We start from the raw sequence: 72,089 nt of genomic DNA, 5'->3' as shown, positions 1-72,089 counted from the left end.
CTTGGCTCAATTTACAGGGGCATCTGTGTCAAAACTGTTGTGATGTTTGCAAAGTCCATCAGCATTTTGCTTTTCTGGGTGAAGACGGTAGCTCTGTATGTGCCATTTTCCTTGTTTATCCTCTAGGAGAAACCTTTTACTGGCTTTCCAAAACAAAAGGAGGAAAAGGTGCTATTTAGGTTACATCTCAGCTGTGTGTATGTGTGCGTATATGTGGTATGGGGAGAGTGTGCACGTGTGTGTATAGGAGAGATTTTCCTTCAGTGCTGACTCAGAGATTACAGGTGACTGCAAAGTTATTTGGTTCTTCTTCCACCCAGACAAACCACCTGCCAAGCTTGGCTTCTCCCTTGGTGTTTGAGACATCCACATTAGCCCCTTACCTTCTGGAACTGCACAACTGTGGAGATGAAGAAGCCAAAACACTAAAGCAAAGGGCCTAGAGCCAGTGGCAGTGTGTTATTCTAGTACCCTGCTCCTACACATCTTGTGCATCCCAACCCATGCCTGGCTTTCATCACCACGGTGTTTTCAAATGTGAAAATGTGACAAGGCTTCTGTAAGTTCTCTGGGACCAGAGTCAATCACTTTTCCTACACGCCAGCACTCTGTACATACACAGATGAAAACATGCAAGGGCTTGCAAACTGTATAAACACCATCCAGCACACCCTTTATACAAAGATCACCCACTTTTTTGATTCACCATTTCTCTTTTCACCACAGGGAAACACTTCTGAATAACACACACAAAGTATTTTGCAAGTTGGAGACAAGTGGCATTGGATGAAAACTCTTCAACCACTGGTTTCTCTTGCCCTTCTGCAGTTCTTTTTTTTCCATTAGCATTTTCATCCTGTCATTCTTGTCTAAAGATGAGGAGGAGAACAGAAGAACAGCTAAACCCAAATGCTCTTATCCACGATGTACATTGCAGCCTGAGACTCCTCAGTACAAGTACAAACGATGCTGATTTCCTGCTATGACAAGGTAGCAGGGAGGTGTGCCAGAGGAGGAAAATGATCTTGTTACAAAGAGAACCTTGTCCAAGACAACTTTATTACCAGACATAAACTCAAGAGAGTTAAAAAGCTCATTTTAAAAAATGATCAGGTGCAGGGCAGAAGGATTAAGTCAGGACTTAAAAGCTTTCCTCCAAAGTGTGGCAAATAGATTCTGAACTCTGATCATGTCTGCAGTGCCAGCAGGTGACTGATTCATCTGCAGCATGGGAAGAAGACTTTTTAACACCGTCCATACAAGGGATATTCCACTGCTCGCAGGACACCCTGGCCTACTTCAGTCACTCGGCAATTCTCATCAGGCCATGAAGGCAAGTTAGTCATGCTCCTGTTCACAAAGTTTCTGACACTTCTGCTTTGCAGTAAGCCATGAATCCTCAGAGAGACACTCTGCCTGATGGGTGTCGTGCAACGAGTGCGACTGTAATATCTTAAATTTTTTTCCAGGTTTGTCTGATAAGTGGGTGGCAACAGTTAGAGGCCAATTTGTGCTTTTCCATCACTCTGTCTAGACATATTTGCAGGCACTGCGCTGCCTAAAAGAGGAAAGGGTATATCATATATTACACAATAATGGGTTATTTTTACTTGTAATGCATTAAGAGACTGTTTTCAATCAGAAACCGTTTGATATGAGGGTATGTTCTGGACGATAAATGGAAAAAGTGGAGCATATCCTTTTTTTTTTTCTCTTTTTTCACACAGCAGACAATACCCATACTTTCCATATAGACAGGAAATGGCTTAGGTTTATATATAGAAATACAGTCTATTTTATATGCATACATAATGTATTGATTTATTTTAAAACTGTCACTGTAATTGGATGAAGCTGCAAAATTGATACACACCTATGTAAATACTTCAGTGCAGCCCAGAAAACACAAATCTGGAATCTTTAAGTGGGACTCCTTGTCATCAGACTTTGAAGGCATGACATGCATGGTGTGAGGGTCATGTGCTGTTCAGTAGTCACTCAGAGCAACCAAATCTGCTCTGTTCAGCATCTGTGTGTCATAATTTATAGCCCTACTTGATTCCTGCAGTATCTTCTCACAGTTCTATCTTCTCACCACCCCTTCATCCCACAACTCCCAATGGGGCAGCAGTTCTTTGTTCTTACTGGCACCACAACAAGTGGGGGTGGGTCCCATTCTGGCTCAGGGCTGTGGGGATCCCCAGTCCCAAATTCCCTGGCTGCCTGCCACCTCTTTTGGCTAGAGCTGTCCACTGTCCTCTTCTGTCTCTGGATCATGAGAAGGTGCTCTGCGTTCCTCAGGAGTGGGATGTGTCCATAGCAGAGCACTTTTCTGCACAGCCATGTGCTGTCTGTAGCCACCCCTTCCCCAGGGGAGCAACACATAAAAAATCTTTTCCTGGGAGGGCCACAGTTCCCAGGCAGAAGCTCAGTTTGGATTTGTTTTGGTTTTTTTCCGTATCTTTGTGCTTGTGCCCCTGAGGACGTGAACATTGGGAAGGTGATGAGCTGCTCCCAGGTTTCTGGAGTCCAGGCTGCTTAAGCAGTCAAGGAATCCCTGCTTTATCAGTGCTGTTCTGCAGTTCACCAGAGCTAAATCACTTTTTGACTCTAAACTCTTGCAGAAGATATTTGGATTGTTTTAAGATGATCTTTCACTAAGCTGAGACTCCAGGGGTTAGGAAGGTTAGGAGCTACATGTTTAAAACTGTGTTCAGTTCAAATTGGATGAATTCCTGCTCACCAGACTATGAGCCACAGTCAGGCATTATGGTCAGATTATTTAATACATTAGCAAAAGTGAATTTGATGGACACAGCCACCAGCTGGACTGTGATCTGATAAGGCAGTCACAGAGAAGACATAGTAATAGGCCAGAAAAAAAAAATTGTTTCTTTCAGGCACTGTAAACAGATCTGTGTTTACTTTATTGAAAAGGACTTTTTTTTTTTCCTGTGCTACCAACATGTAATCTTTCACTTGACTTAATATGTGCTTGATATTGTTTGTTTGTTTGCTTTTACATATGCTACATCCCTTAATGGGATTCTTCAGCCCTGTATGTCATTTCATGTAAATAACAAACTTCTCCAGTGCTTCCCTTTATATTTCTCAAGCTCCACATATCCGCATTGCTCTTTTCAATACATTTTTTCCCCAGCTGTTTTTTAATAAGGCAAGAAGTACAGTGAGAGTACTTGGCTACTTCCTACTGCAGCCTTTAATGGCCATGGTTGGCAAAGACTCGCAAAACCCTGTTACAGATAAGAAAATAAATCTCTCTCTACCATGAAGCTGTGGTGTAAGGACTGAAATACTCTCTAAGCCGTAAAAGTTGAACTTGGAGTGAGGAGAACTCCAGCCGTCACCTTGCATATTTCATTTGTTACAGGCCATCTGTGTGCATCATCAGGGATCTCAGGAAAATATTACTCAGCTGTCTTTTATCTCTGTCTAGTCTAGCTGAAGCGTGGGTAGCAGAACACAAAGAAACAGGTTCCTACCCTCAGCCTGATGATAAAAGATGCTGGTAACCTAATAGAAGCAAATGTTCTGTATTGATTAATAATACAGGGTTATAACCCACTGAATCTGCTGCGCATGGAGCAGAGTTTAGAAAACAAATAATGAGTTTCTTCCTTCCTAATAAGCTCCTTATTAGCTGTTGAAGTGGAATGTGAGAGTAGAAAGTAAAGCTCAGGTATCAAAAGAAGTGGTGATGACGGGTTGAGGGGGGTCACTTGTGAAAACAGTGGAAATCAAATCAATTAGGCCTGTCAGCTGGAAAACATCATGGGAAATTAACACTTGTTTGTCTGGATTCCTGCAGCCTGAGCAAAAGTGCACAAAAAGTGTATTCAGGTAACAAAGAAAGTGTTGTATTAAAACTGTGGTTTCACTAAAGGAAAAAAAAAGTGTTATGTAAGGCTTACATCCACTGACAGATGAAATAAGTTAATAGGATGCAACTTTAAAACCAACAATGAGCTTTTACCTTTCAGAAACAAATGCATCTGCACAGCAACAATGGAAAGAGGTAAAGGTACCACCTCTGTAAACTTTAGGGCTCATAAAGAGTAGAACCTGGCAGGGCACTGCTGAAAATGGTGAGATTTTGCCTGGTTACCGTGAAACTGAAATTACAGCTGGTGGCATAAATTGAAAAGGCATGCAAAAAATCCAGAGAATATTTGGATCATGGGGCTACAAAGGAAGGTAACCTTGGGGGCAGAGGCCTTCAGGAGTCTTTGGATCTCAACCTCATTTCTGGTTTATTTTGCTTTCTCTCACTTCAAGTTTGAAATATACTGAAAGGCCCTTCCCTCTGCTGAAAAAGAGTAGTTTTGTTTTGTTTGTTTTTTTTTCATATCACACTCCAGGAGAGCAACGATGGTGCCAGGGCAGTTACAATCAGAGCTTCTACTGGATCAGTGCCTGACTGAGGAAAGCAGGAATTCAGGTCTACAGTCTCCAAGGCCTCTGACTAAACTCATTAAAACTTGGACAAAAAAATTAACCAGTGAGATGCATTGGCCCTGATCCCTTCTCCTCCCCTAACTCTGGCAGACACCAGGGAGTTCCCCCCAGCCCCTGGGGCTGCCAGAGGTGTGACCACCCTGGGCACAAGGCAGCGATGCCCTCCTGTGTCAACCTGGACTATGCAGAGCCCAGACCTGGTTACCAAAGGCAGGGGCGCAAGGTTACCTGCACACAAAATCAAGCTTCAGCCTGCCAGATGGGCTGATCTCGTGAGTGCTTTTTATCACTGGTTAATTCATGTAGGTTCTACTGAGAGACCTCAAACTGCCAAGAAATGTTGTAGGAATAAGCCATAGGATCAAAAAGTTTCAACGACTTGCACTTGTGCTGAAATAGAAGGGGCTTGTGAATAATTTCTTTATATTTTGAACTTGTGTTACCATTATTGATTTTCATTGCTATTTTTTGATGCAAAGTATTTGAGGTACCTTTCAAAGTCTGACTGAATTCCAGAATAAAAAATGCAGTTGTTTTTTCCCTGTTCCTGTGTTTTATGCACTGACTACACATACACATTCTTGGCACACACCACAGCCTTTACAGTGCACAATTTTTAATGCAATTAGAAAAAGAAACAATTCCAAATGACAGGAATAAATTAAAGAAATGGCTTGAAGGTGCAATCACAAATGGCTTAGTATTTTTCATTCAGAGGGAATTGCTTCATGAAAAACATTTCTTCTGACTGTCTAGCAGTTTTTGAATCACCTTGTCCAGTGTTTCAAGAGTCACTGCCATCCCTATCTGTAGTCTGAATTATTTTATTTGTAAAAATGTGTATAAACATTTTTTTTTCTATACTTGGGTGGAATAATAGAAGAGAGAAGTGTTGTTTAACTTTTGTCTTTGTTACTCCAGCCATTGAAAAGCCCTGGTCACTCCTGCTTTCACATATGCCATTTCACAATGAAGTTGGGATATTAAGTCAACCAACTTACACATTTCAATGCAAATAAAATGTAACAAAGCAAGAGCTACTTATTGCCCTTTACAGATCAGTGGTAGGGAAGGTGTGGAAAGCTATTTGGAACTCCCCTGCTCACCCCTGTTAACACATGCATGCTTCCTTAAAGGAGTGATTACACCTTGCTGTTGGCAGTGCAAAGCTTAGTAAATCTTTACATTTTCACTATGAAAGAAGGGAATTTCCTCTTACTTCTGTGGGCAGCCAGCCAGTGAAAGGTGATGGGAAATACATGACATCCTGTTCTGCCTACCTTTCATCTTTGCTGTTCACAGATGCATTTTGAGTCTGACATGCAGGTGTAATTAAAAACAGGTTGATGCCATGCACAGCTCAGCAGATGCACACAAAATTAGTACCTGCTGTGAATCCAAGTACTTTGGCTTTTGTGAAGCAGCCAGGCATTTGCAAATTGTCTCTTGTAACTGCAATAATATGAACGTAAGGATAAAGTGGATTGTGTGGCTTTCACTAGCACAGAAAAATGGCAAACACTTTTCTCAGTAGTACTCAAAGCAATATAATGCTAACTATTCATGCTGATGTTTTTCAAATAAGTTAACAATTATGCACTGGTGCATTTCACACTTCAAAAAAAAAAAATCCTTCTTTTCCTACATTCCCTGCTTGTGTAGGCAGCAACACAGCGCCCGTACTCTCCAGCTGGCCACTGCTGTGCTGAGGCTGGAAAGGGCTGGTGCTCTAGTCAACCCTCTTTGCCATGGTCTTTAAAAGGTATTTCTAAGGAGGATTCAGTTCTCCAGCCTACTCACTGGAAGCACTGTGCTTAGCATGCCTAATGCTGCTGCCGTACCTTCTCTTCCCTAAGAGTCAAATCAGGAGAGGGAGATGCAGGCAGGAGGTGCTTGCTCTGCAATTGCCTGGTCCTGCCCTGCTGCAAACGATGAGAGACTCTTGCCAGGAGGGGATTCTAAGTGGGGACCCACACCAAAGTGACAGGGAGCAGAGGATGGGGCCACAAAATTTGATGGCAGAGGGGCTTTCAGCTGCAGTGCTTCACAAAGATGCCATGCTGGCTCCTCCCTGGCAACTGGCAGCAAGAAAAACACAGTTAAAGGAAGATCCATCTCTTGCCTGCCTCACCAGCAGCTCCAGCAGGTTTTGTTGCTTTCAACACTGGGGCAAAGTTGGCTACCAAAATCCTCCCTGCCTCAGTTTAGTGATCCCAGACCATGAGTAGGAGCAGTCCTTCACCTCCGACAAGCTCAGCACCATAAATCTGTTCAGCTGCACATTTCAGCTCTGTGGTGTCAGACAGGATAATGAGAGCTCCAGAGTCCAAGTGCCACCACTCCAGTCTTAGAGCAGTGCCACTGCCCACGCTCCCTGTGAGTCAGCTGGTGGGAGGGGAGAATTAGGCCCAACATGTCTGGGCTGAAGCAATGATTTAATCAAACTGCTCCTTCCACCTCTGACAAGTGTCTTTTTGTGCTTCGTGGTGTTTAGTTTGAAGTTGCCAGTTGGAATTTTTCACACCTGTGGTTTATTTAAGTCCTTATTCTGCTATAGCTCTACACATTTGGGACAGTAAACGTGTCCTGTAGAGCTGTGAGGTATTAGGTGAGGGAAACGTTTATGTGCAGGTGATGAGAATAAATGAATGATACAGGCATTGCTACATTTTCTATTACTTTCCAAATACAGACAACTGCTACCCATGACCTCCCAGCTCAGAAAACCACTTTTAAATGCTGTGAGGAGCTCCTGACTGAGTCCTCCAAGTATTCGGAGTGTGTGTTCTGGCTATTCATGCAAGCAAATTTTTCATACCACATACAAATATTCCCAAGAATGATCACATGGGCCAATTGTGTTCATTAGGAACACTTAATAAGAGAAAAGGAATTACTTCAATTTAATGTAATCACACCTGAGATCAAAATCTATTTAACATAAAGGAAATTAGAAAATATTTACAGAACAAAAATTCCAAAAATAAATGGGAAACCCACACCAGGGGGAGGAGGGGGGGAAGCAGGTAATACTAGCAGATCACACTGTAGGAGAACATTGCCATACTTGAGAAGTGGAGTTACAGAGTAACCCAGAATAATTTCAGACAGTACAGTGGGTTGATCAAGACTTTAATCAACAGGTAAGCGGGAGATGATTTTTTTTTCCCTACCGTTAGACATTATTGTGATAGTTTATTAATCATTCATTTTCAAAAATCCTGGCTTCTTCCAGCAGTTTAAAGTTAACCAAAGAATAAGCAATTGTATCTATTTGAATTACCTTGCTTCAGACACAGTAGAGCTTCCATTGTCAGGGCAGCAAGAGCCAAACACTTCCAACTTCTATTCTCAGCTGTAACAATTCAAACTGATTAGTCAAAAAAAATTTTAAAAGAAAATAAAATAAAGTAACATATTATCTATTTTTTTGTTATCGCATCTTTTAAGGCATTTTATTCAGAACAGCTGTGTCCCTATTGTGTCTCATCACTGTCCTGTTCATCTCACTTGCACTCTCAAGATAAATGATTTTTAGATGTACATGGCTAGACCTTGCATTTAAACAGGCTCTAATCCCCATGGCCAGAGATACCATGAATAACTGAAATACCAGAGAATGAATAGTTTCACTAACCATGTTTTGTCTTAAATAATCTGAGCACCTGGTAGATCCACACACATTTAATTAATTTGCTGTTTGCTCCATTGCATAATTAACCATTTAATTTCATTGCCCTCTGGTTTTGCTCACTAATTAATTATTTCTTGTTATTTCATTGATCAGCTACTTGTACATTTCTTGCTTTTCCAGCATTCATGTTTACCTTCTTCTTTTTATATCAGCCCTCCTCCCTTTTTTTTTTTCCTGACCAATTTCCATTCCTCTTTCTTTTCTTTCTCAGCTGTTTCTCACTCTTCTGTCTCAGCAGTGGAGCAGCCCAGTCCTCACTGGGGCACAACCACTGCCCCCAGACCCAGAATGGACCCAGCTGGGCACCATGTTCAGGTGTTGGAGAGGGTGGGGACCTCACTGACAGAGCAAAACCTGTTTGAAGTGTGATGATCCCAGGAGACACTGTCATCCCAGCTGCAAATGAGTCATTTCCAGTTATTAAAGCAAACATAACTGGACTGGGGAGACATGATTTAGGACAAATGCTGCTTGCAGTTGTTTGAAATGGGAAGGGTTTAATGACTTTGGGATTTTCTGTTCCTCAGACAGAAACTGCTCACTGGCTGATGTCTTAAACCTACCGTTAATGCTTTGTGGCATCCTGCAGGTTACTAAAAAGAGTGCTGTATGCACAACAAAAATTATCTAGGAAATTAGCTCCTATGGGTACACAGAAATCTTTACTAATGCCGAGAATACAGATTTGTTTCCCCTCTCCTCTGTGAACCGATGTGCTCATTGTCCAATCTGGGTTCACTTAATTCTCCCAGAAGTCTTTAAAGCTATTTCTACTAAACATTTTGGGTATTTTCTGTTCTCACAAACTGCTTTAGTGAGCTTGCACTCTCTGCTGCAACCGTTCAGTCAGCGAGTTTTAGGAATGCAATGGTGACTTTGAATTCAATCTCGTAATGTTGGGCTCTCATTATCTAAGTGTAGCCGATGCATTTTATTTCTGTGAAAGCTTGTTTGGATTTCCGCCTGCCCCACTCTGCTCTGGTTTAGATTTCTTGTCTGAATGCTGTCCAGAATCCAGTGCTTACGCTACCATTCACCATATCACTTTTTGCTAATTGCTCCCATATTCGAAGGAGTCACGTGTGCCAAATTTCTGGATTGTGACTGCACTCTCAGGCAGCTTCTAGCACCTCCCCAAAGAGGCAATTAAAACTCCAAACAGTGCAGGGACAGGAAAATTGCCTGTCAGAGGCTCTGGGGGTCATCCGACATTCCTTCAAAAATGTCTTTTTTGTGTGTTTGACCTTTCTAAGAGAGGGAATATCTTTACTGCTGGATTTTCCTCTCTCTTTCAGCAGACTGAAAGCCTGTTTGGGATGATCATTGCTTGAGACGATCAGGTAATGTTTACTCTGATGGATAGGACTATCATGGCACTTCTGCCCAGGTGGTGGTCCAGTGAAGGACTGAAGTCAGCTCTTCATTTCATGGACATGAGGAACGCTGCTGATCTCAGCAAGACTGTATGCGCCTCTTGATCCTGTCAGTAGCAAACTGGTCCCAGAAACTAAGAAACAGCTCAACTTGAGCTGAATCTGCAGAAGAGATCAGTATGTAACCGTGTGTCTTGATGAATTAAGCACTTTTCCTAAGGATTGCTCCTACAGATTGATACGACTCTTGGAAAAGGGTGACACAGAGGCTCTGAAACACAGAGCAAGGTGAGGCCTAGTTACTGCTCAAATCTGGTCCTAATTAGGAGCTTTTTGTTCCTATTACTGAATAAAAGGAACAAAAATTCCCTAATCCAATATTCTACGTAACAACAGGTGAATGTAGCAGGATGAAGGCAAATGACATTTCTGGAAAGGCAAAGAACCTCCTGTGACTGAAGGAACATCATTAAAAGCAGTAAGAATGGTGGTTTCAAAATCAGTTCAGAGTATTGGATCACACAGGAATTCATTTGGCTTAGGTGTAGGCTTAGGAACTAGTGGGGAAAAAAGACATAAAAATGCTTTCTGCCCTGTGCTGATGAGAATCAGTGAATAGCTCCACATCCAGTCCTGCATGTCCTTGGTAATCTGGGAAAAGCATCACTAATGCTGGGTGAGCCCTGAGCCCCAGAGCACCCAGGATGGGTCATGTTTCCCTTCACCTTCCAGAGGAGCCTCCTCTGTCTGCGGGGGGACACCAAAAGTCCTTAAATGTCCAGTGAAAGCTTCTCCATATGAATCTTCAGTCACGTTACACCTGAACACATGCTTTTGGACATCTGTCTTCCATTTGAAAAACAGAAGGCTGAAAAATGTTTCTGGGTCCTTGGAGGGGGGAAGGGGAGGGAAGGGACAGAGGATGCAGCTTTTCCAGCATCAGGATCCTTGAACCAGTTCTCCAGCAGGGTCAAGTGTCTCATTCTTTCTCAAGAGCTCATTTTTATATTTACCCAGGCCCCTCCCTACACACAGGGAGCTGCTCAGGCCTGGCAACAGACACATGTAAGACAAATTGTTTGGTGCTGGGTAAAGAGCTCCATAAAACCCCAACCGCTCTTGGTGCTCTAGCTGGCACCTTGGCAAAATATATGTATCCATTCACCCTGAAGGTGGGACTGGCAATAGAAAATCTTTCCATAAAGAGGAAGAAAGCCTTCAACAAAAGGGGGAAAAGCTGTTTTTCAACCAAAGTATTCCACTTCTCAATTTTGTAAACTGATAAAAGGGTGGGCGCTCAGTGACTGATGGGAAAGGTGAGGCTCTTCTGAGGTCAACTGGTCCCATGGCAGCAGAAATGGCCCTGTTTGCCAGGTGCCAGCCAGCAGGTGCAGGTTGTCCCAAGGTATTCTCCCTCAGAGGGCCACCAAAATCCCCAAAGAGGACAGCTCCAAGGGATCAGCTATGCCTGAGGTCCGCACATCCCTCTCAGATGTCTAGAAATAGCATCTTTTTCAGATTCAGCCCAAGTTTGCCAAATACTTGAGCTATTTCTTTGTCTCTGGGACCAGTTTGCCAGTGACAGGACCAAGAGGAGCAGGACTGTTCGTGTGACCCCGCTCTGGATCAGGCTGCACAGGGGGCTGCCACAGCCGATCGATCCCTTTGGCCTCTGCTCTGCCGGCTCCGCGGCGGAAATGTCAAGGAGTGAGGAACAAGTGTGGATTTGTCTGGGTTCAGTGGCTTTGAGACAGCACCTGGCAGTACAGTGCCCAGACAGACATGAGCCTTCACAAAAAGTTGGCTCTGGCCCACAGCAGGCTCTGAGCTCTACCAGGCAGAGGGTCCAGGCAGTCGGTAGCTTCCTGAAGGGATGTTTCTGGCAAAAGGGGAACGTGGATGGAAACAGCCCTGGTTTAAATTGCTTAAAGTAATATTTGCTGGGGGAAATAACTTCAGAGAGGGGTGTCTGCAGCCGTGTTGTGGGAGGTGCCTGTCGCATAGGCAGAGGATGATGCTGTGTATGGTTCCTCCATAGTTTGTGGCAGATTCTTCCCTGCCTCTTTGCCCTGACTCCTCCCTGTCATCAATCTGGTCATCAATCCCATGTCTGATTTGCTTTTCTTTCCCTCTCCCTGCCAATTCCTTCCTCTCCTGCTACTTTGTACTAGCAAATCAAGGCAGGTGAATTTCTGAATTTTTCAGGAGAAAATGGCCACTGGCACCACACCAGGGACCTCCCTCACCTCTGGCTGCACTCAGTGCCGGTCAAGTCTCTGGTGAGGGTGGGAGGGGGCTGGGGGGAGCAGCCAAGTGAAGTGCTTCAAGCTGTGAGACATCTTCTGTTTACATTGCAGGCCAAACCTCTTGGATTTGAACCAGAATGGCCACTTTTTGTGGAGGAAGATATATCTGTGGAGAGCAGGAAGGAGTAGCATGTATCCTGGTCATGGTGTTCTCCCAGGGAAAACAATAATGTGAGGCAACACTCTACCTGCTGCAGGCTGCACATTGTCCTGCTCAATGGCAGCAATGGCTGGGAAAGCTGGTATTACACCCTAAATAGGGAGCAGCTCTCCGGTGCAAAAAGTCACCTCTGCGCCGCTGCCACGCTGCTCCAGATTTTCCTTTGGAGGGGCAGATTGCTCAGAAAGAAGTAGCAAGGCAAGCCCAGTGTCATGTGGAATAGCTGAAATTCCTCAAGTTCCTTTTTGCCAGGATTTCAAGCTGTGAAAGACACATGATCTCTGCTGCTTGAGACTTTAACTGAGGATTTTCCCCAACAGAGATGGATAGGTAGCTGTACAATTTTACTTTATTCTTTTTCCTACATCTGAGTTAAATCATTGTTAGGGCCTGCATTTGGAAACAGTAACCTCAGATGGAGTTTATCAAAAGGAATATATGACTCCTTACCCTCAGGAACTGATCTGCCCTAGGATCACTTTTAGAGGAAAACACAATTAATTCAAATTTTTTCTCCTTTTATGCCATTCACATTGTTCACAGCATACCATGAAACTGGAGGTTGAGATCTAGAGGCCTCAAACCCCTCATTGCTGTGTTTGGTCTCAGTCAGGGGCCAGTAACAAGCTGTACCTATAAATCTTTCTTGTATGTCTGTAGCAGGAGCTGCTGTCCATTTTCACATTGATAGGGAATTAAGTTTAAACACTGAACAGCTTCATGCTGATATTCGCTGATTCATCAGAAGTAGATGAGATGAGGAAAAGAGAAGTTTTATTCCTTGCCACGTCAGTCATTTGCTAATTGCCCAGCCCAGTCCATCAGGGGGTACCTGGTTAACTGAAGAGGCATTGCCATTTGAGGGGAGAGGAGAGATGTCAATAATTTGCAGACAGGAATGTTGGGGTCCCTCCCCCCTGCCATGTGGTCCTGGGAGAGGGGCCCTGGGAGGGAGACACGGGGTTTCCCTAGCTCCTGGTCAGCCTCGTTCCCCCTTGGTTGTTTTGTGTCCCTCTGCGTGGGCAAGGACCCTTGGTCCCGTGACTAGAACAGTTCCTCAGCAGAGCCCCGGCCATGTGGCTGGAGAAATAAACATCTCTGAAACATCTATCAAGAATCAGTCCATATATATTTCTTTTCCATGGGCCTTGTTGTCTGATACATGTGTTGCAGTATCCCCGCTGTAACAAATGGTGGAGAAGTGTGAGCAGAACAATCCCTGATCCCTAAGGACAGCGATTGATTTGTGAGTAAACTCTGGGTTTCTCTTCTTGTTTTTGTTTTGCTGTTCCATCTCTAAACTATGGAGGAACCGTGGAAAGACTCTTGGCTCTCAGAGCCACATATGGACATTTATCTTAAACTTGAAAAGATTCTTGAACAACGATTTATAAATTTTAGCTTAATTCAAGCTCAAAAGGAACGGAAACATTTCCTTTCATGGTTGTTTAAGAACTTTTTCTATGTTTCTTGGGGTGTAATTCTTACCAAAGACTTTTGGAACACCACTTGGACACAGTTAATTTTTGAGTCAAAATATATGCCAATGGAAGAATATTTTCGTGAAAATTATTTAATTACCGAGACTGTTGAGCAGTGTCAGCTGTGTCCTTGTGAAGTTAAAACTGCTTCAGGGACTGTGTGGCCCAGGCCACGTGGACCGAGCGCTCTCCGAGCAGCAGCGAGGCAGTTCCCGCGTGCGGGAGGAGCCACGCGAGCCGCAGTGTCGGTGGCGGAGCAAGGCGCAGCGGGAGCGGCGGGACCCGGCGGTGCCCGCCCGGCCCCGTGCAGCGTGTGGTGGAGCGAGCCCTGTGAACGCCCGACCGAGAGGGGCAGCACGCGGGCGGCGGGCGGCGGCGATGGCGGTGGCAGCGGAGCAGAGCCGCGCCCAGCCGAGACGTGCGCTGGAGCAGGGCACGGGGGGGTCAGCGCTCGGGGGCCTGGCCAAGACGTGGGCGTGGCCTCAGGCAGCAGCAGCGCAGCTGAGAGCAGAGGAGACGGCACACAGGGAGCTGAGCGGCGCGGCCCGGCCCGGCCCATGCGGCCCTGAATGCGACCCCGGGAAGAGCGTGCAGGCACGAGCAGCCCCGATGGCCCCAGCAGCCCTGGCAGTTCCAACACGGGAGTGAGCGAAAGCAAAAGAGAAAGCAAAAACACAGCAAGACAGAAAACAGCAGCCACTCGGAAAAAGGAAAAAATCACCGTAGCTAAGGTTTTAGGAATAGTAAAATGGTATAATGTTAAACAAAATTATGCTTTTATAACAAGGTGTGACAACCAGGAAGACATATTCGTTCATAGAACTGCTATTAAAAAGAATAACCCTGAAAAATACATCCCAAGTTTAGGAGATGGAGGAGTAGAGTTCAAAATTGTGCAAGGTAGAAAAGGGTTACAAGCAGCAGAGGTCACTGGGCCTGATGGTGTTTTTGTGAAAGGCAGTATATATGCTAAAAATTGTAGTCATGTTAGACAATATCCGCTTTATAAACAGTCCCTACAGTCTTCCTTTCCTAATCCCACCTTTCCCTTTTACCCTATACACAATATGAACCCTTTCCTAAGTTTACCCCATCCCCAATTTATCCCTAATCTGTTTCCCTCACAAAACCATGCCTTTACCAATTGTTTCCCCAAAAATGCCTTTCCAATGCCGAGTGGGGGATGAAGAGGGGGAGGGAAGAAATTAACTATTGTTGTTTAGAGTTCCAACAGGTACAAATGGAAGAAACCCTCTCCTGTCTCAGTTTCCCCACAAAGCATGCCCGGAGAGTCATGTCTCCCTTCTGTCAGCCTTAAGATGTTCCAGAGAATCTGTTTGGACATTTAAAGACTCGGGAGGGTGGCTTGTTTTGTTTTGAAACTGTTCTTGTTATGTTTATTGAGTTGTTTTCAATGTTAAGTTTTAAATCTCTTTTGTTAAAAATAAACGGGTGAAATGTCGGGGTCCCTCCCCCCCTGCCATGTGGTCCTGGGAGAAGGGCCCTGAGGGGAGGCACGGGGTTTCCCTTCCCCTGGTCAGCCTCATTCCCCGTTGGTTGTTTTGTGTTCCCCTGCGGGCAAGGATCCTCGGGTCCTGTGATTGCCTCAGTTCCTCGGCAGATCCCGGCGATGTGGGTGGAGAAATAAACATCTCTCTGAAACATCTACCAAGAATCAGTCCATATAGATTTCTTTTCCACAGGCCTCGTTGTCTGATCCATTGTGTTGCAGTATCCACACTGTAACACAGGAGTGTTGAAACTGCCTCTTAAATAAAGTTAGAGATCAGCAACCTTTGGGGAGGGGGCGAGAAGATCTGGATTTGAAAAAAAACAACTGTAGGAGGCACCAAAGGAACATGGTGTAAATGAAGGTTAGCATGATTTAGCAAGAAGGCCCTGTGACTTTGAGCTCCTTGGAAGAAAATGAAGTGTAATTTACTTTAATTTCTCTATCAGTCATGTCTTTAGGAACCTTTGCAATTCTTGTTATCTGTTCCAGATTTTTTTTCCAGATAAGTATCTTTACTGAACTTAAGATCACAGTTCATTTCCAGATAAGTTCCAGATAATTAGCTAACAAAGGCATTACACATAGAATTCCTTCTCCCTGTGTGTCTGGAGCATCCATACAAAGAGCCGACACCTCTGCAAGTTTCTCTGCAGTGTCCAAGTCTCCACCTTCCATGCCTTTGCTTCCCAGGACAGCTTGAGAGCTGACAGTGCAGGGGCAAGAGGAGAGGAAGTGTCTCCTGGTGACCCCATGCTAACCAGGGCAGTGAGGTACGCCTTCTTACCTTCAGAAAGTTTGCCACAGACTTCACTCAAGGCCAGGATTTTACTCAGGGTCTGTCAAGCTCTTGTCTGGCCTGTGGATTTGAGTGTTTTTGGAGCACATTTACCCAGCATGAATGACCAAGTCAGCAATATGCAGCTGCCAGCTCAGCCATGGTGGCTGCCTGGGAATGCAGGATGAGCTCCCTGCTGGTTGAAAATAGGGCAGGTAAAAGAACAAGGTACCACCATGCTATCACAGCTTATTTCACTTTTACCCATAGCTTTGAATGAGGCCAATTACTGCTGGTGAAAAGCAACTCTATCACCTCCATTTGAATTTTTTTTTCTTCTAATGCAGATATCTACAGCTTTGTATTATTGCCTTAATTTTGGAAATGAGAAAGAAGAAAAGAGAAGGAATGACACTTGTCCCTGATGATACAGCCATTGTCAGACCCATGAGGGAGGCTCTGAAATGCCTCCTCTTAGTCTTGTTCTCATTCCTCTGGGTTATAAAGACATGACAGATACAGTATATGTTCTGTTCTTACACTCTGCTTAGCAAAATCAGACAATTAGGAAGATTCCTTGAACACAAAAACTGAAGACTGAATGATCCAGAAATGTACTTTCTGCTGTTTTCTTTGCTTTTTTAAATAAAAAAAAAAGTGTTTATTTAAACTCTGAAATAAATTCTGTCTATTTGCTACCAGGTTAAATCTTATTTTATTTCCTCAATTATTCTCTCTAAAGGCTTTTTTTCTCAGCTTGCATTATGTTGGATAACGCTTAGAATTAATATCACATAATGTTAGTCTAAAAATACATGTACCATTATTATTATCAAATAGAGATAAGTGTGCGTTGCCAAGTAAAAAGAAAGCTGTGAAATATAATGCCATGTACTAGGATTTTTTTCATGATCTTCCAGAACATGAAGGATAGACATGGGCTGCCAGATACTCATTTCTGATGGATAAATGCAACTGTGGTTTCCATAGCTATGCAAGGTTTTGTATAGCACCCATCACCATGGTATCTAAGCATCTGTTGCTGCTGCTGCACACTTGAGTCCATGATGCTCTGAAGAGAATTAAATGAAACAAATGAATAGAAGGTCATTGAGCCTGGCCATCCATGATGTGGAGTGACTTAGGCCGGGTTCACTTGTAAAACAAGGTGGTTGTTAATCTGTCTTTTCACAGCTCTTCAGTTGCTCAGCTCCTTGTTTTGGTAGCACCTTACAGGAAAGGCGTGTCTGTGTCTCAGCCAGTGCCTCTCCCACCATCCCAGGACATGGCCACCAAGGTCCTCAGCTATGCACCGAGTCAGACAGGCTGCTCCATGCAGTCTCACTGCCTTCTTTAGGACCTGTGGATCCCAAGATCCTTCCCACTTGGAATCACGAAATCATACCTATCAGTTAGGTTGGAAAATGCCTTTAAGGTCAAGGAGTCCAACCACTAACCCACCACTAATCCATGTCCCTAAGAGCCATGGCTCCAAGCCTTTTAGATATCCTCAGGAATGGTGACTCTATGACTAACCTGGGCAGCCTCTTCTAGTGCTTGACAACCCTTTCAGTGAAGAAATTTTTCCCAATATCCAATCTACACCTCCCCTGGTGTAACTTGAGGCCATTTCCTCTCATCACGTCACTTGTTACCTGTGCTAAGAGCCTGACCCCATCTGGCTACACCCTCCTGTCAGGGAGTTGTAGAGAGCCAAAAGGTCCCCCCTGAGCCTCCTTTTCTCCAGGCTAAACACCTCCAGCTTCCCTCTGCTGCTCCTCACCAGACTTGCGCTCCAGACCTTTTCCCATCTCTGCTGTCTTCTCTGGACATACTCCAGCACCTCAACATCTTCTTGTCGTGAGGGGCACAGAACTGGACACAGGATTTGATGTGAGAATTTTGTCTGGGATCACTTTCAGAGGTTTTCTTCCTTGGTCTTTCTAGCTGAAGACCTCTTATGCGATTGTCAGGCTTTCATCCTCTCTGCACTACAGGAAGTGTTAAGTCTTGGGAATTTGGCTTTCACTATGCAGTTGAGATCCCTCTTTGGCGGGATCCCTCTTTGAAGATTTATTCAGATTTTTCTTTTCTCCAGGAGATTTCCTTTATCTTTAATCAGGGAGGTTTACATCTTCCTTTTACCAGACCATTGGTTGTTCTCTCCCTTTTAACAGCACAAATATTTCTTTGGGATGGTCTGATGCAGTTTTTATTGGCTCAAATATTGAATAATTCCTGTGCTATCTCATCCTTGGCTATACTTTTTGATGATGCAGATGCTCCCCGTACTTGGAAGGCAGCATCTGAACTCAGAGCAAAATCTTCCTCTAATGCAATCCTCACGTTGTATAAGAACATGTGCATTGACAACACGATTTTACACATTCAAATCAAGAGAATCAGGGGTGAAAGCTTTTAACTCAGCTGTGCCTGAGACCAGGTACAAGAGTCACTAAGAGTTTTGAGGCATTAATAGGGCCTGAAGTAACCTGGTCCGCAGGTTTTTCTCTGAGAGAGATTTAATACACCTCTGCATGAAGATGTCAGGATCAGGTCTTGGAAGGTGAACAGCCGTGTCTGTATATCACTGTCCTTAATCAAAGAATCATAGAATGGTTTGGATTGGAAAGGACATTTAAAGGTCATCTAGTCCAAGCCCCTGCAATGAGCAGGGACAGCTTCAACCAGATGAGGTTGCTCAGAGCCCCATCCAACCAAGAGGTCACAAATTCACAGATCCTTTCAGACTACACTGCCACTAATGAAGCAGTCCCATCAGCCCTCAGCACCTCTTCCTTCACCCACACCCTCCTTTTGCTTGAGCTGGCACAAAGCAAAGTGGTTTGGAGAAGTGGAAAAAGTCAAAACTAACTCATACAGACTCTTCTTTTTAAACCTGTCCAGTGCCCTGCTCCAGTTCATGGCACAACATGTGCTTGAGAAAGGAGATGGCATTAGGCAAAAAACTCGCAGCTGGGACTGGAAAGCATCACTTCTCCTGACCGGAGTCGTGGCTAATTCCTGGTTTAAGGGAGCTGTGAAATTGTGCCATTAAGGAGGGGTTAGCTGGCTTTTGAGTGCTGAAACGACCCCACTAATTGCTGAGCCAGGCCAAGAGTTTCCTCATTAAACTCTGTTGTGTGACTCTGGATCTGTCACATTATCTGTCTTGAGTTCCTATGCTCCAGTCTTTTCATCCGTGTCTTGCAAATTAGCTGCAGGACTTCGGGGGATGATTCCTTAACCAGCCCTTTCAGAAGGACATCCATTTTCGTGGGGGGATATTACAACAGGCATTTGTAGTACCAGGTTTCTTAGCTGACCTATTTCCTCTAGTTTTCTCAGCACGTTATCATTGGTTAAATAAAGCCTCATTAGGAGAGCTGGCTCCTCTGTCTGATTGCAACGTTCAATTTTGTATTCATGGGTTCCTTTACTGTTTTCTGCAGTTCCTAAAAAAGTCTGGCTGAATGTGGGGCAGGAAAGGGAAATCTGCAATGCTCTCTTTTAGACTGCACTAGCAAATACCGTAAAAATCAGATTCTAGAACTTCCTATAAAATCAGATGTTTTGAGAAAAGCCTGGAGCCTGTGCTCACAGAGTGGGTGGATGTCCTGCAAGAGCAGCAATTACTGTACAATAAACTAGTCAACATGTCTTGTGTAACTAGCATGAGTCTTTATTATGGGAATATCACCCATGCTGACAGATCAGGACAAGAAAACCACCCTTCTCCACGCACACGCACGCACGCCTGAGCAGACGGGAGGGCTACGAGGATGCACCACAACAGCATCCCCCAGCTCCAGCTGAAATCATGCTCCTCTTCTTTCACTCAGCACCCACCACAAGCCTGGAGATGGCTGATTTTGTGGGACAAATGGAAAGGGGACCCAAAACCATAGATTTTCTTCTCAACCCTCTGCCTGCCACACCCAGGACAGACACCGAACGGGCAGGGGGGTGGCCGAGCTCTCCCAGTGCTGCTTCTGCACTCGCACGAAGAGCCGTCGATGGCAGCAATGTCCTTTCCATTCACTGCATAGTACTCACACCCCTGGTTTGCTCATGGGAGGGGGCAGACTCCGTACTTGCCACTTGAAGTCTCACTTGAAACTTGAAGAGATGAGTGGGAGACAGAGAGACAGTAAAACAAGTTGGCATTTAAATTTGTCAATTAAATCCGCAAAGATTCACTACCTTGGATTTTTGCTGCATCACTCCCTAGTTATCCTCTTTCAATGCCTCTGTCTTCCCTTCTGCAACAGCCTCCTGTGCACATGCTGCCTTACAGAGCACCACAGATAATTTTCTGGTTTTTATTAGCTTTCCAAAAACACATGTAGCTGGACTCCTTCACTTCAGCCCCCTTAAAGTTTTATAGGGTGTCTATTGTAAAGCTAACTTCTTCATTCATTTGCTCATACAGGGAATATTTCCTTTGAACAGCAGGCATGTTCTGCTAGAAAAGTCCCTCTGGGAAAATATGAAGCTTTGAGAAATGTTCTGTCCTCCCTCAAAGAGGTCCCATCTGAACACAGACAACTTCTACTGCGATTTGACTATCAATAACCACCCCCTGCTGTACCAGTATCTGCTGAAGCACTGAGCTCTGCAGCCATCCATAACTTCCAGTGAAATGTAAGCAATTAACCCGATTTTAATGTTACACAGGTATGTTACCGACAGTCATCTGTAATTCTTTAACATTCTTCTCAGTGTAAATCACCTCAGAGGCAGGGCAGCCCCTTTCTGAAGGAATTTCAACAAATGCTGAGTTAATAGCCAAGGAGCAGAGAAATAGCTTTAAAAAGGAAAATATACCTCAAGATTTTTCACTAAAAGAACCAAACAAACAAACAAACCACAAACAACCCAAGACAAAAGCCTTCATTTTAAATTAATTCAAAATGTAAAAAGGCTTGGTAATACAGCTGCCCAAGAGAATGATTCCAAAGAAAATCTTTATGGGATTTTTTTTTTTTTTTTAAGGTAACTAAATTTCATATGATTGCACAGGAATAACCAAATATTTCTGCAGATTTGGAGTTTGAAACGCATTTTTGCATTTGAACCCTAATATTTCAGTTGCTCAGAGACCATGTAGGTGCATAGGATCCAAGTGGGTATTGGGTGAAGGAAGGACAAAAATTTCTCTTTCATTTCCTTTCCAAATCCAAAATTCAGTCTTCTGCATTTAGGGTCAAAAACCCAAAAAGCATTCTCCTCCATGTTTGGGCTCTCCCACATGATGCCACCAGTGCACAAGAGTGCACCAGCAGCACACCAATTCCCACTGCATGCACTTTTCCTCTCCCACTGAAGCCATCCCAGAGAACTGCTCCTGCAAAGGGAAGGGAGCAGGCCCAGCTCTATTTTCAGTGTCACCCTGGCAACCGCTTTCCCCTCCATCTGGATGTCACATCAAAGAGAGATCCTGCCACCTCTCAGGTTTAACACAAGCCTTACAACTTCTGGGGAGGTCTCACAGCCTCAGCCCCAGAGACTGGAGAATATCTTCCTGCACACTTCCCTTTTGAAACTTTGGAGCATTTAGCTTTCACACAAAGAAAACCAAGAAAATATGGCCTAGTTATACTTTAAAAATTGGAAATCAAGACAATTAATTTAGGGAGTTTTGTGATTTTAAGTTTATCTTTGGATATTGGAATGCCTGAGGTTAGTAGTACTGCCCCAATTTAGCCCAGAAATTTGAATTTGTGTTTATGCAGCTAATAAGAGAAATAGATTTTCCGTGTGTTTTACTGGAGTGCCTGTAAGGGAGCCATATTGTTTATCCAGCACAAATATCCAGGTTAGTGGGGTGGGAGTTTAGCCTTTCTGCCCCTACGCTCCCGGTGGGAGGCTGGACAACTCCCCCAGAGCAGTGTCTGCTCACCCTCCTTGCCCAGCCAGCCCCAGTCACTTCTGCTCCTCCAGCTTTAGGCCACCCACACCTGACCCCGGTGCTGATCACCCTCAGCCCTCACTTCTCCTGCACCAGTGGCAGCAACAACATCTCTGTGGGAGGGTGAGAAGAGAGGGATTTCTACTGGCATTTTATTCTACATTTATTTTTGTTTTATTGTTGTGTTGCTGATGCTTCAGAAGTCCCAGTCCTTCAGAGCATCCCTTGCTTGTAGAGTCACACAAGCTGGAATGCCTCATGAGGCCATTTAAGGTACAAGGACTGATCCTGAGTCAATCAAAATCAGGAAAAAAAGATATTCACTTGTAATTATTTTCCATGGCCAGAGCTGCACAGTGCAGAGCAGAGAGGACAACATATGGCCTCTTTTTGAGGCAAATGTTGCAGCTGTCCATTGCACAGCCTTGAAGTGCTTTCCACCCAAGCTGCTCATGGTGTTTTGGCCTTGTTAAGTATTATGATGTCCATTTTAAAAACCTGTGCAACCTGTGGCCCATGGGGCTTCCTACAGCCACACAAATTGTCTGAGATACACTTGAAACTGCAGGGAAATACCATATGCCTTCAGTTCTGTCTTTTCCTCCCATTGGCTGTTCTTTAGTGCATATCTGAAAGAAAAAATAGAAAAAAAAATTATGAAAAAGACCGTAACTCCATAACTTAGGGAAAGTAGTTATTCTCCCACAGTATCAATGAAACACTCCCACAGTCCATCACTGGGTCCACAGCCTCCCATCTGCCACTACTGCCAAGGAAATCAGGAATTACTAGAGACTGTAAGGAATTATGCAGTACCAGAGGTGAGAAAGTAGCATGTGTCTTTTGCTACCTGTTAAGGATGGGGACAGGATCTCTGACCAGGTTGCCAGTGCCTGGGAAAAGAAAGCTGACAGGCAACTTCCACATGCCTACCACAGTCACTCCAGGTCTCTGGAGCTGCTTTTGCCCATCCTCAGAGACACACAGAAGTGGGACAAAAGCTGGGTGGGTGGGAGGAGGATGTCTCAGACACCTGAGTATAACTGAGAGGTGCCCAGCTGGCAGTGACTGGTGCTAACAGCAAGTGAGGGAGCCTGTGCTGTGAAGTTCTACTTCTGTGTCACTTGCCAGGGGCAGTGTCTCAGGCTGATGTAACAAATAAACCTTTTTATAGGTGGATCTAGAAGCCTGATCCACATCCAAGCTCTCCATGACCATGGAGGGGTCTCATCTCCCATTAAATCCTGGTGTTTGCATGTGGGTAGCCACTGGATTAGCTACAGGTGCTGTTCTAGACCAAAACTTTACCTCTGTCTAACATCTTGGAAAAAAAAGGAGAAGAAAAAAGACAAAATCAACTTTTAGGGAATTAATTTACAGATAGATTATTACTAGTGAAGACAATAGAATCTGAGTGGAATAGGAGATTAAAACCCCCCAGAATTCTCTTGTAAGTACTGAAAAAGTATCCTAAATATACAAAGAAATTTCCATTTAGGATGACATTTGAGATGCACTGCAAGAAAAAAACCAAACCCGAATCAACCTTCCCTGTAAGATCATCAATACAGTTGCTCCAGATTAATGCTGATAAAACTGAAATCTGCCTTCCACCCACGTAAGAAATCTGTGATTAGCAGGTGGGAGATCACACACAGTTTGCAGAAAATTTATATATTTAAAAAAAAAAAAAAAATCAGCAATGGAACAGAGCCGGTTGACTTCCCATTCTGGGTTTGTTCCCAATAGCACTTATGCAAAGTTGTGGGTTTTTTCCTCCTTCAGGCAGATTTTGGTTGTGTGAAGCAGCACAACTTGCCCCAGAGCACGCTGCAGAACAGCAGCAGCTGCCTGCCACGAGCTGCTGTTCTGCAGGTCCCTGCTCCCCCGAGCATTGCTACAGCCAGGGCAGGAGTGAGCAGCACTGAGAGTGAGATGTGCCACCCCCTTAACGTGGCTCTAGTGCTGGAGGTGGAGAACATGTGGAGGAACATTTTCTTTCGAGCAGAGGCAGATGGAAGCAGGCACTGAACGGAGAGAACGTTTCTGATATGCTGTGCTCCCACAAAACCCACTGAATGTCTCAATACCAGGATTGCACTGAATTTAAAGGAGAGGAAAATAAGTGGAAAAGCAGAATGACTGAAGGGTCTATCAGATCTGACACTCCAAAAATATGGGAGACAAGTGGGAGAAAGGTAAGCCACACTTCACTCCATGTCTGTAAGCAATGAGTGCTGGTGAAAAAAGACACAGATCTTGCTCCTGACAGTGACTGGGTCTGATATCTTTGATGTATTTAAGTTTCCAGTTTCTCAAGCAGAACAGGATAGTAGAAATTTAACAATCCCACACTCCCAACACAATGAAACATGTAAGATATTTCTAACAGGTCTGTAACATGAAGGTAGAAAAACAAAGGAGAAAAGATTACTGAACTAATGATTAATCTTGTCACTTGGGATGGAGAGGGGATTGTGATTTAAACACGAGGAAAAAAGACAACTTTGGGGATGGCCAGGAGGACCAAAATCACCTTCAGGAGAGGGACTGGAGATGGGAGAGGACAGTGCTCTGCTGACAGGTGTCTGCTGAAGGAGCCACACCCAGGCTGTGTGGCTCAGAGGCACTCAGGTGGTCCCCAGCACAGCCAGACTGTCAGCACGTGTAGGGACTGGGCTGGTCAGAAGGGCCTCTAACTGCCTGTATAAAAAGAAAAAAACTATATATATATATATATATGGTTTGTTATGTGTTTGGTTTTAGACAGAGAATATAAACGAATGGTTTGGAATTTTTCCTGTGAGGTTCTTGATTTCAGAGACAGGGAGGCTGAATGAGGTTGCAAAAGCCAGTCAAGCACTCACAGGCTTTCTTGCATCTCTGATTCTCTCTCTGGGCTCTGCTCCCCCTTCCTCCTCTGGAGGAGGCCCACCTTGCAGTTTGGGAAACATTGCTGTAGGATAGAAACTGGAAGGTAGGCGAGGAGCTGGAGGCTGTTACAGGGAGTGTTTTAGTTTGACAGGGTAGGAAAAAAATGGAGCAATCTGCAGTAATGGCAAGGGAAAGTTTTGTTGTGTTTGTTTTGTTTGCTTTTTACTCTGTGCGACTCCTTTGCTATTTCATTGAATTCCCGACCTCTCCCTCTCCAGTATTGCTCCATCCCTCCTCAGCCATCCCCTGAAGCCTCCCACTCACACGTTTGTTAAGGATTAATTATTTCCTTTACACTCATCCTTGCCAGCCCTGGCCTTCCCCACATATTCAGAGCTTTACCAAGCTCCTTCACCTCTGCACAACCCAACTTCTGCTCGCTCAGAAACCCCTTGTTTGAGAGACAACAGACCTCTATCCAACTAGCCAGGACCATTCTTTCTTTCCCTCCCTCAGGGCAAATCACCGGCCCAACCTCGAAGCCAGGCCTTCCCTTGACCTTGACACTGGGCATGTGCTGCCACATCACCCAGAAAGTCTCACATCCCTGACATTGGTTCCACCTGGGCTCCAAAACCCCTTTATTCTTGTTCTGGCCCTGGAAAACTGAAGAAAGCAGCAGGAAATCCTACAACTGGCCTTTATCAGATCAGTCTGGTCTAGGCAGAAGCTGATGCGCTCTGTGCTTGGGCAGCCCAAGGGCTCACAGGAATGCTTATCCCAAGGGGTTGCAGCCAAGCTGCTCCAAGGCACTGTGGCCACCCTGGCTGCCATGCAGGTAGTCCCAAGCACTGACCACACTGCAAATTGCAGGATAAACACTCTCCTTGCCCCCCAAAAACCCAACCCAGCCCACCCAACAGGAGGAGTTTGAATAGCTGCAGTTCTGTCCGTCACCTGTATGACCAAAGTGCAATGCAGCTACATGAACTATAGCTTGTGTCCAGGGGAAGGCTGGAGGCAGGAGAGGGGAAGACACAAATCACCCAGGCACAGAGAGGAAAAGATAATGAGGAAAGCATGTATTTATAATACTTTTTTTTGCCTGCAAGGACACCTACACCTTACTCACAACAGGAGTGTCAAACACTCAGATCAACTAGAACTGGGGGTTTGGGAGGTGGAATTTTTGTCTGGCTCTTTCCCTTTTAATGAAAAGTGTTACTCCATCTCAGTAGCTGAAACTTAAGGAGCCTTGTGAGAAATAGGTGCCCTCTCCACTGCCACTCAGGATGAATACATTGATTTAAAGACAAAACAAATGTGTTTGTCCTTGAAACAACTGTGACACTGCTGGCTGGAAGAGCTGTTTGCATTTAAAATGGTATGAGAGTGTGAAGTGTGAAAGTTATATATACAACACAGATTAGAGAAGAGCAGCCTTTCCTCCTTACTAGGAGGATTTTTTTTCCCCTTTTTTTTTGCCATTTGGAGCCATGCATCACAGGTACTGATCGCGTTCTTCCTTTGCGTCCCGAAAAGCAGGAGGGTGTTTGCCTAAACATGCAAGCACAGAGGCAAGACTTGTGTATTTTATATAGGAAACTGCTTTTGTTTGCTGCCAGTTGGATACACAATGTGCTCTCTACAGGGGATCAAGATGTAGGGCTGTACAAACACCAAGCAGCAATGCCTTACATAACCGGCCCTGGGGGAGAGCTATGTGTCATGAGGAGAAACAGTTTTGCCAGGAAAGGTAAAACTCAAGAGGTGATGTAGAATTCATGGAAGAAAACAAGAGGCTGGTGGAAAACACAAACCCAAAGGAAACAAACTCTCTGTGCAGATTATCAGCAGGCAGACGGCTCAGTCGGAGCAGATTCACAGTCAATTCACTGCTCATTGCAGCGACTGCATCCGTAACTCTTCCCTCGTGGCATTTGCCTTGTTTGCCAGCACCAGGCACATGGGATTAAAAGCACGGGATGCTGCAGTGGTGCTGGAGATGGGACCAGATCTGGGGTGGGAGCAAAGGTCCACTGACTCTGTGGTTTGGGGAAAGGTGTTTACTGTGAGGCTGGTGGGGAACCCAAGGCAGATGCTGTCCCCTGAGTAAAGTGCTGGGCCTGGAAGAACCAGGGATCTTGGGGACCTGTTAATGCACCTTTGCTCCCCACCAGGGAACTCCCTGGCTGTGTGATGAGAACAAAGCACATTGGGCTCCCCCTAAGAGGGCTGTTCAGAAACTCTCTGTTCCCATACAAACCACTGTGGACCTACATGATCAAAATAACCCCAAAATGGCATGACACAGTGTAAGTTTTGCTCATGAATGAATAGGTAGGTTCCCCCATGGGTGACTTGGAAAGACAGACCCTCTGGGAAGAGAGAGACACTGGATGAAAGAGTGAAACTATCTCGTAATTTGTTGACAACCTGAATCTTTGCATGCAAGAAGGTCACTCACTGCTGGGCCTGCTGAGAATGTGGCCAACTGTAAAGCAGCAGCTTTTCTAAACCTGAATCAAGAGAGGACAGTGAAAATATCACTGACCATCCCAGGGAGTACCCCGAAACTGCAGATTGCTCCCTGATGCACCAACAACAGCTTCTTACATTTTAAGCCACCCTATTAATACTTATTTCTCTTTGGGACACTCCAGGATATCAAGTGACCTCTCCAAAGCCTTGCAGACCACATGGAGAGCAGGTACATGAAATCAGCCTCACCAGCACCATCCATTAATTTAAAAAATTAATGAATTAAGACCTAGGAAATTAAGAACATCCCTTCTCCACCTTCCTATTAGCACTGCCTTCAAGGATGATCCCTGTCTATACAAATGTCTTGGAAATGCAGGACACCGTAAGGAGCTGAAGGTCTTAACCAAGACATCAGTAAACATCCAAGCCAAGCCAACCTCAATGTTCTCTCTGATGATGTACATTATTCTTGCCACTTCACTGAGGGTCCTTCACCTGACAGCAAGCACTGGCCGATGATCACTGCAGAATTCCAAAGAAAAGATGGAAAACCTAATGTAAGCTGGAAGCAGCAGTGAGCTGCTGCACTGTGTCTGCTGCTAAGCAGGGAAATGGGTTTGATTTTTATAGATGTCTTTTGCACTTCAGAAAAGTACTGTAATTGCAGATACCAAACTGAGTAAGAAATGGCAGTTCTGCTGCCAGTGCAGACGAAACGCTCCCCAAAGCCTGTTATTAATAGAAAGGCAGGGGCATTGCTGCAAGATAAAAAGGCCAGGGAGAACTTTTAGCCATTTTCCCATTAGAAGGGGCTGGGGGGGAAGGAAAGTCATTCTAGACATATTCTGAGGTGAAGCAGAAGTCAGATTTATAGCGAACTTGCAGGCCGTGAATACAAATGTCCTGAACACCAAATATCGACTGAGCAGGGACACCCTGGCTGGCTCCCATCCCGGGCCCTGCAGCTGGGAACAGGGAGTGCCACTGCCTTGAGCAAGAGGTCTGTGACCCAGGCTGAAAGCTCTGGAAAGAGGAGGGGAGTTTTGGTGGTGCTGCTGTTGAAAGTAGTAGAGCTTTGCTGAGGGCTTGAGAAGAAGTTGGGAGATACTCCAGATCTGCTCCTACGCCTTCTCTGTCTGTGAAAAATGTTCATAAGACTCAAAGCCTCAGAACTGGCAGCATTTTTTTGGTAGAAAAGTCAACAATTACATCCCAAACTTCCCAGCCCAAAAATCTGAAGGAGATCTGGGGAATAAAAGAATCTCCTTGCTCAAAAGATGCATTGTTACAGTGGGGATTCTGTAACATAACAAATTGTATTTAAAATACCAAAACCACAGAAAAAGACCATACAACAAGCCCTGTGGAGAACAGATGCCTAAACAGAATTTCAAGAAGAATTTCTATAAGAAGATAGTTTTGTAAGAAGTGATTTTGCTACTCCTTTGCAGTATTTTTTCTTATGTATAATCTTGCTAAAAAATGAAAATATGGAATTGGCATACCCTCCACCTTTCTCCTAAAACTGCTTTTTTTTTTTTTTAAATAGGATTAACTGAACCAAATAACAACCTGAAACCCTGCTTTTAATGAACTCTATGGAACCTGAATTCAATTTGCAATCAGAGAAATATTTGATCCGGGATTTGGCAACTTCAATTTATGCTTGCAGGTCAGACACAACCATTAAATCTTTTCCAGAAGTATTTACAACCCTGCATCTGAAATTATTTGTGGTACTGGTTTAAGTGTTTGCAGGATTGGAGCATAATATACTTCTGAAAAAGGATTAATTGTTAATCTGTAAGGAAAAGGAGTTTGAAGTACAATTGCAGAATAATTTTCAAGTGTGCTGTTCTTTGGAGCATGTAACACGTTCTTCTGGACAACAAGATAAATCCTGAAAGCGTTAAAGTATTTTTTAGAATTTTACCTCAAAAACTTGATACTTTGATATTTTCTCAGGACCTCGATAAAAGAGAAGTTCATGATTTTAAATATTTTAGAATGAAACCTCAAGAAATTATAACTTATATTCCTTGATTCCTTAGTAGATTGTAAAACTCAAATTGAACCCATGCAAACTGACAATGAAATAGTGACTGACAAAACTGCAAAACATAAAATACACTTTAACCTCCCAATAAAAATCTATAATTATTCTTCCATTTTTTAAAGCACTGCAAATGGATTAGGAACTTGTCGGAATTACAGCTTTATTTCTATCTCCATCAAGGCAGTAGAGTATGACTGATAGGGAGAAATAAGTGTTTCCTAAATTGATAGGAAAACTTTGCTCTTAACATAAAAACGTGATAAAATGGAGAGATAATTTATGTAGTTCTATGATTTAGTTAAATAATTTATCTCTTCCAAGATAGAGATGATATTTTTAAGAGGCTTTATTCCTGTTGAAACAATTTTTGATAACAGATTACATGAGATGCCAACATATCATTAAGGGTCAGTTTTCCTTTTAATGTAAATCACTACAATTCTATCATGGAGGTTATCCAGTATGAGAGGTAAAAAAATATTTGTATAGCTCTTTGAAAAGTGTTTAATTAGTATGTTTTTATCTTGCACAATTGAGAAAGTATAAACATAATAATTTCAAAAATAAGTAAAATATCAGATGCTCAGCAAATGCTTTTTAATTTATAATAATGTACTTCATCATATACATTAGGTAGCATAACATTTCATCATGGAATAATTTTCAAAATGTATTTTATATTCAAATTCAGAACAATTGAACAAAGTTAAATTTAAAATCCTACTTTTGGGGGAGAAAAACCCAATCAAACCTGTAACAATAAACGTGGATTTTTTTTCATATTTCTCGTTTCAAAATCAACACTATATTTGTTTGGGGTTTTTTTTGTTCCTCCCCTCCATGCTCAGTAATATCCCCTTTTTTAATTCATAGAATCACAGATCATCAGATGAAAAACAGCTAACATAATGACAGGCAAATTGCCAACAATCTTAGGTGGTTTTCACTGCTGAAAATCCTGAATTGTGAACACTCTTAAAACCCACAAATTACTGGCTTGGGAAGTGTTCCACATAGGCTGTAAAGAAGAGGCATGTAAGGGAAATGTAAGGCTTTTTTTCCCCTGGAGTGAATGAATGTCCATTTTCAGATCTGTGCCTCACATTCTTTGATCTGCTCTTTCCTTTATACTTTATATAGTTTAAAAAAAAAAAAAAAGTCCAAATGTAATCTGGAATTGGTTGAAATCCAAACAGGTCACCTGTGCAAAGCTGCCTGTACCTTGACTGTACCTTGACGAGGTCCTCCCCCTGTCTCAGCTATGTGGGAGCAGTTCCCAGCCTCTCATGCAAGTTGGGGCAGTTCTGCATTCCCTGAGCTAAACAAATATTGCACGAGGTACAACTTGATGAGGATTTAGGGATGTTTCAAAAACTGCAGGAAATCACACAGTACCAGTACACCAGGCGGAGCAAAGCATTCCCTGCCTACGTGCACGGTGTTGGGGTGTGAAAGCTGGGGACAGGGCGCTGTGTTAGCCTTGTGTTCACACACAGGAAGGAGAGATTAATGGGAAGGTTTTCCTATACACATATGAGGGACAAAAAAAAAATGTCTTCAGCTAGTAATCTGATTTTGGACTACAACTAAAGAAAAAATTTACACAAGGCATCAGGAATTAACAGGGTCCTTATCTTTGTATCAGTCCTAACATTAATTTGGGGTGCCATGGCTATGCCATAACAGAAGGCAAAGGCTGCAGCTCAGGTAACCAAACGCCTCCATGCATTGCAGGAAAGTCTGTTCCTGTTAGCTGAGGAGCACAGAGAAGTTCCTCAGAGCACGTGGCTCCCTGAGGCTGTATTAATTCATCCTAATGATTATTATGGAATGACTATAATAAAAAATGACTAATCATTCATTAATGATTATATTAAGTGTTTTATTTTGCATGGATGACAGCCTTGTAGCAGGCAGTGGGAAATATCTGCTACCCTATTGCTGCCTGCTTGTCAGTGTATCAATCTTTATTATGCTCAAGGAAGTGGCCAGCATGAACACTTTACTACAACAGGTAATACCAGGAGCTCTTCCTTTATTTAAAGTGAAAAGTGTTCATCTCCTAGCCCAGAAAGTATTGATTTAAAATCCCACTAATCCTGGTTGGGAAATGCTGTATAATTGACCAACACTTTCCACACAGATTTTGTTAGAATGTCCAGTTAAAATACAGAAAAGAAACCCCGTGATTTCCATATGCTCTTAAAAGATTTTAAGGAAATTATTTTAACATAAGCATTTCTCTTTTCTTTTACTTCTTAATTTTAAATTTCAGCCGATTATCAACAACAATAAGGATGGAGAAAGGTACAAAAAATGTCCTTTTGTCTCTATACACAAATCAAATAATTTTTTTACTGTATAAAAAATTCCAAGGAGCAAATGCCTTTCTCCAATAGCATTGTCAGAATATTATAGATTTTTCTGGTTCCCTCACGTCTGCACTGCTCCTCTCCAGCATCAGTGCTTGCAAGCCACACTTCCTCTGGTTCAGAAGGTAGCTGGTGAGATAATTGTATTGATTTCCTTCACCCCTCCATGTTCTTGGCTCACCTTCTCCCTCCACATCCAGCTTCCTTCAATTACTTCAGGCAGTCTTTGCTGTCCAGCTCTGACCCTGTTACCCAGACAGGACCCCAGCAGCAGGGTCAGTTCCTCCCTCCCCTCCCATTCCTGTGCCTGATCCCAGCGCTTGTGCAATTCCCTCTGCTGATCCTTGCAAACTGGGAAGGCAATGCTGCCAAAGCCTGTTAAACCATCAGCTCTTCCTCCCCTGAGCCACTTGCCAGGGTGGCTTTCACCTGGGACTGGCTGGGCTGTTACGTGGCTTCCCCTGTTCAGACTCTGCTGAGTCTCATCCATCCGCCTATTTCTGACTTGAAGTGTTTCTCCTCATGGATTACACCACGTTGTGCCTGGCAGACAGACAGTCACCAAAAGGAAGGGCCAAATTAGGGGGCTAAATGCTCAGAAATGACCACTCACAAAAGCAGCAGCAAGAGCTGTGTAAAAAATGTACCAGCCTGGAGACCTCCAGCTTTGGTACTTCAGTTTGTCTTTTTCCTGGTGTTCTTTGCCACAAGGGAAATGAGGAAGGAGTCATAGGCACTTTTACTTTCCATATTAACCAGAGTGGTTAGGGACATTCTTTTTGTTTGCTTGCTTGTTTGGAGGGTTTTGGTTTTTGGTTTTTTTGGTGGGTTTTTTGGGGTTGTTGTTGTTGATCTTTTCGTTCAGTTTGGTTTTTTTATTTATTAATTTTGAGTGGTCTCAGTTTCAGGGAAGATTTAGTGTGTGGCATAAGATATGTGTGTCTCACACACAGTGGTGCTGCCTTTCATTTGCTACTCTCTCTGGGATCAAAGCTGCCCCTGAGCATGAGATGGTGACAGGAATGGCCTTGCTCTGTTTCTTTGCTGTTGAGAAGCAGGTTTGGGTTTGCAGTTTCCTCTTGCTTCTTTTTTGGCATCTGGTGTTACTGCACAGAAAGCCTCAGCAGCATAGAAATCAGGCAGTTGCTCACAAATTTACATTTCTCATGAAGCTTCATTCCAACAAGATCCCTTATTTATGCAGAAGAAGGATACTCCTGTAGTTAGTGCTGCAGTCCAGGCATTCAGAGCTGTGCTCCAGGCTTCTCATGTGGCTGGGGGATTGTGGTACCACCATGCCCTATCCCTATGTGTACAGAGCATTTTCATATTTCACCCTGGTTCTGGGAGTACAGCATACCTGGGAGATGCTCTGCTGTCACACTGAGTGCTGTGGAGAGACAGAACTGCCAGCTTGTGACGGGGACTCGCTGGAAAGCTTCCCAATTCTTGCTGGGTTCAGCTAACAGTGGTTTCCTAGTGTTGCACATGAGTATTATGGCTGGACGAGCTTTAAATGACCTGGAGAACAGATTTTTGACAAAAATGTGCCTCTTGAATAGTTCTGTAGTGAGGGTACCACGCTTTACATCCCCACACTATTCCTTTCCTTTGGGGGACAGCAGGGATCCCACAATCCTTGGTCTCCAGCTCCAAGACTGCATGAATATAACACATCTTCCAAACTCCCCATCTGCGGTCACAAAGCCAGAGTCTAAATCATTTGTAAACATGAATTGAAAACTTGCATTCCTGTCATATGTAATTGTGTTTACACAAATATACCTATGTGTGTGCCCATATATATGCATACATCTTCATGAACTGAGTTATGAAAATATATTTCATCATCTTATAAGACTTGACAATCAGCAGCTGCCTGGGTGCAGGAATCTTCCTTCTTTTAAAACTTCAGAAGGTTCAAACACGTCTCTGTTTATAGGATATAAAAATAATTTTGATTCTGTATTTCAATGTAGCAAAAAGCTTGACAAAGCTGAAATCTTGTGTCTCCCAAACTCCAAATGTTAGTCAGTCTTTCAAAAGTTTGCTGAAGGAATGCCTGACCACTGCTTTACCTCCCAACCCCCTGTTCTACTCCTTTCAGATAATAGACTGACTTTCCTGTTCAGGTTTGAAACTGTAAAGCTGGTCTTTCAACATCAACAGCCTGTATGCTGAATCCTAAGCTTATATTTACTGACCTGGAAAAAAAAAAAATCCCCATTACCTTCTGAATCAGCAGTCATTTCAATGCTGTGCAGAACTCACAGAAGTAGACATGCAAAATTTAACACCAGTGCAAAGCACACGAGGAGCAATCAGGGCTGGAACAAACAGTTTGATGAACCTGAAGGCTTCTTTAGAAGAATACTGATAGTCCATTTGCAAGTGAGAAAACTGCTTGAAACGTCAGTGATTTTTTGGAGGGGGGGGAGGTTTGTGTGGAGGCTTTTGTTTGTTTTGGACTTCGCTGCAGAAAAATATCGTGTTGGTTTATGTATTTTAGAGTCACTTGTGCGACAGTAAGGAATATAAAGCAGTAAATGAAAAGCAGTAAATGCAGCTCCCCATAAGAGTGTAAATGCTTTGAGTGTAAGTGCTTTGAGACAGCAAATATAGGAAGAAAGCTGGCAAACTCTAAACATCTCATCTTTTGAGTCAAAGCACTGTGCAGTGCCCAGCATGTGCTCTAGAAGTACCTATATTCCTCACTGGAGGGAGAAGCCCATTCCCACACAGAAATTTTATGCTTGAAACGAGGTGATCTCTGGGGTACAAGTGAGTCTGTGCATAGAAGCTGCCCCCAGTAAGATCCAGACCTGTGACTTAAGCTCCAGGACACCAAGGTTTTACAAACCAATAACGTGAAAAGTAAATGCAGATTTAATAACATTCAAAACCTGAGTTTTGTATTGTAGACCCTGATCAGAACATTCAGTCTCTGAAGTTTTGCTGAGGTTGTGTCTGAGAATGAATTTGCTCTAACTTTTTATTTTGTGGACATCCTCAGGGGAAAAGGGTGAACAGATGAGAACTGTGGAAGTCAGTAAGGTACCACATTAAAACACAGCAGGTCAGAAAGATGTAATTTTGTGCTAGGCTGCTGCAGCATGTAATCATCCTTGAAATGTCTCATTTCTGTCAGGAACAAGTCTACTGTATCAGTGAGTAAAAGAAGTAGGAAGGAACACATCATTGTGAAAATTCAATGTGGTTGATGAGGCACCATAAAAACCCCTCTTGTTTAGTATAAACAAACAGACATGACATTATGCCAACAGAAGGATGAGGAAATGCTCCATCAGGAGAAAAGGACATGGAAAGTCCACCTGAAAGAAACAGATGAAAGAAATGGAAACATCAAGAAATGGGGAACAGAGGCAGATGGACACAAAGGTTCTGTTAACGGGCTGGTAAGGGGCAGCCTGACTCTGGGAGTTTACTCTGGAAATTCTGTCACCCAGATAAAGTCCTCACTGAATTAAAACTGGATGGAGTTGATTCCAGTTTTGCATCCCATGTAAAATGGACCTCCAGTTTGCTTCTGGAAGGAGCTTACAGTGTATTAGTCTCTTCTCCCACCTAACAAGTGATAGTACAAGAGGAAACTGTCTGAAGTTGTACTGGGGAGATTTAGATTGGATGTAAGAAAAAAATTTAGTCACCAAAAGGTTTGTCAAGCATTGGAACAGGCTGCCCAGAGAAGTGGTGAAGCACTTAAAAGACATGCAGATGTGGTGCCTGGGGACCCAGTTTAGTGGTGAACTCTGCAGTGCTGGGTTAATGGTTGGATTCAATGATTTCCAATCTAAATGATCCTATGATTCTATAAGCAAAATTGCATATGCAGTAATTCAACGGGGGACTGAGTCCACCCTGGCTGCCTTTTCTTTTAACCTCCTCCCTTGTCTCCTTCTCGTCACCTTTTTGTATTAAAACCTTTGGATCACCCATTGAGATATTCCGTAACAGGTGAATTTGAACATGGGGATAAAAACAACCCGTGCTTTGGAAAGAGCAACCCCAGGCATGCTGTGAAAATCAGGTTTTTCCTCCAAAATGAGAGCCTAGGTAAACCCTGCTTATTCCTGTGAGGAGCTCAGAGATCTGGCTCTCAGAGCACCCTGCTTGGTGGCTGACAGGGGTGGGTGGCAACCTGGGGTGACCCTGGTTCCAGCCCTCCCTCGCTGCCACACTACCTTGGCCTTATCCGCACTCAGGGCTGCTGTCCTGGTGTTCCCTTCCTGCTGCTGTGGCAGCAGTGGGATCAAACAGAGCCAGTGAGTCAGCCCTCAGAGCCAGGGGAGCTCCATCTCCTGCCAGCCCCACGTAGGCACTCACTGAAGTGGGTCATCCCAGGCCTGCCTGCTTCCCGGGGTGGCTTCTTGGCTTCTGGAGGATGACTCCCTCCTCTGTGCTGCAATGCTCCAACTGTTAGAAGCATCTGCCCTTTGCTGGCACTCAACACTGGGACCTTGGGGATGTGAACTCATTTCTGAGAGTGAATATATTCCAGCCTCTTCCCCTCCACAGCTCCCCATTTTTCCCTTCAGCCCACTTCCCAAAAAACCCCCACCCCAAACCACAATGCCCAAGCCTCTCATCTCTGAAAGAATTGCTATTGCTGAACTGTGAAAAGGAGGGGAAGGAGACAAAAAAAAAGAAGAAATGGTTTCCATGGCAAATTTGCAGGATTTAATCTCAGCACAAAAAGAAGAATTTTAACATTCTTTCCCTGTTTTAGAGCAGGCTGGATAGCAAATGAAATTGTCTGTTGTGTGTTGGCTTTCAAGGGTATCGCACTGATTTATGTCCACAGAGACTTTGTCCCAGTATTTTCTTATTTTGTTCTTCTAATCAGAAAGTTGCTTATCACTGCCCTGTGAAGAAGATGAACATATTTTAAACCAAGAGCTTTGTCCAAAAGCTAGTCAGAAGTCTGCAGAGCTTGCTAGGAAATAACCAAGTTTCTAGAAGTTTCTCCCTTCTGAAACCCACTGTTGCAAGCACTGATCTCAATGATATTGTTTCCTATTTGGCTCTTCCATGTGGTACTGGGTGCCTCAGTGGAAATTACCCTTTCTTAAAATGCTCCAAATGTCTTTTCTAAACTGGCTGCAAATATCTGATTTGTTGGTCTTGTGACCCAAGACACATTCAGTGTATGGATATAGAGAAGACTTCATCTTCCCCTGGAACATCAGCAGTGTCACACTGCTTCTGGCTTCAAACACTTATTTTTTCCCACTCATGTGAATTCAATCAAATTGATCTGGGAGGAGAGTGACTTTCTGATTGGCATCAAGTCTGCACACTCTTCAGTTTTGCAAGATATAAACACATCCAAACAAAGCCTGCAAATGATCAAAGATCATTAAATTAATGGATCTTTTGTCTTCTGTTTCTTTCACTGTGGTGACCATTCTCAAATGTTCCTGATAAATAGCTTCTGTCCCACCCCTCAGCTCCACTTTCTTCTACAAATCACACAAGTTCAGAGCAGATACCAGGAAGTAAATCTCCTAGATATGTTTCCAAAAAAGCAGCACCCATACTGTTGATAAAACCACCTCTGTACTTTGCTGACACATATCCCAGCTTAGCACCCTTTTTATTGAGAAACAATAAAAAAGTGAAATAGTAGGGAAAATACCAGTCTACGTTTAGTTTATGTAAGTGAAGCAAGATTTTTGACTTCTGGTTTTCAGCTGGATTGCTCCTGTTACCCGGAGGGATTTTGATGGAATAGCAAAATCTGTATATGTTTATTTGTAGATAACTAATTGAACAAAAACCTATACATTGAAAAATGCTAAAATGTACAGGTAAAATTGAGTTGCATGAGATCCAGTTCGTTCTTCAACTGTAAGTTCCTCTTCCTTGCTCTTTCCTTGTATAAGAATATTCATGTTTCTATATTATGCTAATTTCAAATACTTTCCTTGAGACTTCTACCATGTTTAGTTAATTTTTAGGTCTCAGTGCACTGAGTACATAGGTATGTCTAAATATCAGCATTAGGGATTTTTGAGGATTCCAGTCCTGCTTGTCCCTACAGAATAACTAATTACATTATGATCTTTGTAAAAATGCGTAGATATGTAGATTCATTTTTCTCTCCATCAAAATTTCTACACAATGTTCCAAGAAGAAGTAGACCCAACATTCAAACTCAGACCAAAGTTTTTGAACCACCTTGCATTTATTAAAAAAAAACTCAGGCAAAACCAAAAGGATTTGTTTGGGCTCTCTTATATGTCCTGAGACACACCTGTGCAGGAAGTAAAAGGATCTGTCAATCCTTATTCTGAGATCAGTGTCTGCACTCCAGGGCTGTTTATTATATGTGCAGCTCCTATAGGTTTTGGTGGAGGTCTGGGTGCTTTCCACCTGTGGAAATTCTGTGTCATTATAGGATTCTAAAGACCTAAACATAAGAATCCTCTTGGCACCACCAGAAAATAAATTGTGATAGAAATGGCAGTTCCTGCTCTAAAGTACCCACAGTTAAAGTTTGGGAGTTTTCTCCAATTTTATTTTCCAAAAAGAAACAATACAATAATCCTAGATAAGTAGGTATTACCCTTTTTTACAGATAAAGGTAGAATTTGCTGCTTCTTATGAATAGTGAATACCAATAAGTAGAGCATAAGCACATGCTTGTTTTATTGTTTAGACTTCTAAAATGCTTGTGAAATTATATATACATGTACTTTTAATTCCTCTGTTGCATTTTTTCAAAAGTTTTAATAAAAAAGCCTAATCAACAGTACATAAACATTCAACAGTGTTAAAATAGCAGATGCACAGGTAAAGTTCATGTTAAGGTGAAAATTTTCAATGAAAATTTATGACAGAGGCACCTTAATTCTGTTGAGTTGGCTCAAGAGCTGCTCAGTCTTTTGAGGAGCTTATTCTAAATCTAACAATTTAAACCTAAACAGAAGAGATTCTGAGAAAGATCTTCGGCTAAGAAAGGAAAGTGTTTACAACCCATCTTAATCGGAATATAGTGAAGATGGAATCCATCTGGAAATCATTTGTCATTACACTTCCACCTCTAAACTTTTTTCCCCACTAGCGCTGGTGAAAAGAAAGAGAAAATAATTTCATATCAACAAAACATGTTGTTACAACAGGTTTGGGTTTTTTTCCATTACATTCCCAATATAGAGAAGCTTTCTTTGGCTCTGTTGCTTGCGAGTCACAGACGGTGAAGTGGAAGATGTAAAACTCCATCAGACACAGTTCTCTGAGGATCCCTGCACACGTTAGTCGGCACATCAGCTAATTATTTTTGCAGATTAATCAAATCTGCGTTTGTCCTGAGCTCAGTGCAAAGCTAAGTCCTGCTTATAGAGATCCTGATGATTTCGTTTCCTTCAGCACACCCAAATTCACACGGTGGCTCTAGAAGGAATTTTTAATTGCTGGTAATTGCATATGAGCCTCCTAATGAGTCAGATGAGTTCTTGCTTTCCTACTGCATTCCAATGAATTCATCTGGGTGTGGGAGCTGGGGAAAGCTTGTTAAATATAGAGCCCTGGCACTGAGAGACAAATGCAATGCTGCAGGACTGCTGCTATTTCTTAAGAGTTTGGGCTGGGTGAGGGCTGTCCTCGTTAGCACTTTGTAGTCTTTCATAAATTTCTTTTCTAATTCAAATAGCAGAACTAGAGAGTGTTAAATATGCACTAACATGATTTACTTGCTGCCTTCATTTTCATCTTTAGAAATACAAACACTTGTGTATTTGTAGGTCTCTTTTTCAGACAGATGCCAGTACCTGTTTTCTAGGCATGTGCATTAAAGGTTAATCTCATTAAAAAGCCTATGAAGTACAAAACTTACAGGAAAAACTGGAAAAAAAGCATACTCATTAATTACTAAACTGGCTTTGCTGATTTTTTTGCAACAGAGTGCTTCAGAGCAATTGCAATGCTTTTTCTTGGTGCATTAAATACAGCCAACATTAATTGAGTAAACAAAAATCAGACCTTGAAAGTGTTCTTAGGAAGTATCATCATCTGTCATCTTTGTCAAAATTACAGCTGCACAGCATGTATGGATCTCTACATGTACTCTCATCTACAAATGCTTCTTGGTGCACATATTTCTGGAGGTCATATACATTGATTTAATTCATGATTCTAAGATTTTCTGGCCAGTCTCCGTCCACATCCACACACAGAGAGTACAGTCCATTTCTCAGTGTAGCTGTGCTTAATTCATGGTCAAAATGCAAGTAGGGCTGATTCAAAAAGCAGAGTATTTTCACCTCTATATGAAAGCTCTGTAAGAGCTCTCTGGGCAACCTCTGACCACCATCCAAGTCACTGGACTTCCAGTCTGACATCCACCCAGCTGGAAGGCTGCTTTTGCAAGTGCCATTTGCTGACAACACCTTCTATTATGTAGCAGTGAATTAAGTCTGGAGATTGCTTTATTTTTTAGGAAGAAGTTTCAAAGAGCAGAGAGCACTGCAACAAAGGAACAGCTACCCAGGAGTGAGGTCCATGTTCTATACTTCAGAAATGTCTTTATGATAGGAAATCTATCAATTTGATGTGAAAAATACGTCAAAGTCGTGTTCTGTTCTCCAGCAGTAAGGCCTGGCCACGGCATACCCTCAGTCATACTGTGATGAAGAACATTTCTGGTTCTTTTTAAACAACATGCTCTAGCTAAATTGTCAGGCTATAGATAAAATTTACCCAATGATTAATGCATGCTATACCAGCTTGGTAACATTTCAGACCGCTCTGTACTGAATAACAAATCCTATAGATTTCCTTGCAACAATTAAAAAGGGGCCACAGAAATTTAACTGTGGCCAAAGTCGGATTATTAGTGGTTAAACAGGCTAGATTCCTGGGCTTAATTTTGTTACTTGTTCAGAAAACACTGCAGAAACTAGTACAGGATGTAAATGAAGAGGGCAAGGAGGCATTCAAAAGGAAAAAGAGTTCAGAGTGTTTCCTGTGTTTTCAGTTGTAATCCTTTCTTTTCCATGGAGCCGCTGCAGTGGCATGTGATCTATAATGGCTTCTCAGAGGCTGTATCGATATTTGCTGACAGCAGAGTAGGATGATGTGAGTGTTCCAGGCTTCAGGCTCTGTCAAGCAGCACCTTCTTTCCACTTTCCCTGAGCTTGGGTTTATCTTCACCAACTTGTCCCTGTCTCCTCTCCTTGTTCATGTCACTTTCTTCCCACACACATTGGTGCTGACTATTCAGTCAGTCCTAGCCGACAATTCAGGATTTCCAGACCCAGTCTCCTCATTCAGCCCATTCTTCCTCTCTTATTTTTCCTTCTTCTATCCCTGCTCTCATGTACAACTCACTCAAACACACACTTTACACCCATGGTCCATCTCTCTTGTTCCCTATCTGACCTGCCTCTTTCCTCCCCCCACCATATCTTGACTTCTTCTCTTTTCATCTGGTAATGCAAGATGTGATCTGTCCGTCTGCATTGGGCTGTTCTCTCCTCTGACAGAAAATGGAGTTTGGGATTCATGCCCCATGAAACAGTTGTATAAACTACATCACTATGACAGCATTTCTTGGAATCAGGCCCTGCAGTAGTAGAAGTCCTTGAACCTTGCTCATGACTATCCACTTTTTTCCCCCATCTCTTGGAATAATGTGCCTTTCAACTCCATGTAGCTTTACATTCTCCTGAATGCTTATTATTCAGCTGTATTTTAAGTGCTCTTCCAGTTTTCCCTCTGCATGTGACCACCCACTTCTCCACCTACAGTCTCTATAATGTGATTTCTATCTGCTGTAGCTTATAACAGTTTAAATTATGCTAATTTTATTCAGAGATTAAAGTAAAAATCAGTTTGACTATTATTCTGCCCATATACTGTACCAGTGCTGGTAGTTATTCACTTCAGAAATGAACATGGCTAATAAGATAAGAAAATTACACTTGCATACAGTTAGTCAGTTTCATATTTAATTATCAAGAAAAAAAATTATTTCCATGTCTTCTTCTTGAAGCAAAATTAACCCTTTTGCCTCTGACTATGCTCACTGTTGAAACTCCAATTCATACCACGCTAAGTGCCCTCTCTAACACCTTGAGATTTGATTTCCTAAATCTCTTAGGCCAGTTCAGTAAATATTTTTTCTTGAAATACCATGGGCAAACACATCTACATGCATCACTGTAGGCCATGGAGGCCGTGCCTTGGCAGCACACACAGCAGGGAGCACACTCCCAACAACCTCACTCCTTATAAAAGCACGAGAGTTCGTTCAGCAAAACATTTCCTGGTCTAATTTTGTTAACGTGTCATGAACAGACTGGTCTCCAAATCACTCATAAATTTAAGATTAAACTTCTTAAACATTTACTGTGGCAACAAAAAAAAAAAAGTGCTTTCAGGATTTAAGATGGCCATGATATGCTGTCAGAAGGGGCCAACACACTCCCACTCTTGCTATAAATAACGAACCAGAACACAAGTACAGGCTGGATTTAACTGAATTTCTTCAATCGCAGCAAAGTACACTTTGCTACATGGTGAAGAGATAATGTGTCACAACACATTTTGCATAAAGTGAAGAATCTATCCATGAGAAACACTTCTGTTTTGGATTTCCCTCCAGCCAGCACCATGGCAGGGTCCCTCTTGCTAAAAGCTGTCTAAATCTCCATCTGAAGCAAGTGGACACCACCTTGCAGAGGGAAAGAGAGGCTCAACCATCCATATGCAGGTGGAGTTTGCCATGTGGAGCTTCACTCCCGTTGCACGTGGATGGGCAGAGTGCTCCAAGAACTCCTGAACTCAGCTCATGTCTCTGACAGAAGTTCAAAATATGTTTTAAACCCTTTGGTTAGTTTTTGATAAAACCACAGGTGAGGGAAGAGAACCAATTCTGCTGAAAGGGGTTAATTTGGTTTGTGCATCACCTTTGAGAATATGCCCCTGTTTTCAAAAAGCATTTGTCAGCAGTGGTGAAAGCCCTTCTGCCAAACCAGCATCCTGTCCTGTGAAAGACAGTTCAGGGGCAGACTAGAAGTAAGAGCACTTCTGGACATCATGTGTCCGAGGGCTAGGATACTTTCAGAATATTGGCAATAAAAGTCAATTTGCTTGTGTTGATTCACTAATATCTGAATGCTCTTGGTTGCAAATTGCAAATTTATCTCTCTGTGACTGCAGAGTTTAATCCACCATGAGCAGCTCAAACGTTCAGCCAAGTCAGTGCAAACCAGCTATTCCATTTAGTCTTTTGACAGCATTTTACAACCACACCTAATTGCTACCAAGGATGTAGGGCAATGGAAAATCAGTCATAACTACTACAGATGCTCTGCCTTTCCTGTTATTGGACTTTCTTTATTTTGTTTATGTTGTGACTGTTTCTGACCTTGCAAAATTTATTTCTTTATCTAATACTCAGTGTGTCAATATGGTCCCTATACTTTGATGGGCCACAAGCTACATGTCCATAGTCATATTAAACACTACAGTTTAAGTTACTTAAAGATTAGGTACATTTTTATGGCAATTCAGTATATTTGTCTCAAAAAAAAATCTGGAGAAGTCATACTGTTTTACACTCCCTTTTCCAGCAGATTTTAATTTTTAATATTTTTAAGCACACACACACACACACACACACATACAGAGGTAGATTGTTGTCCTCCCTGTCAACAGAAAGACTTATGGGTGAAATTTGCATTTTATCACCACTGGAAAACCTACAGTGCCCTTGCCTAGAACATCAGGAACATCTAATCCCTTAGCACATGCAGGAGAACCTTTTTTCGCAATAGCAAAACCTGGCTCTCTGCCTGGGAGGTTGAATTTCTTTCAAGCTAGCATGCTTGTGGGGATTTAAATACCTGATTTAGTGTTTTTATGTTTCTTCTTAGTGCATTGAAAGTGTTTCTGAGCACGTGACTGACAAAACCAGCAAGAAATTTGGATGCCCTGCATTTAAGAGATGCAGACATGTTACAGAGTAATATCGGTTTTATAATAGCTACGATTTGTTATTCTGGACCATTGCAATTACTGGGAAAAAATTTGGGAAAAATGTGTATTTATGTTTATGTAGCACACCCAAAGATGCACAGCTGGGGTGGTGCCTTGGCATGGAATTACTCAGGTGGAGGGAACACCTTCATTTGCTTAACGCAGGTGTTTGTCCCAGCCTTTTCCCCTTGGGTCTTCTCACTTCTGTGGCTTCCTGGACTTCCAGGACTGCTCAGCACCACTTTGACTGTCTCACTGTACCACATCTGCCTTCCCACAGGGGTTCTTTCTTCTACCCTCCCCCTTTCTACCTGCTCTAGTGGAAGATGTCCATGCCCATGGCAGGGGGTTGGAACTAGATGATCTTTAGGGTCCCTTCCAACCCAAACCATCCTATGATTCTATGAATGGCAGTAAAGCAACCACATTTAAAAACAGTTATCTCACAGCAGTGACATTATATCTCCTTTCTGACATGACCTGTTCAGTGTTGCTCTTCAGGAAAGAAGTTCTGTTCTCTCCTGGTTCATCAATAAGTAGCTTTGTATAAATCATTCCCATTAATGATTATGTCTTCATGATCCAGAAACCTCAAAATGAAGTGTATGACAATTTTTCTGTTAACAGGGTAACAGGTTTTACAGTAGCAGCACCAACTGGAGCCTAAATGAGTGGGTGGGAATAGGCAGAAGCTGTAGGACCCCAATCCAGTCTGGTCCCATGATCACTGTGGCAGTGCCCATGTTCTAACTTGGCTTTATCTACTAGGAATCAGCCAGTCTCTTTAAGTCCTGGACTTAGTTTTAAATGTATCCATTTAAGCTTCCTTGGATCTCTGACACTCAATAAACCATCTGCACTGCCTTTGAAGAAAAGCATTAAACCCTTCGCTCTGGAGGGAAAGTCAAACTCTGCATCAAAATTAGCAATGATCAGCTGTGGTGCAGACCTGAATTACACACAGCTTTACAAGAAATCAAGACTGGGGCTCTGAAAATGAAAAAACTATTTGCTGCTCTGCAAAACTAAACACCTTGGTAGATCTGAAATGCTTCAATGGAATGGACTGTCCCTGGGCTCCACCCCATCACAAAAACCTCAGCTGGGCACTGGGATCTCTGCTCTCCTGGCACCTTCATTCTGGTCTCTTTCACAATGCTGCCACAGACACTCCATATGCACAGAAAGAAAGAGAAGGCTCAGGCTTGGCAGAAGATTGAGCTGGACAGGGTTCTTTTCTGCTGACGAAGCAACAAAATGATTTGTTTTTGCCTGAAGTAATGATTGCAGTGTCACAGAAAAGCAACTGGTGCCAGAAAGTTAATCATCAGACCCTTTGCACACTTGCTTCCCACACCCTGAAAGTTCAGCTCTGTGTGTTAGTGCAAGCTCCTCATATTGCCATTGCAACCATGAAATCAGTTAACCTGATGTGACCATTCTGGATTTTACCATCATTTTTTCTTTGATATGTCTTAGCTGCAGTCAAGGTATTGCCAGGTAAATGAAATCCACGTTGCTGCATCACCATTGAACTGCTCAAATTAAAATACACTTCAGTATTTTATTTTGTTATCACACCGAAGTATTAATTACCAAGCTCATCTACAGATCCTCAAATGGAAATCAACACAGCCAATTCTCATATAGACACAAAAAAATTACTTGTAAGGTTTATATAGTTAAATGGTACAGAAATCCTGACTACCACTTAGGAAAGGTATATCTGGAAAGGACTGGAAACACAGGAAAACCTGCAAATCTTGTATGTTGAAAGCTCAAATCTTAATTATTCTTACTTAATGATATCTCATAGCATGACTCCATGCAGCTGAGGAAATAAATCCCTTACCTCCTTATGAGTCCAAGAATAGCTCTTCCTGCACAGAGCAATTGATGAGAGCCTTGCCCAGATTAACGGGAGAGCTTTCTAGAGCACTCTGCTTGGAGGATCTCATCTTTCCAGTATTTGTTATGCTTGTCTGAACTCTTGTTTAACTCCTTTGCTGTTCTGCATTTCCCTCTGAAATATTGATTTTGATCAGAGGCCAGAAAGAGGGTGGGGTTTTCCAACACTTGAGCCATGGCAGCTGGGGCTGCAAGGATTAAAGACATCAAGGAAGAGGGCGTCCACTTCTCCAGGATCAGCACTTCACTGCCACTGCTGGGAGATTTCATAAATATTCACAGCCATTAGCTAATTACAGACGCTTGAATCAGCTCCCATTTTGCTCCTCTTTCAAAAGGTCTTTCTACACTCATTTCCCTCGTCACAGTTTGGATTTCTTGTTAGAAAAGTCAATGGTAACGAAGTTAAGGAAGAAGTTACAAGCCAGATCAATCCCTATCACTTTGTCTTTTGAGACAATTTGGGGAGCCCTGTGTGGGCTGTGCAGCCAGAGCCCATGGGGCTGAGAAGAACACTCGTGGGGTTAAGGTTCAAGCACAGCCTCCACCCCTCCCAGGCTTCAGGTTTATTTCAGTGTGTGTCTACACCAAATAACACAAATTTGGAAAAAATCCTCCAGCTACGTTCCTCCTACACAGCTTTAGATGACATTTGCAGCAAGGCAAATATACAAATTAACTATAAAAGCGTATCTCCTATCCCCGAAGATCACAGGCTTGGTTTTCCTTAGCAAACCTACAGTTCTCTCTTTCGGACACTGAGAAGAGCTGGATGCAGCTGCAAGTGGCTATTTCACATCCAGTAGTGGATGCTGAGTTCATCCTTAATGAACAAAACCACACTCCTTCCTCCCACAGGACTTCCCAGCAGGAGATCTGCTGTGCAGCAGGACCAGAGGCTCTCCCTGATGTGCCCTGGATGACACCCATGTTATCACATCTTCTTTTCCGACAAAGTCAAATCCTTGGGTTATTTTTTGGGAGAGATCGTTTTAATTCAGAGCTGCAGCCAGGCACACAAAGGCTGCAGTAAAGAGGAGTGCAAGGTGTTGAGCTCAGCTCTCTGTCAGGCTGGACCAAGACTACAAATTCAAACAGGTCTGAAAGCTCATCTGGGATGGTCTCGGGACATTTGGACAGGAACAGCTTGTACGTCCCCTGGTAGGCAAAAGTAGGTCAACCAGTATCACCAGAAAAATAAACATTTGGGTGTAGCAGTCTTCTTCAGGTGTATGGAATCACTTCCAGTGACATGACTGGACAAAATTTGGAGATTTAGCAGTTCTTCCAGCCTAGGATACATGTGGCATCAGTCATGGTTAATCACCTTAACTGCTGTACAAACTTCTCCCTTGCTTGAGGCTAAGATAGGTCTGGAAATCAAAATGTGCAATGCTGTTTCTGGTAACATTTGCCCCTCTATTGTGTTTTCTTCACCTGAGATACACAAAGCACGCATTAAACATGAAGCAGTTGATCTTGGCAAGGTCTTTTTGATATAGCTGAATACACTCATGATTTTATGCTGGAAGCTAGGGCATGGATAAGGTGTAGGGACTAGCTATTGTCACATACTAGTACAGACAGGACATCTGTCTGTTTCATTATAGTTATTTAACAGCAAGTTTTTAAGTTTTTCTTTACTGTTTTATCCATAGGCTTATCTGCTTTCCATGAGGAGTTTCCATAGCTATCCTTGAGTTAGCTTTAAACTAAATAGCTTAGAAGCAAGACAGCTGTGTTGGGTTTGCCTCTGGGTTTCTGCCCTTTCCCAAATATCACAGAATCACAAAATCATAGAATGGCCTGGGTTGGAAGGGGCCTTAAATATCATCTGCATCCAATCCTCCTGTCCTGTGCAAATCCAACATTGAGATGATGGGTTTTCCAGTGGCTGCTAGTTTTCAGGTTCCCAGGTATCTTATTTAAAGGCTCGATGTGAGTTGCAGAATATGTAACTCAGAGCTTCCCATTTACCCAAAGGGCCTCCAATGGAGATGCAGTTCTTTTTCAAGAATGATTTATATTTTGTGTTCATCCCAGCAGACAAAATAGTAATGAGAAACTTGCCCACTACAAGCCAACTTCAACTCAGAGGTGAAACCTCACAGAAGCTGGCTGGCTAGCAGTCCTTCATAGCATCTCAATTTCACAGCTGTGATTCTCCTTTTCTAGCAGCAACAATGAAGACACAGGTGAGAGCCTTTACCACTTCATCTCCCTTAGTTTTGATTTTACTCAGGATTTTCAGACCCAGGTTGCAGACATTGTAGAAACCAAAAAATATCAAACCTGTTTGAGCTCGCTATGCTACTCTTATTTATTCACAACTTCTGTTGAATTAATTTTCCTCCTGCAGACTTCACACTTGGGCCTCCCATGAATCTTTTCAAGCGTTCCTTTTTGTCTTCTTCCCCTCTGTGAGCATGGGGCCACCAAAGCTGGTGAAGCAACAGTAATCAGGGGTAGGCAGTGTATGTTGTTAGCAAGGAAAACCCACCAGGGTAATGCTGACCAGCTGTGATGCCCATGTTTTAGAAAGCCCAAGGCCTGCTCCCCATCTGCATAGTTATCTGCTATAGGCCCTAAGGGAGGGTCTTAGATGGTGAATGAGGCTGCCCAAGAGGGCATCCAGCCAGGGATCTAGGGTTTTGACAGAGTGAAAGAAGAACAGCACTGGCCTGAGGCAAATGGACCTGACTGTGGATCACAAAAGCCAGACTCAAGGTGCATCAAGCATAAGCTAACTTCCACCTTGCCAAAATACCTGGGACAACATCTGTCCCTGGAACTCTGCACCGACATGGAGCACGCCAGCCCTCTCCTCCAGCATGCCTCACTGTGGGGGAATCATGTATCAGGATAGGTATGTCACTGCCAGCACCCACGGGGAATCCCAAGCCTAAAAACCCCACAAAAGTATTTTATATCCCCACCTACAGCAATATTGTAGGCTATAAATTTTGTATGTGGTCACTGTGTTCTTCCAGAGCATGTAGGCGGCTGTCAGCTTCCTAATCCTGGATTTACTGGCAGCAATGAGAGGAGAGAGGAGGCTCATTTCAGGGACCAAGAGGACAAACCTATTCTCGGCACCTTGGAGGACTTTCCTGATGGTGGTTAGATGCACTGGAGTCCCTGTGGACCCCATGAATGTCACCCTTCCCAAACCTGAAGATGATCCACCTCTGCAAGCAACCCCCTCATGTTTCCATTACAACCTGCCCTCAATTCCCCTTCCTCTCTCATTCCCACATTCTGGATAATAATTCAGCACCAGCACCTTCACAGCTGCTGATGAGGAGCTGAGACAGAGAAGACAGCTCAAACTCTGTCTGCTTTAAGGGAGGCAATTCCCAGGGCAGCATCAGACCTATGAAACAGAAAAGGAAGACTTTGTAAGAAATGTCAGTGATGGACTATGGCTGTGCCATGGTGCTCACAGGTTGGTTACAGCTCCAGAATCTCCAAATCAGAGCTCCTGGTGCCAGGCTTGGATTTATTACCAGATTAACATGACTTTCCTCACTGTCCTCTGTAAATTTTAGTGTTTATTTCAGAAACGTTTGTTTCTCTGTTCGTACCTATGAAGAGTGCCTTTATCTGGAGTGCTCTTCTATGAAAACCAGGCAAGAAAACATTCCAGAAGAAACTGAAAAGCAAGGAAACCCAGCACTTTCTTTACATTATTCACAGGGACTCTGCTACCTAAACACAGTCAAGCACAATTCGTGTGTCTCACATTGTGCAAACATGTGAGCATCTGGCAGGAGTGCACGACTTACCCATGGCTGGTGTGAGTGAGTGGAACTCTTGCATCCAGCAAAGAGCAACAAGTATTATGCCATATAAATAAGTGACAGCTTTGGAAATGAATTAATTTTAAAAGAGCTGGTCAACCTGAAACCTGTCCACTTTGCAAAAAACCATCTCAAAACATTTTCAGGTTGATATCTTCCCTGAATTTTCCCCATCACTCTTAGTATCTCATTTTTGTATCATTTAAACTTGCTCCCTCTTGCTCTGCTGTGAAGAATATACACACACAGAGACACAAATCTAGAGGAAAACCAATTGTCTATGCAGATTTACATGGTAAGACAAAACCAGGAATGTGTCACAACTGAGGGAAAACTATCAAGAGAAATCAACATGAACTGGAGAGGGAAGGCGGGAGAGGATGTTAGATGACTTTAATCTTGTAAAACTACTTTTTAACATACCTGTAATAAAATTGAGCCTTATCTGCTTACCAGGACAAGCAACTCCAATTCTGCAAGCTTTGCACAGACCTCTAAACCAATGCAGACTTGCACTATTTTAATTTAATTTTGTTTTGTTTTATTACTGACTAACAGCACAGCTACAGCCACCTTCACATATCATGCCTTGATGCAGGGAACTGGGTTTTCACAGCAACACTGGTCTGCAGCAGCACTGATTCCAGGCAAAAAGGGTCTCATCAGGCTTTTTTGCATTTCCCACTTTGGCTTCATCCAGAGCTAAAAAATGAGTCTGTTTAAGCATAACTCACAGTTATCTCTTTCAGCTCGTCTGTAAAATGTTAATGCAACGTGTTCCCATTTAAAGATCCCTTTGCACTGAAAGAACCATGTGAAGCAGTCTCTATAGACAGGAGTGCGCCCGGATTAATCTACCGTGGAAGCAGGAGGGATGAGGAACGTTTCCAAAAGGCACGATGAGATCCACCCAGTGCCAGAGAGCCCACTGGCTGTGTGGGCAGGCGGCATGATCAGGATGGGCGACTCTGTCCACCCTGGTGCCAGGGAGCGCCTCGGCTCGATCCTACAAACCAGGCAAGATGTGACTCACGCAGTTTGCTAGCAAAGAAGGAGGACCATCTGCTAGTCATGAGCAGATGACAAATTCACTGCATTGCGTCTTGTCGCTACTTCCAAATTTGTAAGTAAACACATTTTGTAACCTCTCTCGGAATATTTGAGAGCTTCGATAATGGAGGAAAAAAAAAAAAAAAGAAGATAAAAAAGGGGGGAAAAAGTTTAAATTTATGTAACGCACGGAGGGGGGGAAATGTTTTATTCTGAATGGGGTTCGCAAGCGCCCGCTCCAGCTCGGTGGCGGCTCCTGCGGAGCCCCGCGGGCGGAGCGAGGCGCGGTGCGGGCCCGCGGGCGGCGGTGCCTGCGCTCCCCCGGGCGGCCGCGGCTCCGCGCTGCAGCCCCGCGTCCCCCTCCTGGAGCGCGCCCCAGAGCCGGCAGCGTGGAATGGGAGCTCTCTGATCCCTCCCCGCCCCGCGGGATGAGCCCCCGCGGCCGCCCCGCAGCGTCTGCCTGGAGCCAGCAGCACACCCGCCCTGGGTGGCGCGGGTCTGTCACAGCCACATCCATCCGCCACCAGATCCTGAAGCAGTTCAGGGCACGAGTGTTGACCTTCTGGCAAAAAAGCGAGGCAGCAAGGGCTTTCCGCAGCAGTACCTGCCTTGACAACCTCTGCAACTCAAACAGGTCAGCCCAAAACTCAAGCAGGTACCTGTGCACTGAATTTAAGCGTGTATCTCCAAAGGAGTCTTAGGAATTGCACCAGAGGATGTTTAGATTGGATAGCAGGGAAAATTTATTCACTGAAAGGGTGATCAGGCATTGGAGCAGGCTGCCCAGGGAAGTGGTGGAATCACCGTGCCTGGAAATGTTCGAAAGTCATTGAGTGTGGCACGTGGGGGCATGGTTTAGTGGTGAATATGGAGGTGCTAGGTTGCACTCAATGAGCTCACAGGTCTTTTCCAACCTTCATGATTCTAGAAATTTAAACATCCCTATCTTTCTGTCCCTCAGTAAAGACTGAGAGAATTAATGGAAAGCACGACCAGGGAACACTTATTTGGCTTAGCAAGGACATTGTCCAGACAAAGTATTCCCATGATTTTTGAAGGACAACAGTCTATGATAAGCAAAAATGTGCATTAATCAGGGTTATGGAAGCTGTACATTAAATGCAGACATAAGAAGGACAAAAATCTCAGAACCACCTTCATTTTACATCAGTCCAGCCCTTACTGCTCTTAGCCACAGTGCAGTCTTCACTGAATGCAACTTTACTGCTTTTAGAGAGAGACTGTCCTTTTCCAATCACTCTCATGGTGAATAACTGCTTTGCTCTGAGTCTGCCATCTGGACCAGACTGACAGGATGATAAAGGACTAAAACCATGCTGTCTCTGAAAACTGAAATCGGGGGAGTAGGGTGATGATGAACCCTGTAGCTGTGCAACTCAAGTGTTTGCTAGCCCAAGGAAAGCCTCTTGCTGTTCTGCCCCTTCTTTCCCAGCTCTCTGTACTCCACAGTGCACCTGCCCGACTGATTCCCTGACTCTGACAGCTTTCAACACCTCTTCTTCTTCTGGGTTTCAGTAATGCTGATCTTTCAAGTGCTGGAAGATAATGCAGGATGTCCCAGCCTGTCCCAGTCCTCTGTCTCCTTGGTGTTTGTTCACACCTGAGCAAGGAGAGCAGAGCAGCTGAAGACAGAGAAAGAAAGTCAGAGATCAGCAAGAGACCTCTGCAGACCAGCCTGTGAAATCACAAGGAGCAGTGCACAGCCCTGAGGACACCACCTGAGTCTTTCACTGGCCAGACACCCATGGAGCCACCATCCTCTCTTGGTGACCCACTGATTTCTCTTCCTTGCTCAAGTCTCCTCCTGCAGATGCTTCTCTTCACTGCCACACTCTCCAGAGACCTCTGCAGCTGCTTTTCTCTTCTGCTCCTCTCTGTGTCTCCATGTTGTCTCTGTGCAACCTCACCTACAGGGCCAAATTCAAATTCCCTTTCCCTGTTGCTTGTGATTTACACATCTGCTTCCCTGCTCCATCTCTCCCAGCTGAGGCCTCTCTCTCTAACACCACCCAAAAGACAACTCCCCCCCAGCTGCAGCCCAGTGTGGTGGGAGCAGAGCTGACAGCTCTGGGAGGTACCACATGGCCTCAGGAGCATGCTGCCTGTCCCACAGGCATCCTGGGAGACATCTTTGGCTCAAACTTCTCACATCCTCAGTGATTTTTTTAATGTTTTTTCTTTCTCAATACCATCTTTACTTTGTGCCCTTTCCTCTCCTTTCAGCTAAAATTCCTGTGCAGGCTTCTGGCATTTGGAATTTCAGCTACTCCCACCTCTTTTTCTTTCTGGCCTTGAAAAGCACTGTCTCATCCAACTTGTACCCAGCTCAAACACTCCTATGAGTATCCTTTCCTCAGGGGTGGCTTTTGCTCAGCTGCTGCTGCCTCTGGCCCCCTTCCCCTGCCCTGCTATGTTCAGGAGAAGCCCCTTCCTTCTACTTTCAAGGGTCCCTAGAGCATCATTCTCTAACCAGATATAATTTCTGCCCTCACCTAGCCCTTAATATAAGCCTAATTTGCCCACTTGATAGATTTTCAGGCAGGCACCTTTGCCCATCACTCCCACCACTCAGGTGTGAGACGGGCCCACCGCAAACACCCACGCAGCCGCTCTCTTGTCTTCTGTCAAAATCACTATTACAAACTCAGAAAATCTTTACTGTGGACTGCCCCTGTGCTGGGCTCATTTCTGGTGCTGCTGTTCCATCATTTTGTTCTGCTTTCCTTCCTCTTTGCCTACTTTGTCATTCCCCTTTGCCTCTGCTTCAGTGCTAAGCTCTCTAGCACAGGGCCCATCTTTTTTCCTTAACCATTCAATACTCAATGTGGTGATGTCCTGGTCCTTGATTAAGATTCCTATGGTGATATGAATCATTAGGATTGATTCCCAGTGCTATAGTGTCATTTGGTGCATTTGCTACAGCTCTTGGTAGCAATTTGTACTTAACTTTACTTCAGCACCTCAGTTCTGAAGGTAGGAATTGTGTGATATTAATTACCTCTAATCACGGCTGGCATTAAAAGTGCTGGTAGAAACCCCATAGAAATAAGTACCATAATTCCTTGTCTCAGAATGGAGATACAAGTTTCTCTAGCATTACATTTTTTAACCCATTTTGCTGAAATTTAGTGTAGTTATTTAACTTTCGTTTTCTTCCAGTTGCTAACCCCTCACCTAGTTCAAATGATTCATCCCTGCTGCATTCACTGCCCAGGAATGTTGGCTTTCAACAAACTACAGCAAATAATGTAAAATAAACACAAGTGTGCTTTCATCTCACAACAATCTGGGTTAAGTACATATTTCACACACTGCACCACAGGATATGTTAAATTAAAATCAGAACCACCAGATTTTAAAATCCAATGCCAATTCAAACCATTGATGAGTTATTTTGGTATTCACTTATATACAACAGTGGGCATGAGCAACAGCCAGTGCTTTGTTAACCCTGAAATGTGCCACTTGACAACTTTTTGCTGCATTAGTTGAGGAAAACCAAGAATTTTGATTTGAAACTACACTTCGTGGAAATTACTTTTACATACTCTAAAGTAAATCTCCTTGAATGAATCTGAGAGCATACCAGTAGTTGTGTCTCCATCTTCCTCTTGTTTTAGTGTTGTACATTTCCTAAACTGCTTTCAATCACTCTCTGAAGAAGCAACCTGGAATGGCTTCCTTGAAATGATAAATGAGTTTTTAAATGTCTGCTCCCTCATGCTGCCGGAATCATGCAGTCTGGGGTCTTGCATGTATTCATCTCCTAGTCAAAAGATGTAGGGGAGCTACATTTAAAATAAACAGTGTAAAGAAAAGGTTGCAGGGATGGGAATCTGACAGAAAACTGTTGATGTACTGGGCAAGACTCAGATTTGCACTCGTACTTTAGATTTTCATAGTGTAACACTTTATGAATCTAGCTTCTCATTCCAGCAACACTAGGATAGGAATAGTGCTTAGTTGTTGATTTACTTCAAAGATATGCAGAATAGACATTATATTTCCCTTAGACTTTAAATACAAAACTAGAGACACCCTAAAATTTAGAAAGCCTCCTGTTCAGTGCCATGTTGTTATGTTTAGACTCTAAAAGTCAAAAATTAAATGGTGGGACTAGCAAGAAGAAAAGAGAATTAGTGTAGTTCATTTCTTTTCTCTATATTATGGCTTGATTAGGCTGTTGCTTTCCTTCTGCAATGTCTGCTTGAAGAGATGAGCAGGGACCTTTTGGGGAGCTTTGCTTCTGCACTCAGCTCTCTCCGAGTTGCGTGGAAGGATCTGCACTTACGGGGACGACTGAAGTGTCCTGGGGACAGAAAAAGAAACAGTTTCATTTTAATAGGTTAATGGCTCCTGGACACTGAAGGATCTACCACTTGCCAAAACTACTTCTTGCTTTTCTTCTTTCAGCTTTCATGCTGCTGTAAATCTAGACATCATCTTTCCCTGACCAAGGAAAAACATTGACCTTTTCTGGTGTTGACAAAAACAGCAGAAGACAAATCCAGATACAAATATTTTCATCCATTGCCACAGAAACTCCTTGAGTGCCATATAGCCCTGTCTGGTCAGCTGAAATGTGAACTTGAAATGTGTCTCCCTTGGCTGGGAATGGATGGAAAACCTTTCTCTAACAAAGCAGTGCTATGTATTCTTCCACCCACCTCGGGAGGAGAAACATCTCTGTACCCACAACCCTGCTTTGGTTCTTTTAGGTCAGGTTTTGTATAAGGAAAGTGATGAAACTTACTCTTAGGACTAGAGGCTGGAGGTGGTGATAAGGAGCAGAGCAGTTGGCTTTAAAAGATAAATGCCTTTTAAAAGACATTTTATTCTAGCTGAGACTTTGAGAGACAAGGGAATGTTTGTATTCCCAGAATTAGAATGTCTCTTTTGCAGTGCTGCTATAGTAATTAAGGTTTAGAGCTCAGTTCAAAACCTAATACTACCACAGCTGGCAAAGAAGAAAGGATAAATAAGCTAGCAGTTCTCCCTCCTTCAAAATTAAAAAAAAAAAAAAAAAAAAAGGTAAGAAAATATATAAATGTCAGGATTTTCAAAATTATAGAAAAATTCATTATAAGGGATTTTCTCAGCTGGCTTCAATGATCTTTGGATCTAGCCCTTGGAGACAATACTACTAGGAAAACATGGAGTATCAAGGGAGAAGAGCACTGAATCTCATAGCCACTGTAGAGCAGAATTAGATCTTCCCACATTTCTGATAAGGTCTATACACTTGATTAGAGTAGCTTTTCAGCTCCTTTCAGTGTCTGAAACTCTTTTTCTCTAATCTCCAGTTGTGCCCATATTACAGATTAGGAGAGTGGTAGGGCAGGCTTGTGCAGGGACACAGGGAACAAAAGCAGGTACATCACTGGAGAGGAGAAGCTGAGGAGACCCTCGGTCAAGTTTTGTTCCAAATGTTTCTCTTCTCTACCACTGATTGGTAAAATCATTCACAGTATCTCCATGGGCCAGCTCACTACAGAGCTGCATGGAAATCTTCCATGGTGACACCTTTTGTACCAGGAAAAAAAAAAATAAAAAAAAGAAATAAAAAGGAAAAAAAAAAAGACTAATTTGTTAAAAAAAAAGGGGTTTCTCCAAGCAGGACAAATAAAAAGAAGAAAACCCATTTTGAAAAAAAATTTTAGAGAAAGTCTTCAAAGGTCTTGCCTGAACTTTCTGAAAGCAAATGTTTCAGTTTTTCAGCTTGAAAAGATGGTTTACCAGGGTTTGACTTTCATTTTATAGTACATGAAAAAAAATATTTTTCAAGGTGGAGTAAGAATGAGATGTTGAGGTTTTATCAAAACTAAACTTGAGAGCAGTTCAAAAGAGGTTTTTAACAGTGTTTGGGGGGATTTGGTTTAGCATCATAGTAAATTTGGGAAAAAACATCAGTGCTTTTTTTTCATTCTGAGAAAGAAGTTTTCCAAACCCACCACTTGCCCTGTAGACCAAAAAAATCCATCTCTCACCCGTCCTTAATACTCAGGAGCCTGCATCTTTTGCAATGGCAGGGCTGGAGTCATGCTGTGTGTGCTTGGTGGGAGCATAGCCAAAGAAAAGCACTGTTCTGTCAGGGGCATAGAAACTGCAGCTCGTGGGCAGGAGTGGGTGAGCCTGAGAATTACCCAGGCTTGTCTGAAAATTGGCAGCCTGGTTGGAAAGCATCCATGATCTCCAAGTGCCCAGAGTTTATAGGCCAGCCCAGGAAACAGCCTGATTTAACAACCCTGGGACACCCGGGAGGCCTTTTTTGGTGAAGTGCAAACCTTTAGTCACATGCACACGCCCCACCTCAAGCAGCAAAGCCAGTCATTCTCAAAGAATGTCTTGAAAATAATTAAATGGCTTTACATCATGTTCCAGGAGATTAAATTTTTCTGCCTTGCATTTCTTAAAGCTACCAGCTTATAAGGTAGCATGTCAAAGCAACAAAAGGTCATACGTGGCACTACTTTCTGCTTCCAACAAGGAGCAGCCTGGTACATTACAACCCCTTTTCCTTGCTAAGGAGAGGAAAGAGGAAAAAGTGCTACAGTCTTGTCTTAGGCTAAGTAGTGTCAATAGACTTTCTGCATCTACAAGTTCTCTCTAGTCATGAAATGTTCACACAAAATGGGCATTATATTTAAGCAGCAGAGCTGATGCACCCTTTTCCTGCAAAATTAGTTGTTTTGTACACATCCAACTGCTAAAACGTATATAGTGTCCCCCAGTCTCCTTAATACGAGTGAGGAGTGGTGCTTTTGGGATTGCTTTACCTCCTGTGAAGTCGTAAATCTCTTCCAAATATGAAGAATAATATGGAAATTATGTATTGAACATAAAAGTGTTTCTCCTCAGGTGGAATTTGGAGATTCCCTTCATTTCTCCAGTATTTGTAAAAACAAACAAACAAAACAAATCATTAAAAATTAGGAAAAACCTCTAAATAATACCAGTGTAGTATCACTGGCTGAGCTTGGAGGGCTGTTTTGCTTTCCTTTTCTTTCTTTCTTTTCAGTTTCATGAGACTTAAATACCCATATTTTAAGACTATCTGTGGTAAAGAAAAAATAAAGTGTCATCAGCAACAGGCAGAAGCAGCCCTTGGAATAACACACCGCGAACAAACGCCTCGACCTCACAGCGAGACCTTTCTGTTACACCACCTTTGCAAACTCCTTTTTCACAATGCTTTTCAAATCAGCTTAATTGTGATTCTTAGGGGAATCTCAGCTTCCTTTTCATATCAGGGCAATGAAAAGTTTAGGTGCTATTTTTGACCACTATTCTACATCGCAACCCCGTGTTTTGTTCCAGTTCCTGGCACCCAAAAGCACAGTACAGATATGGCTCTAATAACTTCTCCTGGACAAGTTGCTGGTTTCCTCACATGGAGAAAGGGCATAGAGAAGACTGGAGAGCTCAGGATAAATGAAAAAGCTTCTCAAAATTTTTGTCTCTCCTCTCAGGTTTGACAAAAACATTATGGAGGAGGAAATAGGGAAAAGTGAAAATGACAGTCTATGGGCTTTGTGACAGAATATGAAAGATGGGAAAGGAAAAAGAGGCAAAAGAAAGGGAAGAAATAATATAAAAATGAATGAAAGAGAGGAAATGACCATGGTATGGAAAGAAAGTGAGAGACAAAGTGGCTGAGAAAAGAGGGAGAAGAAAATTTAAAGGAAACATGTGAGGCAGCAAAATAGTAGCTGTACATGTCTCTAGTGGAAAATAATTATGGGGCACGTATAAGCAAATATGACATTAAAAATTACACAATAGCAGATAAGTAAAGGCTATGGGTAGGTCTGGATAGTTGTCCTCCAAATAAGGCAGCTGAAAGTCAGCATTCCCTTATTGCAGCTATTGTGAAGCTAAAGTTCACTTGTACTGAAATGTTTCCTTACTTTGTATCATAGCCTGATAAGTGATTTGTTCCACTGGGAGAAAATGTTTTATCACCATGGCCCATGTGTGTTTTGTTGGCACAGAATCTGAAGTGCAATTATTCAATATAATTTTTCAGCTGGTGGGTATTTGTTTTAATTTTTAACAAAGGCGGGGTAAAACAAGTGTTTTTCCAAAATTCTGGTTTGCACTTTCTGGTCTCTTCTTTTGCTACTTTTCCTCTCTGTCTACAGCCAGATCCACTCCCTAAAGCACCGAGGCACTGCAGCCCTTAAAGCAAAGACCCTTTGAGTGTTTTTAACACGCTCACCCACGGACACTCACACCACTTGTTGCAGTGGCTGTTCCCACTGTGCCTGTGCTGATGGGCTCGAGGAGGCCAAGCACTGTCACTTCTGATTTCATCAAGGGGCACTGCAGGGACTAGACACATAGTAAACCAAGTGCCAAAGCTGCACAAGGCCTACTGCTTCTCCCAACACAACCACTGCTGGGTGACAGCTTTTGCAACACTCTCAGACTTGTTAAATTCCTCCTCTCCTTGATTTCATATGCTGAACAGTAGCCAAAGCCATAATCTGTGATCTTTATACCTCCCAAGAATCTTCAAGCCATACAGTTTAATAAACAGGTGCCCTCTTACAATTAATTTCGACATGGAAATGAGAAAGACCTTTTCCTAAATGTGCCATGTAAACATCACATTTCTTTCAAGATGTTTTTTTTTTCCTCTCAGGTCTATTTACACAATAACCTTTATTTTGCTGGACTTCTTTCTCTTCAGTTCTTGAATTATACAGGCTTTACATTAAAAGAAAAGTTATCCCTTTCCTTTGCCTGTGCAGACATGTGAACCTCTGTCTAAACTGAAGAAGATCACAACTTTCTACCATAAAGCATCTGATGTTTTATGGTAATGGTACCTTTGACCATTTTAACCAATAATCTCTGAAATGTACATAGAAATTAGGCAAAGTTGGGCAATATGTAAACATTATCTGCCAAGAGAGGCTGTTATACTGTACAACTGCTATAAATCACAGGCTTTGTAAAAGCTGATGCTGGACTAAGTATGCTACCTTCAATAATGAAACAATTTTCTTTCTTTGATGATGGGTGACCATGCCCAAGCCACTGACCACATGTCATGAGATATGTCCCATGGGATTTCCTTGGAGATAAGTGGAAGATCAACACACTGGAGTGCTGCTTGACTGCAAGTCTATTAAAAATCAGCCAGAGACTTAAAGTAAGGAGAAAGCAATCATACAGCGAAAAAAAAAGTGACCCTACATAGAAACCAGAACCCAAAACTTTTTTTGGTTAGAGAGCTGACTGACAAGTCCAGCCGTCATTTCCCAACAAGGAAATGAACTTGTTGATTGTTCCCACTGGTCCAGGAAGAAAAACAAAGCAGGATAAATAAACAGGGTTGCCCCAAATAAATATTTGTCTCTAAGTATCAATGTCAAAACAGCATCCTCCTGGAAACAAACTGGCGTGATCCTAAATGTTGTCTCTTTTACTGGGATGAGGAAAAAACTGCATGCAGCCACTGGAGAGCTCATGGACTTAAGGATACAGAACTGGGGAGCTAAGATATTGCAGGGAAGACCTATCTCTCCTTCATCTGCAAAAATCCTCAGGTCTAAGGAAGAAAGTTCCAATAAGTGAGAGAAGTAGCATAAAATCTCTCACTTCTCAAGGTGACCTGTCTTCCCCTCTCTCTGAGCCAGTGCTGTTGCCTTATCGAGCTGGCTGAAAACCAAAGGGAATTTCACCACTTGAAACTGTTCACATTTAGAAAAAAAGACTTTCAGAATTCCTACAAAGCAGAAATTTAATGACTCCCGCAAGTGTGGAAAATACTTAGTGGGGTATTCTGAGACTTCACTTAAAATATTGTATCTTAATGCGTGGGGTTTCATCTGTGGATTGGTTAAAGGCCTGGCAACAGGAGTACTGGGCATGACCATGGACCACTAACAATTCCTCTGAAACACTGTCCCTTACAGCCCAAACTGTTCTGTGGTATTTCAGTGGCAGCCCGTTACAATGATCTCTGGAGAGTGATAAGGATCAAAGTGATCACAGAATCATTAGGTTGGAAAAGACCTCTGGGATCATCAAGTCCAACCTTTGACTGATCGCCACTGTGCCACCCAGACCATGGCTCTGAGTGCCATGTCCAGGGACAGTGTCTGCACCACCTCCCTGGGCAGCCCATTCCAATGTTTAATCATCCTTTCTGTGAAAAAATTCCTCCTAATGTTCAACCTAAATCTCCCCTAGCACAGCTTAAGACTATGTCCTCTTGTCCTGACACTTGTCACCTGGGAGAAGAGACCAACCCCCACCTGGCCACAACCTCCTTTCAGGGAGCTGTAGAGAGTGACAAGGTCTCTCCTGAGCCTCCTTTTCTCCAGGCTAAACACCACCAGCTCCCTCAGAACTTGTGTTCCAGACCCTTCACCAGCTTCACTGCCCTTCTGTGGACTTGCTCCAGCATCAAAATGTCCTTCTTGAAGTGGGAGGCCCAGAACTGGATGCAAGACACAAGATCTTCAATGTTGAGGGGCAGCCAGCAGGCACAACAGGGTGGTGGCACTGCCCCATTCATGGGTCCGACCTTCTGAGCTCCTTACATCTGGGGAGCGCTGTGAAGTCAGTGCTGCTCAGTGTACAAATTGTAGCTCCAGTTTGCACAGACATGGAGAAGACACAGGAACACAGATTAGCTTCAGTTCTTATAAAAGCTTGGGATTCGGCACATCTTTCTATCAGCTTGCTGCACACTTGCATAATAATCCTCTTTATTTAATTTGTTACATTGCAGAGGTATGGAATGGGAAAAGACCTCTTGAATCGCCATTCGGGTCCCCCTTCTCAGGTGACTCCACAGGTGACTACATCCCAGAATTATCTTCAAAAATCTGTTCAAACTCCACCTTAAAAATATTTTGAGGTTTTTTTAACATCATGGCTTAACACAAATATTGAAACTTGAGATCCTGATAGCATTCTGACTGCAAGCTTTGAACTAACCTTTGAAAGCCCTACAAGCAGGTTATTTTGTGCTGTTAGATGACTTCTTATTCTGCAATGACATTTGCCTTTCCTCTGAGTGTGCCACGCTGTGATTAAGAAGTGAGTTGTTTATCTCGTGCTCACAATCACTTGTAAGGACCTCAAATACCCTTTACACATCACCAGCCACCCCTCCTATGCTCTGTTACTTTGCCCTTTAGCTTTATGACCAGTTTAACGTTCTTAAGCCAGATCTGAATGCATGGGACAGCACAGTGCTTGTTCCAGACACACGGAGAGAATGCTGAGGTAGGATTTTATACACATCTCTGAAATCCCATGGTGCATTCTGTTATGATCCCTCCACCCAGAAGTTTTATGGAACAGTCAAGTTTCAAGGCCAGGAGTTACAAACATGATCATCTGCAGTTTTTCACCCACTCAATCCCTTAATACCTCTAAGGGAATTGCTCTTCCCTCTTATGTGAATGAACTTTCCTGAGCCAAGTGACTTCTGTTTAAAGTAAAATCTGTTCCTCAAGAAAAAAAAAATCCAGCCTTGCTTACGTCAGCTTTCACTATCAAATACCTTCTCTTAACATAAGAGTTCATAAACTATGAGCAAGCCATCTGCTGACTTCATCAGTAAGTTAAACACATAGAGTTTCAACTCTGTGAAGCAAATTTTTCCACATATCCAAGGCTTTTTGAACTCTCTTTGGTTGGTCACATTCATTTTGAAGAAAATGCCAAAGCAGACACAGCACAGCAGAGGAGGTCTTGGAGTCTGGCTTAGTCCAGACATCCAAAATAGGGATGTCTATTCCTGAGGCTCTCCCAAAAGGCCACACTTCTTCTCTGGAAATCTGTAGCACAACTTCCCTGTGCTGCCCACAAGGAGCTGCTTTTTAGGGCCTGGGAAATGGGAACCATTTCTTTGAACCCCCATGAGGAATCCAGGTAAAAGTTGCGGGTCACTGATTCTCTCTGGGGATGGGAACAAGGGAGAGAACCTGCTTTTGATGACACTTCTTTCTCACCAGCTCTGATGCAGTTACCTGTTTAGGAGATAGGTTTTTGTATCTACATTGTCACAGCACTAAAGAGATGCAGAGTCATGGTCAGAGCCCCACTGTGCTGGACATTTCTGATCCAAGACCTAAAGCTGCTCCCTGCTCTGGGAACAGCAAAATCTATCTTTTTTTTGCTGCAGACTCAGAGTGCTCATAGGGCTTTTGTTTACTGTTTGTCTCACTATGGTTTAAAGTAAAAAATATAATAATGATCAGCCTGGTTCTTCTGTATTTTTTCAATCATTGCCTTATTTTCTTTCTTCCAACTCTCCAGCAGTGTTTCCAGTGGTTCAAAGGGCTTGAAAGCTAGGACATCAGAAAACAGATTGTCAAGTCCAGCAGACAAATATGTAGTACAAAATAATAATAATTTTCTCTTTTTAAAAAATTTCTGAATCTTTAAATTCCTGACCTGCAACAAAAAGATGTATAAAATTATTGACATTTTAAAGGAAACAGGGAGGATCATGAGATTTCTACATTAATGATTTATCACTTCATTAGAGTTTACTTTCCTGTCTAATTCTCAGTGACAGCTCTGCTCGTTGTGCCTGGCTAGTAAAGGTGTTCAGTAAAGAAACTGGGGCTAAACTCAGTAGGAAGCAATTGAGGAACACTTTTACCACAGAGCAGCCTTATGAAAGCAGAGATTGTATTCCTTGCTGTCACTGTGGAAAATAGTGCTGGGATGTGGATGAGGAAAAATTAATTTATACATGCTGTTACTCTTCATTTTATTCTCTGAATAATAACTGATATGAATTCAAGCCAAGTCATTCAACTCTGGATTTGCTTAGAAAAAAGACAAGGAGTGAAAGAAATGGCATCTGATCCAAGGTTTGACTTGCATCTCATAAAGAGATGGGGAAGATGTAACTGAACTTAATTCCTATTTAATGTTGTGGATTTTGCCTCAATTCTTCTCTAGAAATAAAAATTTAGTGTATCCTTATTTAGTAAAGAAAGGCGGTGATGAAAATGATGAAGCAAAAGGTAGTGGGAAGGTTCTGGATCCTGATAGTCCCTCTGCTTTATCTGCTCTCATCACTATCATTTTTATGGGCACTGGGCTGGACTGAGATGTGGCTGCTGTTTGCACAGCAGATGGATGGTGCTGTTACCAAAGCATTCAGGAGGAATTGGTTTTGTTTCAGGCTTTGACACAGACTTTCTCCATAGTGTTGAACAAATTACCTAAGCAAAGAAAAGGCATAGTGAGGCAAATGCATTCAGGCCAGTGCTTAAACAGTGGAGTTCATAGCATTTCAGCTTTAGAAACAGTATGGTTTTTAAAAACTATATAATTTTTAAAAGAAACATAACATCAAGATTTACCCTGTTATCTTGTGATGTGAGTTTTCCCTACATAACAATTTGGATGATTTTGTTCGTAGTAAAAACAAAATCAAATCCTTTAAGAGCAAAAATAGCTATTTAGAAAAAACAATAATAAGCAGACAACAATAAATGTATGTCATTACTGCACTCCAGAAATGAAGCCCATCTGAAACTCGCTCTCTGAATCTTACTCCACTGAGCTCCTGTGGGCAACCAGACCTCAGTGAAGGAAGGAGAGATGGCAGAGAAGTGGATGAAAAGCTCAGCCAATAAAACCCAAGAGCAGTGCTTGATAAAATAGATGGAAAACAGTAAGTACAAATGTCAAACAAGGAAAGTTGCCCACTTCATTTTCCTCAGCCTCAGAGGGAATGGTTGGCTGAGTTAGTTTTGGTCCCCAGAAAGTGTGGTCTCCCCAGAAATTGCTCTCTGCAAAAGAAATTGGAAGGCCACCTCTGCCAACCCAGATCTTAGGACCATTTCATCACATTGCAGAGATGCATGAAGTATCTGCCATCCTCCCAGGCACCATATGGACCAGACCTTGTGGCTGTTCTCAAGGGATTCAGTAATTATATTGTCGTTTTCCCTCTTGTTTACTGGAGGGGAAAATGCTATCAAATTTTAAAGAACCGAGTGGAAAAGCCATGGAATAAAAGGAAACAGAAGGACTGAGTGCTGAATTACTGAAGAGTGGAAGAAAAAATAACCCACCTTCCAAACTTGTAATGCTTCCAGCAAGAGAAAAGAGACACCCAAATGCAAAAAAGACAGAGGAAACAGCAGTGGCTTCGACGGTCTAAATCTCCTCCTCTGTGCTGTACAATGTGTACAGTTTTGACTTGTGTACACACATGGAGAAAGTGAAATATCATCTCTTCTCTGAAAAGTTAAATTACTCAAGAACTTTGGAACATTACAGGACATGTTCTCTAAAATTTTCAAGCAAGTCAGAGGACATGCGGCAGCTCCACCTTTCTTCTGTAAGACAATATTGGCACCTCAAAAGACATGATGGCCATGGAGAACTTGCTTTTTATGGTGGCTAAGCACACCTGAGGAGTGCCAGCACCATTCCTGGTGCTCTGCCAAAAACAAAATATACAGACCTCTCATTAAAATGAATTCCATGTAAAGGTTCAACCCAGACACTCCAGGAACCAGTGGGAGGGTTGCAAAGTCAGTCACAAGAATATAGGACTCTGCTTTCCAAAAATGCCTTCCTAATGTAGAAATATCATGATCGAAACTGACCTGGACTCTCAACATTGTAAATCCCACTGACAGACACCTTAAAAATGCCTCTCTGGTTTTTGCTTTTGAAAATGCTGTGCCCAAGAACAACTAAAAGCAACTCACCCTGTGGAAAGCACACTGAGGGAACCGCAGACTCCTTTAATGTCACTGGATTTAGAAAGCAGATCTTGTAGCCACACAGTGTCCCCAACTTCCTGCTTACAAACTGCTTTAGCATTGACTCAGTAGGAATAACACCATCCACTGAATCACCCACCCATCTGCAACACCTGCTTCTTCCTTAGCTATTACGCCTTCCCTGGGATGACTCAGTTTGGCTGCTCTGAGCCTGGGAGGTGGGAGAAGACCATACCTTAAGACGCACGGGTTGGGGGGTACTCAAGGCCCCCTACTATTTACTGGCTTTCTGCAATCTGGGATGCAATAATCCCTTGTCCACTCCCTGTGACTCCACGCAGTTGGGGGGGTGTTTTGTAACTTGTCCAGCCCTGCCTATCTGGAACACTTTCCTGCCGAGACAGTGACTCACTTCCTCTTTAGGAAGCTCACCCAAAATCCTTTTCACTTTAGCTTATAAACTATTATTAACTCCATCTGTAAAGTAAAACTTTTACTCATCAGTAGTGCTAAATGGGAATTTTCCAGTGATACACACTTTTTTTTTGTTGGAAGATGTTGATTTGTTAGAACATAAATCTTTTTTAGAAACAAACCAGTTTTGCTTAGGCTTTCATCAGAAAAAATGCTTGCATCCAAAGAAGGAGAACAGCTCAGCTTAGCCAAGACACCAGTGGTTAGGTCACTGACATAACAAAACTGAGCTTTTTGGCTACATAGGGATCTGAACCTGGCCCCACTATCCTCCACAGTGCCATAACAGCAATCATCTCTTAGAATGGAGCAAGTTCATGGTCTCCCACTGATGATGTTTTATTAAGTGACCAGTCAGTGCTATCCGAACCTGGTCCTGATATCTTCTCCATTTCACATCAGTGCTTAATCCTTAGGTAACTGGCAGTTCAGCAAAACCACAATTTTTTTTTTAGTCTTTCTCATTTTCCTGTGAAGCTTCAAAAAATCTCAAGTTGTTCCCACTGAGGAGCAGGATGTTTTCAAAACCTTTAAGGTTGTCACAGAAGAGGAGAACTACAGAAGATTCCAGATGAGTTGTACTCAGTTTTTCTCAGAAGTAGTCCCAGGCAGGAGGTCACTCCAGTCACCTCACAAACACACAGGCTGTAGCAGTGTTTTTCTTAGGACTGGTAGCAAATTTCTTCGTTACGTGCCTCCATCAGGAAAGAGACCACGTGAGTCAAAATGTTTCCTCTGAATTCCTTTATAAATATAAAATTTCTGATGAGTGAGGTGATGGGTTTCTTTGGCTGATGGACACTCCAAATTTCCCAGAACATAGGCACAACTGCGCATTTGGATTTTGTTCAGATAATACATTGTGCATTACCCATGTGTCTGTTTTTCCATGGGCTATAAAAGCAAGACTCAATTAGCAAGTGTAGCTTTTTTCCCCCTCTATTTTCACCCATGGCTCAGGATATGTCTTTCAGATGGAGTTTCAGAAATAAACTTAAGATTAAAGTCTGATATTTAAATATACATTCAGTAGTTTAGTCTTTGAAAATGTTCCTTTTTGCAGCCAGAAGAATGCCATTGTCATATGAACTATATCCCTATTTTCTATTCCCATAGTATCGCTCAGTAGGAATCGTGGGGCTAATGGAACTATTCCCACTCATTTTGGTTTTTCTAATCTGTTATTCATCAAGTGTTGAGCTTCTGGGCATTTTAAGAACTGTATCAACTATCTTACACCTCTAGATTGCTCCCCATCTAACAGCCAAGAAGTACTGGAACTGCTGACCACCATGGCCCTGCAAAAGCAATCATGTGCTGCTCAGCACCCATTTGATCCACACAACCAAACAGGGTGGTACATCTTTCTGAAAAGCAAAGGCTTTTGTTGCTATTTAGGCTGGAACATCCTCCTGTATGAGGACACACTGTCTTTTGGTACTGTTTACTTAACTGCGAGACTCCATGGTGAGAAAGGGCTTCTTTCTGTTAAGAGAACTTCATCATTGGAGATATCTCATTTCTTGGGAAATTGCTTGTCATCTGTTTCTAGGAAAGACATTATTTTAGGGACATTTAGCATTGGCTGTGTCTGCTTTCCATGTACATGCTGTGGACCCATATTTACTGCTAGAACAAAAGGACAAGAGAGGGAAATGTCTGTGCAAAGGAAATTTTACCTAAGAGTGAGGAGTCTCAAAGGGTTTTGACTGCAAAGGAAAAGGAAAGAAAAAATCCAAGCCAATCTGCCTTTTCCACCCCCTCTATTTGTCAGTTGCTCCCCCTCCTTTAGACTGTCAGATTTCACTCCCATTCTACTGTATGGGCACATAAATCTTGCCAGAAATACTTCACTCACTTAACACCTACCTGCTGGAGCTTAGATTCAGAGAGAGGGGAGAAAAAGCAACCTCAAATCCTGGCAATTCTTATAAATCACAGTGTTGCTAATCTCTTTTCAAGAGAGTCAAATGTAAAGTCATGTTCCTTCTTGTGAAAACATTACTAGCCTGTGGGTGTCAACACAGCCTTCTTTTCCAAGAAATCTGTTGCATCCCACAGCGACTCTAGAGAAATTGCACTCTGATGACAGTGAAGAGAGTCTGCTAAAAAAACAGCACACGCCAATTCCATACAACAGCAACCTCAACAAGCACTTGTTTTTGTAAGATCAGCTCTCTTTAATTTCACAAAAAGCAGAACTGAACTTGACCAAGATATGTTTTATGGGAGTTGTTTTTACAACCTCATTGTTGTAAGCTCTTTCCCCACCCCAAAATCACATTTTCAGCTTCCTTATTCATTCCGTGCCAAGATGCACTATCCCATTTCTTTACAGCTCCCATTTAGAATAAACAAGAACATAAACCACCTGGCTGCTACCTTTACACATCCTTCTACACCCTGTCTTCCAACAGTGGGACTGCCTCCTCTTCTGGGAGGATACCTCAGCACCAAATAGGTCAGCCCTTGCAGTTACCCTGTTTCGATAGAAGTCTTGTCTCTTCCTGAGGAAAAGATCATCCCCAGTCCCTCAAACCCTTGTAGAAATCCATCTAAGCATGAGATTTGAGGAGATCCCAAGATGCTTCCCAGATTATTATCTGGAAGGTGTCCATAGACCACTTGCAGGGAAAGAGCCTTTTTTACAACAAAGTGAAGGAAATAAGAGATGCTTTTTGAAGAAAGAACAGAATCTCAGTCAGTCAGAATGCAGTACATTACTGAAAGGCAGCACCCATTAAGTATTTTGTTCCAGTATTTAAAGGGTGGCTACAAAGAGGATGAGAACTCCATTTTCCACATGGAAAAGACAAGGGGTAATGGGTACAAGTTACTCCTGGAGACATTTTGATTACAAACAAGATAAAAATTTTTACAATGTGAGCAATCAGCCATTGGAATGATCTGCCCAGGGAAGTGGTGAATTGGACACTTAAGATGCAGCTGGAGAGGCTGCTGGGCTATCTTGTCTAGATTGTGCTTTTACCCAGAGAGGTTAGACCAGAGATCCTTGAGGTCCTTTCCAACCTGGTATTTTATGATTCAAATTGCATTTGAAGTCACCTGGAGTGTGGGTTCTCCTCTATGTTAGAAGTTACCAGAACTGGAAAATCATTTGAATTCATGTTCATGATGAGGAGCACCATAAAATGACCAGAGATCCTTCTAGTTAATTCCTGCATTACCCAGACTGAATCATTGGGACCTACAGTTTGTGTGTGTGTGTTGGTTTTATGTATTCATTTGTTTGGGTAGAGAGAAAAGCTCATATACCCATTTGGTGTGTTGCAGTAGTGTCTAGAGCTCAGACCACAACTTTGCTTGGGCTGTGTTCCTGTCCAAAATAATGACTCGGCGTGTGACAAGTTCATATGAAGTCATGGGGCTGTCTGAGAAGGCTCCACTGCAGACAAAACTTATCCTTTCCAGCCCTCCTGCTTCCCCCTCTGCAGTTGCCCCCCTGCCAGGGTGAAGTCAAGCCCCCGCCTTTTCAGACTGCCCTGGGAAAGCACATACCAGGCTGTGTCTGTCAGCCTTGCATGCACACCTCAGGCATGAACAGGCAAAGTTTCATGCCTCACAGCCCTTGGGGGGTGCACTTGCTGGCTGATGTGCTGTCACCATGGGATACTTCATTATGGGAGGCTTTGTTAAAAAATAAACAAACTTTGCGCTACCAAAAAGAAAAAGAAATATTTCACATGAAAGTGCCTTCCCAAGAGGAAACAAGGAGAACTGCTGCTGTTTGTGATTCCCTCTCTCCCAGGCTGCAGCCTGGACTCCCCAGACCCAGGAGAAATCAGCCCAAGAACTGGCTGTGCAATGGGGTTTGGAGCAGCAACCCCACCAGGGATCCCTGCAGTTCCCACCTCACAGCATAAATCAGCCCCACTCCCTGGTCTCACCTCACTGTGACCACCTCTATGGAGCATCTGTCCTCTCCCAAATCTCTTTCTTCCCTGATGATCTACAAGTCTGGGAAAATCTGACAAAACCTTCCCAAACCCACCAACAATAAGGCAGGAAAAGGAACTGAAGAAAAAGTCACTGAAAACTAATGAACTAAAGGACAAAAAGAAACATACACATGTTTTAGAATTACTGTCTGAGATATTTGGAAGGAAAAAAAATCCTTTTTCTATGAATTGTTTCCTATTAAAATTTTGTTGCAAATTATGACCCCAATAAGAGCATTGGCATGCTGGCATCTATTTTGTTCTGGTTCATTAATCCATTCTGAGAGGTGACAGCCCATATAATGATTTCTTGGCAAGGCAAAGAGGCAGTTCTTTGGGTAAATCATAACTCCACTGGCATCACAGAGTACCACAATAATTTATACCACACAAGGGCCTATTCCACCATCTGAATTCCCTTGCCCATCACATTGCAGCTTGTATCCAGGCCAGCTTGACTTTTATGGTTAACATCCCCATCGTTTGTTATTCACACTGTGGCAGAAACTTGAAGTCACAATCAGGATGCCGCTTGCACAGGGTTAGATGCTGTGACAACATATGCAAAACGATTCCAAAGATCTTTCACTCTTACTCTGCTGTTATCTGTCACGTTCCTACCCCAAGTCCATCCAAACAGATTTTCACCAAGTGCTTAAATGGCTGAACTTTGGCCAAGAAGGCACCATGGAATTATTCACAGTGGCAGGCCAGATGAAATGTAAGCATCACCAATTCATCCAATTATTTTTCAATAGAAGCTGCGGCCAGAAGGGACTTTGTACATCATTACTCTTGATATTCCAGACATTCTTGTTTGCAGTTTGGTTCTGCAGAAAGAAATAATAGTTTGTTTCATTGACAAGAGAGGACAAGTAAAAATTAGCAGATTTTATGGGACATAAAAAAGCCCATTAGAAAATGATGTTTAGAGAGAGACTTTTTTCATTGTGCAACACAACTCTACCATGTATCAAAATAAAATATTGATGAAAAGAATATGACTATGCTTACCAAATATTATTTTTGAGTCATCTATAAGTTTAGAGAGATTTTAAGAGGATAATATAGGAATGTGATGGACAAAAAAAGGGAAAGGTGATTGTAGTTTAAAAGGCATCTTTTTTCTTTGGCTCCGTTCACTGAAGGAGTTAATAGTGGCTTCCCAAAAGTTGATTTTGGTAATGCTTCACTTCCATGCTTTAGTTCATTTACTGTTCCTGTAAACCTGAACTTCAGTACAGCTCCAAACCATAAATATGGGCACCTCAGGACTTCTGGATTGCTTGAGATTTGAATCCAGATCTCTGTTCTGCATATGAGCCAGGACAGAAGTCTAGGTCAGAATGCCCTCAAATACTGGGGCTCTACTTGTGGGTCCACAGTATCCTCATCTGGGGCTTCTCTCCACTGGAAAGGCAATTATTAACCAGGAAGCAAGCAGGGAGAATCTCTTAAAAAATACTTACAAAATGACTGTTGAACAACTTGAGCTGGAATCTGCTTGGAAGTGACTCTATAAATGGAACTACCCGTGAATCAAAAACCTCTTTAAATTTTTGTTGCAACTTGATTTAAATTTCTGGGTTATTCAAATTTATGTGAAATTGAGATAAACCTCCAAGATTCAGTCACTTTTAATAGCATGAGATACAGACTTCGCAAACCTGCTGTGAAAGCTGAAACCTGGGCCAGCTTTTCATCCACAGGCTGAACTTAACATCAGTAAAAAAGACATCACACTCTTCTCTCATTTCCTATACAGTTTAAGGAAAAGAAAAAAAAACCAAAAAAAAACCCCAAAAAACCAAAACCAAAACCAAAAACAAACAAAAAAAAAAAAAACCAAGAAAAAACAACCCAGGAATATCCAGGACAGAGAAAAAAATTATTTCTGAAAAACACAGTCCTTTCTCATTCTGGCACTTCCATTTCAATCAGATGCTTTGTTTCATACATTTATCAGCTTGCATGCATTCCCAGATCTTCCTGGGAGATACACAATCTCTTTACAAGCAGGGCACACCTCAGAGGTGACCCAGAAACCCTCTCAGCAAAGCACTTGCCTGCACCCGTCAGAGGCTGAGCACAGCTGAATTGGCATCTTAACCCATACCAAGCCACCGCTGCCAACTCCAGGCAGGAATTTTCTAACTCCTTGTTTCAAAAAAAAAAAAATCTCTCCAGCCAAAATCCCCTCCTGGCCTGCAAATATGTTCAGGCATACACCTCTGTGTTGTAAATGAAATATCTGGCTTGCTGCAAAGCCGTACTGAAGGAGCCAACTGGAACCGAGCAGAGCGAGCACTGGGAGAAGGTGTTTGAGCTGTTGAATTTAGTGAATTCATGCATGCCATATCCAAAGGAGCATTGCACATTTCCCTTTAAGAGTCATGCTGGTGGGGATGGATTTACCACCTGGTCTTTTCATACCCAATAATGGGTGTTTTGAGAAGGACTTCTTGAATTGCCTCATGTGGAAGACACTCATCTTTTGTCCCGCTTGCAAAGGTGAGCAAAGCCCTTATGCCATCCGCTGACTTCAACAGGAAGAGTTACAAGGGACTCAAGGTGCCCTGTTTAGTCCCAATAACGTGATTATTGTGCCCAGACTATATTTTTTCAAGCCCAAAGAAAGTGGGGCCTTTGAAACCACTAATGAACACCAGTCCAAAGACTGCA

General features: G+C 42.9%; 2 long non-coding RNA genes across 2 annotated transcripts; both read right to left on the bottom strand.

The window, feature by feature from the left end:
- Positions 1–19,506: 19,506 nt before the first annotated feature.
- On the bottom strand, positions 19,507–45,898 carry LOC109143928. Its single transcript, XR_002044332.2, has 3 exons — positions 45,328–45,898; positions 22,266–22,318; positions 19,507–19,897 (listed from the first exon to the last, which is right to left on the bottom strand). It is a non-coding gene; the product is annotated as an uncharacterized LOC109143928 (long non-coding RNA).
- Positions 45,899–54,207: 8,309 nt separating this feature from the next.
- On the bottom strand, positions 54,208–65,220 carry LOC109143880. The gene is made up of 2 exons (XR_002044272.2): positions 64,960–65,220; positions 54,208–54,563 (listed from the first exon to the last, which is right to left on the bottom strand). It is a non-coding gene; the product is annotated as an uncharacterized LOC109143880 (long non-coding RNA).
- Positions 65,221–72,089: the final 6,869 nt, after the last annotated feature.

The sequence above is a fragment of the Corvus cornix genome, chromosome 1 (genome assembly GCF_000738735.6).
Source record: "Corvus cornix cornix isolate S_Up_H32 chromosome 1, ASM73873v5, whole genome shotgun sequence".
Taxonomy (NCBI): domain Eukaryota; kingdom Metazoa; phylum Chordata; class Aves; order Passeriformes; family Corvidae; genus Corvus; species Corvus cornix.
This window is presented reverse-complemented; position numbering and strand designations above follow the sequence as displayed.